This window comes from Mixophyes fleayi, chromosome 2, assembly GCF_038048845.1.
Source record: "Mixophyes fleayi isolate aMixFle1 chromosome 2, aMixFle1.hap1, whole genome shotgun sequence".
In the NCBI taxonomy this organism is placed as follows: Eukaryota; Metazoa; Chordata; class Amphibia; order Anura; family Limnodynastidae; genus Mixophyes; species Mixophyes fleayi.
The window spans coordinates 322,841,835-322,913,923 of NC_134403.1; the positions used below are offsets into that span (position 1 = coordinate 322,841,835).

At 39.5% G+C, this 72,089-nt stretch overlaps 1 protein-coding gene across 1 annotated transcript; it reads right to left on the reverse strand.

Annotated features, from left to right (window-relative positions):
• Positions 1 to 462: 462 nt before the first annotated feature.
• Positions 463 to 41,067, reverse strand: CCDC92B (coiled-coil domain containing 92B). Its single transcript, XM_075196765.1, has 4 exons — positions 40,736 to 41,067; positions 36,366 to 36,513; positions 10,423 to 10,470; positions 463 to 4,037 (listed from the first exon to the last, which is right to left on the reverse strand). Exons 2-4 carry the CDS (start codon positions 36,493 to 36,495, stop codon positions 3,295 to 3,297), a joined length of 921 nt encoding a protein of 306 aa, XP_075052866.1. The 5' UTR covers positions 36,496 to 36,513; positions 40,736 to 41,067; the 3' UTR covers positions 463 to 3,294.
• Positions 41,068 to 72,089: the final 31,022 nt, after the last annotated feature.

Sequence of the window (72,089 nt, forward strand, 5' to 3'; positions counted from 1 at the left end):
TCAAAAGCCTACGGTAGAAATTCTACAAGGTTCAAATTTGTAATCATGTTTTAAAGCTTAATAAACTTATTGCAATGCGATTTTAAAATAAAATCGGTTTTGCAGCCACTGGGTACATGTTCTATTCACTAAACCATAAATATGGAGAAAAGACAGTGATGTACTACTGCACTGTGTAAACTTCCAAAGACAACTGGCCAACCAATTCTAAAAGAAAATTTAAAACAGCAACCAATGGAAATGATGCTTTTATTCATCCAATTTCCAAAAGTGCAGAACTGATTGGCTGCAAAGTACTAACTGTTTTTCCTACAAGCATTACAGCTTGATAGCACAACGCAAACAATTTACCTTTGTGAAAGAAATTAAACATACTAAAAAACTTTCTACCTGTACAATCATTGCAATACTGTTAAAAAAATAAAACATTAGCCTCATACATATATATATATATATATATATATATATATATATATATATATATGCACAGTACTAACATGTAATTATTAGTAGCTACGAGGAGATGTGATCATTCTAAACCTTAGTAATACCAAAAACTGGTTCAGCCCACAGAGCAAAACTTTATACTGTGAAATACTAATTGTAGTGTCCCTATAACTAAACTATTAACCACAAAGGTAACACTATGACAACTGTTTTTATATTAAAGAGGAAGTATGTAGACTCTTGCTGTGTAGGTTCCCCCGACAGGATAGTTACAGTATATTAAATATCACAGGTGAGATATCATCTGTCTGTACAGGTAAAAAAAAACTAGTAAGACTGATTCACTTTGCTGCAGAAATCTACATGTAATAAGAACTGGACAATTCAGACCTCAGCATCTTAGGAATGGTGAAAGACAAGAGGTGCGATCTGGTCTGTTTCTCCCGTAAGACTAATTGAGAATCACACCTCAGACAGCACAAATGTAGGGGTGACATGGTTCTCACCATGCCTTCTGGCCTGTATACTGCTCTACTTCTTTTATCCATCAGGAACTGCGCTCAATCATTGCAGGAGCGAGCACAGTGTGACCCCAGTGACCGACCTCTCTCCTTCAGCCATTGCACTAGTGTAATAGCAGCATTGTGATTAGTAATGTGATTAATGGTGGCAGTACCTCTTCCTCCCTAGTACCCCTACTTACACTGCCAACCATTATGCTGCTAATGTAATGACTGTAAAAGTGAGTGCAGATGATTGGTGTCGCACTACAAACACCCTGCAATCAATGAGTGACATGAGGGCCAGGAGAACGTTTTGTAGTTTGTGTGTGCAGGGGAGAGGCTTTGGGGCAGCCCTGTAAATGCCGCTACAGGCGCCTTAAGTGGAGGGAGATCCCTGGGTGCGTTCTCACAACACTGGTACTTGTGGGCCAGAGTAACTCTCCACAAGACAGTCTCAAACAAATTGGCATGGGATACATCACTATATAAGAAAAAAGTCTCAATGAGCCACGTCAGTAATTATCCCCATAACGTCAAAGTTTCAACTGGGCATGGCCTAGCAACATGGCGGGGAGGGGGAGAAATCTGGTGATTTGGACTCTTATTAAGTTAATTGGGGGAGTGCCTAAAAAAAAGAATGTATGTATTATTATGCTCACCCAGAAAGAACATCTTGCTTTAGACATCTATGCACATAGCAGAGCTTTCACTAGGAATAACAGAATTAAACTCATATATTCACAAAGCAGTTCTGAATGTAACGGCTCAGCGTCTCTAGAATGTGAGCTCCCACAAACAGGGTCTTCTCTACCCTTTGTCTCTTGTCTGTTTGTCCCTTTTACATTGTGCACTATATGGCATGCTGTATTATGCTATTTGCTATGTTATTTCCGTGTATTGTTGTATTAGTTTTATGCTCATTTGTGCCTAGGTATTATCTAGTTTATGTTCTATTAATGTATTTATGTATTATGACTATATGTGTATAGATGTACCCTTCCTGTACGGCACTGCGGAATCTGTGGTGCTTTATAAATAAAAAATGATGATGATGTTTTCTCATTGCCTAGGGATAAATCAATGAATAAAAATGTTTTTTCAAATTTTGGTAACTGGGGCTCTTTGGCTTATCTATACACATCAGACATCTTATCTCATTTTAAGATTTGCATGAGCAAAATAAAACTGAGGATGGGACACCATTCAAATGATAACTAATTGCAAGGAGGGAGCAAGTAATGTCATCATTTTATAAAGATTAGCTAAAGCCATAACCACAGCACACTTAGAAATAAGCAAAGTGCCTTCCTGTTCAGCTGCTAAGGATATCATCATATAATTGCCAAAACAGTTTCTAAGCATAATACTGACTATACAGCGTAAAGCACTATAGGCAATATTACTTCAGCTTATTGTGACTTAAATATTACTTTGGTATGTACCAACACAAAATTAAAATAGATGAAAATCAAATATTGAGAAACCAGCTCATTCTTTGTTCAATTGTGCAAACCAGAGTGTCATTTTTAATAAACAACTGATGTAAAAATAAATAAAACATTTTTCCTTGTTGTAGAAAAACCCTACTAAAGTACACAGTTCATTCACCTGATTACTGAATTCCTTGAGCGCAAGATAACTTTTTTTTTTTTAAACAATATTTCCACTAATAAGTATAAATCTTCATTTGAGATCTGTTAACTGGAAAAAAAAACCCAAACATTCAGAACACATGAGTTCCACGTTAAGTGTATCCTGATTATTATGACCTTGGGGTCAATGAAACGCATTTTTCTAAAATGTTTCTGTTATGACAGTTACAAGGCTAAGCAGCAAAGAGATCTAAATTTATCCTAAGAATATAATATGCAAATACCATATTGGGCAATGCAGTATGAGCTGCCGAGAATAATACACACAGTCTTTACTCTGCTTGTAGGAGTTTAAAAAGGGAGATAAGCAGTGAGATTGATGATTATTCAGCTGTGAACGGATTTTGCTATTGGTGTTTTATGCAACACAATGCACCAACCTCTTCAGAATTGAGCTCTATGGAAAAAACTTATACTTATAACAGAAAGTAGGGTATTGCACAATAAGATCTGAGGGATGGACATCCGGAGAAGATATTTTGTCCATAAAACCGAAGCAGCTACAATACTTTTCCAATCCATCTATCAAAACATAGGAAGACACTAATAAAAGAGAGCAGTCTATTATATCCATTGTGTGATAGACATTTAAGCTACTAACATGCCACCTAATTTTTTTCTTCAACCGGTATGTGGTTTTCAGACTCTCACTATATTTCCTTCCAATAGAACTTCATAACGTATGTTTTGGTTTATTCTGAATCCCGTGAGTCTTGCCGGGCCACAGCTCGTCTTTTCCCTCTTTCACTTTTTGGGAGTTTTGCTTTCACAACAGGAATAGAAGGTGGTACGTCCTCATTATCCGATGAAAGATTCTCAGACCACTGAGCACCAAGTGCCACGGCACCACCGGCATGATCTGGCCCACCTTTATCAAGGCTGTGTGATTTTGCTTCTGGTCTCTGCTTGTGAAGGTGGACGTACCTCTTAGGATATAAAAATAGTGCCGGGTCTGGCATAGCTTCAAGTTCATCATAGCTGGTCATTTGCTCCCCCGGAAAATAGTCTCTGGACATATCTTTGACTATGGAACAGTCAGGCCTCCAAACACTGTGGTTCTTATGGACTTTCCTTCTAACCTTACCTTCATGGTGAGATTGCTTAACTATTGTGAAGTCAAGAGGCCGGGAGGTCACCTGAAAGCTGTTTTGAGGGCTTTGCTGCTTCTGTTTGATGGCGTGCAACTGGAAAGATAAATAAGCCGCAGCCTCAGTCTGTTTCTGCAGCTCTGTATTCATTATAGTCACTCGGTGACTTCTTCTTTTCAGTTCATCCAGGAACCTTCTCTCCTTGTCCCTCAGCTTAGACCTCAAGGCTGCAACTTTATTTTCTCGGTGATAGAGCTCCTTCTTTAACTCGAAATTCATCTGTTCTTTTTCACTGTACCTGGATTCCAGAATTCTGCACTTTTCCTCCATTTCCAACTCAAGTTGATCTAAATAAAACATAAACACATATTAGAAACATATAAGCAGGTTAACATATAGTTTTGTTTTTTTTACACCATTAAGGTTTAATTATGCAGATATTTGGGCTTATTAATTGGACACATTTAGAAGATATTGGGAAAGTGCAGTGCAAAAATGTGTGTCTTTTTATATATTCTTGCTCCTGTCTATTCTGTGAACATACATATGTGCACACCTACAAAGTACATACATATGCCTGTTTCTGGGGATGGGATTGAGTGATACTGCTGTGGCCTTGTGCTCAAGAAACAAAGATATGTCTATATACTGTGTACATTTCTAAGGCCCACTCTGTCGTTAAAGCAACGTTAAAGCAACGTTCACTAGTACTGTTTTGTGAGCCTAGTACAATGCAAGACTTCAAACATAAATTGGTGCATTTGGGAGACTGAAATTCAAATGATTAAAATAAGTGTTGGCTGTGCAATCCAGAACACGTACAGATTGGATTTACAGGTCTGCTTGGATGATGCGTGAACTCATATTTTAATGGGAAGCTGTGTATGCTGCTGAGCAGATCATCATCCCATCACTGAGTTATCCAATTCTGCATGTGTCATTATCTCTGGTCTGAGCCCCCCACCATTCCAGAGAAACTAACCCCATCCTCTTTCTTAGAGCTGAATGCAGGGTGTAGGGACAAGGCTTGGTGAGATGCGGGTTGTCCTGTCAGCTATGACCCAACACCCTGGCTCAGACCTACTCATTTATAACATTTTCTAGGTATTGTGATGTTCTGGGGTAAGCACCTCCAGGAAAAAGGGTTGCATGGGGCTCCCTTAATTGATGAAGGTCTCTAATATTTTTGGTTTCATTTACAAACATTTAATTTGAAAATAAACACAACTATGTAAAAAACTGAGCATCATGCCGCCTCTACACATCTGCCACCCTAGGTCTGAGCCTTTGAGGCAATTCCTCCAATCCTAGCCAGACAAATTAAACAATAAAGGCAAGTGTCTAATTGGTTGCTGTGGCTCAGTGAAAATTTTACATCCAAATGTATTATTAGTAAATTAGACTGTGTATGTAATATTCTTATACTGCTGAAATGCTTCTGAGGATCATTTTTTTCAAAATAAGACTTAAATTCCTGTGCCGTGTAATTATTTCTATGTGATAGATTTAATGTAATGCAATTATATGAATTGGTTATGAAAGCACTACTCACAGTTAATTGCTTATATGTGTTGAAATCATGCTACTTAAATTGTTTGTTTTCCTCCATTGCGATGTTGAGTGGCTTGGGCAGTCCGACAGATACCTCCACCCAGTACAACAGACTCTTAATAATGCTCTTTCATTTGAGTCATGACTACTCAGTTTATATTCTATAAGCAGACACCTTGTAAACCTGCTAAAACATGACTTAATTAGAGCTGCTTTTATTAATCATGTTGTACAGTTAGCCCACAGTCTTGCTAGAGGTATAAAACTCAGCTTCTAAGGAACTTGTTTTCTCATGTCACATGAAGTTCTGTAGATGGGTCTGGGAAAAACAAACATACATGAGCTAAAATACACTAACTGTAATGAAAGAGAGACAATTTATACCACTTTCACATTGCCGCCCTGGCAAAATCCCGGTATATAAACCCGAGATATTGCTGGGGAACAGAGCCTCCCACCCCAGCAAATTGCCGGGTCGACCGGGTTTACATGGAACCCGGGCAGATGCGGGTCTGCAAAAACAATGAATGAAAAATGAATGAACAATGTCCAATACCAGTTAAGCGGCAATAGGCAGATCCGCCGCCTGTATAATGTTAATCAAGGTGGCGGGTCCACCTATTGCCGCTTTAAAAGCATAATTTTCACCTGACCATTAGAAGTGATGTAATTTCTTTCCATACACATTTCTTAATGTCATATTTTACAGCTGCCAGACATCAGAGCGGAGAAAGTACTACATGTCTTCTGGTAAAGTGAACATTTTTCAATCAGTTTTTTTTCTTTTTAACTATTTCAGTAGGACCCGGGTTGAAAAATCCAAGTCTCACCGTTCAGACTGGAAGCTACCTGGGTCGGGCCCGGGAATAACCCTCCAAAAGACCCGGGTCTAATTCCTGGGTCATCCGACCCGTGAATTCGCCCTGGACTCGTTCATACTCAACCTCGAACCGGGTCGTCGGGGCTTACCCCAGCAATAACCCGGGTTTTTGAGGCCGTGTGAATGGGGTAATATTTGTATATGTTTATATGTCTAAATATCTATGTATAGCAACAGCAAGATGCAGTTGTTTTGCAGTGTAAGTTTGGCTTCTGATATACTCTGGTGCACATAGTTTACCCTACTGCACAAATATTTGGCTATATTTTAGCTGATATTTGGCAACAAATGTTGAATATTGTTTATTTTATGTGTTTTAATTGTGATTATATTATTGTACATATATAAAACATTATAAAAAAAGATAAGAAATAATAATAGACTTATATTCGTCTAGCATTGCGATTTATGTTTTTTCTTTTTGCAGTGGCAGCTGAACAATGCTCATCCACAGCAATAAGTGACCTATTACTATACACAGGGGACTGGTGCATGTGTGGAAACGGGAGCCTGGATTGAGATTCCAGTTGCGCTGCTATTACAAAAAGGAACACACAAATTAAATTAAAACTTTTATATATAAAAATAAATCATTAGATATACAGTATGATATAACAGGGGTAGCCAACCAGTTAGCGTCTAAGAGACAAAAAATATCTATAGATACCGCAAAAAGCCATGCTGTTCAGACCTCCCCACATGCCCCATACATGCTCCTCAGACCTCCCCACATGCCCCATACATGCCCATCAGACCTCCCCACATGCCCCATACATGCCCATCAGACCTCCCCACATGCCCCATACATGCCCATCAGACCTCCCCACATGCCCCATACATGCCCATCAGACCTCCCCACATGCCCCATACATGCCCATCAGACCTCCCCACATGCCCCATACATGCCCATCAGACCTCCCCACATGCCCCATACATGCTCATCAGACCTCCCCACATGTCCCATACATGCCCATCAGACCTCCCCACATGCCCTATACATGTTCCTCAGACCTCCCCACATGCCCCATACATGCCCACCAGACTTCCCCACATGCCCCATACATGCCCATCAGACCTCCCCACATGCCCCATACATGCCCATCAGACTTCCCCACATGCCCCATACATGCCCATCAGACCTCCCCACATGCCCCATACATGCTCCTCAGACCTCCCCACATGCCCCGCACATGCCTATCAGACCTCCCACATGTCCCATACATGCTCCTCAGACCTCCCCACATGCCCCATACATGCCTAACAGACCATAAATCAGAAAATGTCAGATTGGGAACAGCGGCTTGAGAATGGAAGCCGCGTGTAGAGGTTAAAAGAACCACATGCGGCTCGAGAGCCACAAGTTTGCCACCGTTGGTACATTATATCTACACTCAACCCCCTCACACATGAAAAATATTTTATTTTCTGGTAGTGGGGCAATTGGTCTATTAATTTTAAATAGACTAGCAATGGAAAAAAAAATATTTTTTTAATTAATGAATATTGTTTAAAAAAAATTCTGTTTCTAAAAAATTACCTTATTGGTACACGATAGAAAATATTTTTTCAACATGTGCAAATCTCAATATAATACAATTTTCCAGTATCTCTCTCTCTCTCTCTCTCTCTCTATATATATATATATATATATATATATATCTGTATATCTATCTATCTATGAATATATATATATATATGTATGTATGTAACCATTGTCACGGGGGACTAAAAGATGATTTAATATAGAAAGCACGCCACTATAAAGCAAGTTCCCCATTATTTTTTTAGTCCATATAACTTATTTTGCCATACTTTATTTACACTGAATATTTAACTTTAATTAACATAGCTGTGAGGGCATAAAATAAAGGCCATATATACATCACAATAGAACATTGCCGCTCAGAGGTTAAATTGTGATATAAATAGCATAATAGTTGCTTTGCATTCCCCTGAAATACCATGTCTCAAGCACTTAATTATCCTCCATCTATTCTGCAGGTGGATTCAAAATACAGTATATTATCAAACTACGTATCTCTTAGCATTATATACCTTCAAAGCAACAAGCAGACGGGCCATAGCCTGATGCGCCACCTAGAGGAGACAATAGTATTTTATTTTGTTTTTTAACTATGGATTTCCTAGGAAGATCTGGAGGGATCACATTTGCTTTGGCCTCATTGTTCTCAAAACTGAAGAGATGTGGTATCTGTGGTAACGTGAACTATACACTATCCAATAAGATGTTCACTGGTTTACACAGAATGTTGTGACTCCAGTGAAATCAACACGATGACCCTCATTTTATCACTTTATTCTGAAGAGACATTCTAGAATGGGAATCTGCCTTTAGCTAGATTCCCTCTTCTCCAAGCTCTCCCCTAAACAGACACCAAAGCTCAGTACCTATAGCATACTTCCCAACAAATAAATACTAAATGGGGACACAGCCACAACCCCTCTGACAGGAAGCATAACTATGTCACATTAGGGCCAAGGACACGGCACAATGGACGTAGCCACACCCCGGGTGGGTTGAGGGGGGAGGGGTCTAGCAGTTGGGCCGCCTCCAACTCGCAGCAAAACACCTTTAAACTGCCATGTGCAATAGAGATACCTGCATCGTGATCAGGGACATATCACCCAACATGTGCCGATCACAAGATGAAACCGGGACAATTGGGAGGTATGTCGTATCTTGCATAGAGACCTATACATACATTTGGAGAGTGCATTATGAAAGGCTGCACCTGATTAGATGGATTCTGAACTGGGTCCAAAGATTATATTTTTGTTTTTATAACATATCACTTTTAGGCTCACATGGGTTACTTCCTGTTGGATAAAATAGATATCCTTGCTTTCTATGGTGCATGCTATTTAAGTATATAAATGGTATTTTGCAGCTAGCAACTGAAGATGCTTCAAAATTACTTAGAATACTCTGATATAGACACAAGTGATGCTACTATACATAAACTCCTGTAAATAATATCTGTATGAACAATGGAGGTCATTATGAAATGGAGCCGATGTGCACTGTGCATAATGCCTTGGTTGGAACGGATGTGCCTGGATGGTCCTCCCAAAACATATCATGGTTCATATCTACCTACATATCTGTCTACAATCTATCAGTTGACAGCCGCTACTTTGTATTTCTGTGTGTGGATAGGTGGAAGAGGTGCACTGTGGCAAACTATATATGTCACATCAAAGTCCTACCACAACCATTTCAACAGTAGTTTCTCCTGCCCCCCAGCCGAGCCAGCCCCTGCTCCTCATATATTTCCTATGTTTATACATGAATAATAGGTACACATTTTAGCAAATACTCTCAACGATAATTACTGCAGATGTTGTGCATACTGTAAGGCCACAGTCGGCAGCATTATGGATGGTAAGTATGTTTCTTCTGCTTTCTTGCCTATACTTGGTCATAAATATAGAGAATACCTTAGGACAAGGTGAAAGTGTATTTGTTTTTCCCCATCAGGTTTTTCTCATAATATATGTTCAAGAATCAGCAATCTGGTAATTTCAGCAAAATTCCCGTGTCAAGCCCCGGCTGTGCCCTGTATGTCCAACTGGCTTGTGTCTTATTTTATTCTTCAGGTGAGAGTGATCAGTTTCACTTTTGATGAAACAGGGTGTAGTGTGTCTATTACAGAGATCCTAACAACCTGAAAAGTTGTAAACTCTGTAGTTGGCACTTTGGCTCCCGTACCTGGCATTTCCACCCTCTTATTGCCTGCGCATTGCACCTAGCACCCTAACACTGATATGCTCTATGAATGCTGCTGGTGTGCCCATATATATTATGATTCTGCAATTTGAGTGAGGCCAACATGATAACCGATCCAGAACAAGTTCTCACCGAGATTTATCAGATGTCGATCAGGTCTGGTGGAAAATGTATGTGTACGATTACCAACATCTGGCTGTGTGTGCGGGCATTGACTCACTGCACTAATTGTAAACCATACATCTGTCCTATTTCCCCAAATTAGACATAGATCGGTTCACTTGATCTGCCCAAGTACGGTCACCTTTTCAGTAGAACACACTGCTGCAATCTAATACTTGGTATTAGGGAAAACTTTATGTAATGAATGTGCCCGTTCCAAGATTTTTGTAATGCTGAGCTATATGTCGGTTTTATTTAACATTACATTAAAGAGCCAAAATTTTGCAGATTTTAGTCATTCCACCATACATAAGGTAATATTGATTTAAATATGAGACTCATCATAAAAGAGAAATCATTTTTCAATTTAATAGCCAAAGGATTACTTTACCTTGCTGAAAATTCTCTACTTGCTTTGATTCCAATTCCTGTGTTAGCTCTAAGAAAGGAAGATGCAGAAACCATATATTAGCACAATCAGCAAATGATGTGAAAATGGAAAGGACATCAGCATTATTGACCTTTCAATAATCTAACAGTTTTATTCCGAACATGCTCTACATTAAAATGCTAAATACAAATTGATCCAATATCAAAAGACATCTTGTAACATTCAAAAATATATGCAGGTATGGTATGTTTTATCTGGAAAGCTTTGGAGTTAGATTATAATTCAACACAAAAGCTGCATTCAGTGTTAGCTGGAATATCCCAGTAGAACCCCCCAAAAAGTCACTTGTTTGGGGTCTGTGTATATTGTGCCTGACAAGGTCTTCTTTCATTCAGGATATCCAGGGGGATCCCTTAATGACTCCTGTATATCCACTTGTTCATCGCTCACTTCCGCAAACTTTTGCGGGAGTGAGCGGAGAATAATACCCTAGTAACCTTTTTTTGGCCGACTTGATCCAAGATATTCCACTCAAAACTGTGTTTTTCTTTTAGTTTTGGCTAAGATTATCCTTTAAACTGGCCACAGAGCAACAAAATCAGGTTATATATAAATGTGAATAAATATTTCCTAATCTTTTCCTAACATATTTCAGAACATTATATATGTCATCTGTATTCCCTAAACAGTGCTAAACAGAAAGTAATATTATGCCTGTATTCAAACTCTCTGTCCATGTATGCTTCATGCTGGACTTTCACATAGTTCCCGGAATCTTCCAACCACCTTTAAGTACAAGTCATTGACAGCTAATTAGTAACATTGCCTATTGGTGCAAATGTTAACCAAACTATTTTCTTTAATTGATTTGGTCTAAACAGAAAAAGTTGATAATTAGTGACCGGGTAATAGATGGTTACTGCAGATTTCAAGAATAATAAAAATTGCAATATTCATTAATGGAGTTGTGTACCTGCTTTGTTTTAAGTATCCCCTCTGTTTTTTAATGCACTCGTACTCATTTAAGAAATGCACAATATAATGTATTTATCTGGCTAGACACAGAGGGCCTGCTTGCGTTTTTTTAAAATGCACGTAAGTTGGGCATAGGCATGTCCTTACTCAACAAGGAGTACATCTGAAGAAACATCACTTGGTGAATAGAGGTCTACATCCGCTCAGCTCTGACACACAACAAGACTCGGAAACGTCCAAAACACATGTGAAATATAAAAGTCACAAAAGAACACACAGAAAAAAAATTAATGTCATCTGTTAATAATAGTCATTAACAGGGCCAGACTGGGACTAAAAATCAGCCCTGGCATTTGAAGAATACATGCCCACCTCTGTTGGTGACGCTGCGCAGCGGTGACGGCGCAAAGGGCGTGGCCACATTATGTTGGAGGCGTGGTCGACATGGGGCATTGATATATACATTATAATAAAACATTACATTTATCAGGCCCTCCCCACCCACATCACGCCACCCCCACCCCAGAAACACATTACAACACCCTAGTCCACTGTACTTATCTACGCTTCTGACATCCATCAGGATGGGAACTTCCTGTAGAGTGAGCAGGGAAGCTCTTAGTCTCACAAGATTAATAAATCTCATGAGAGTTAGAGCTCCTCGGCTTGCTCTGCAGGCTGTGTCCTGTCCGGGGACTGGGAGCAACTATCAGATTCCTCCTGCTAACCAGAGCTGGATTAAGGCTCGGGGGGAAGGTGGGGGGGGTCCTAGGCACTTAAGACAGGGGGGGCTCCTATATGTAATATGGTTACTAGACACATTTTCAACAAATACACATGCAATACTGTGAGCATTACTGTTAGGTGCACAGTTCTGCCTTCACAAGCAGTACAATGTGAAGCAGGACATACCTCCCAACTGTCCTTGCAGTCAGGCCAAATCCTGACTAAGCGATACAGTCACCCACCAAATTCAGGACAGTTGGCAGACTGTCCTGCTCTCTCCTACCTGACTTGTTGCTGCTGGTGTCTTTAGATCAGTTGCTGCTTGTCTGGATCCTGGAATATTGGGGGCCCTATTTGGAAAAAAAATGGGTACATGAAATTTAGAAAACTCCAAGCAGCACCGCTGTTAAATCAATATAGCACCCACGTTTTAAAATTAGGCCTCACTACAGCCCCATCAAAATAATAGTATTCACATTTAATAAATAAACATATTTCCCTCCCTGCAAACAGCCCTTCATCACCACCATACTGTGCCCCCTTATGATCGCACTGCACCCTCCATGCTACTTTTACCCCCTTCATCACATTCTGCCATGCTGCTATTGCCCCTCTTCATCCTCCTGTGCCTTTTATCTCCCCCCTTTCTTCATCACCCAGTCCTTTCCCCCCCCCTTTCTTCATTGTGGCTTTTCTCCCTTAATTCCCCTGTGGCTTTTCTCCCTTTATTCCCCTGTGGCTTTTCTCCCTGTATTCCCCTGTGGCTTTTCTCCCTTTATTCCCCTGTGGCTTTTCTCCTTTTATTCCCCTGTGGCTTTTCTCCTTTTATTCCCCTGTGGCTTTTCTCCTTTTATTCCCCTGTGGCTTTTCTCCTTTTATTCCCCTGTGGCTTTTCTCCCTTTATTCCCCTGTGGCTTTTCTCCCTTTATTCCCCTGTGGCTTTTCTCCCTGTATTCCCCTGTGGCTTTTCTCCCTTTATTCCCCTGTGGCTTTTATCCCTTTATTTTCCTGTGGCTTTTCTCCCTGTATTCCTGTGTGCCTCTCTTCGCTTCTACTCTCTTTTACTTACCTCTGTATTTCTTCTCTTTTCTGTCTTCTCTCCTTTCTTCCGGGCGCCGCTCCTCAATGAATGACGGGCGTGACGTGATGACGTCACGCCCGACATTCAGTGCAAACAAAGGAGGGGGGGAGGGTGGACGCCGGCGCCGTGATCATGTTAGTATTTGTATACTCACATGATCGTGGCGCCGGAGCCGCCCTCGGCCCTCCTTTGCTAATAGAAAAAGAAAAGGCTTTAAAAAATAATAATAATTTGAGTGAGGGCGGGGGGCTGCGGCGCCGCCGCGATCATGTGAGTATACAAATACTCACATGATCGCTGCGCAGGGTAACGGACCGGCCCACATAGCCATCGGCCCTTCTGGCTAATGCCAGAAGTGCCAGATGGCCAGTCCGGCCCTGGTCATTAATAACAAAACATAAAAAAGGTTTATTTTCCCCCTCCCTCCAAAAAAACATACATTTAATAGGATGTTACTAATGTCTACAGTACATAATATGCATTTTTACAGTTGCTTCTGATCACAAACACATGTTCTAACTAGCTTACGCAACGATCATAACTATCACTCAGCGCTTACACCTGACCAGCAGCTGGCGCAAGTGAAACAACAGGAAATCATGTATCTTTAAGATGCCCAAAGCTTGAATTGGATGTTGCTGCGTGCGTTCGAGCTTGGCACACCCTTACTGTACATTGACTATGTGCCCATTCTTTTTCACGTTCCACCCATGAAATCTTTGTGCTTGAAGATTTCATGGGAGGAACGGGGCCTTGAAGATTAATTAGATGTTGCATTGTTCATTGGCGTATAGTTCAGTTCTAGGTATATGAAGAGCAATTTTACACAAAATGCGACGCCTATCAGCATTTACGTTCCTAAATGAACCAGGCCCAGGAAATACATATTCCTGGTTATATAATCTAACTCTGCCCCCAACTCTTTACAGTTCACTTGAAAAGTACAGAAAATATTCCTGAAGAATAATACAAATAAACAATATTAAAAATATTGACGATTGACTGGTGATGTACCCAAATAGCAGCATTATAAAATTTCTACCTTTCTCTATACCATAAACGCACAAACTTGTGCACACTGACAGGTAGACAAATGATATACAGAATGTTTGAGAAGCAATTTATTTTATAGGGAATCAGGTAATGGTCCAGCGGTTTTCTAGTGCATTAAACAAAGCTTGTTGTATCATTTTAACTGATCCTCCTAGCAATGCTGTTAATGTACGCAGGATCTTGCATGCAAATGAGTTGGCGGTTGAAATCACTTAAAAATATAGGCAATCAATAAGAGATGTAATAGCTATTTTCCATTCTCTATCAGAATGCCCTCCGAGAATAACATTTCAAGGAAGACAGATTTACAGTTGACAAAATTCCCTCAGTGCAGCCAGAATGCCGTCAATTTAACATATTGTAAGGCTGAGGCATTAGTCACGTCCAGCTGGTACGGTGAAGCCGGTTTCATTTGGGTAGCTTAGGCAATTGGTATCATGATAAAGAATAAACCTGTATTCTATGATTCAGCTGGGTACTTTTTAACTGACTGAGACTATGCTGCAGGCATGAACAGATCATAATGTGATTAACGCTTAATCATATGCTTTGCTTCCTAATTCATAGTGAAAGACTGTGAAGGCTTTTGAGAGTTAAAGTCACAGCAGGAGATCTGCACAGAACTCCTAATGTAGCATTTCAAGATAACATCTGATGACCTCGTTCTGCAAGTACTAAGCCTATTGAAACTTGGAAATCAAAACAGAAAATCCCATTGATTTAAGTTATGAGTTTTACAGTTCTTTTCTGATGTATCAGAATTGATTGTTCTCTTCAAGTGTTATGAATAACGTCTGTGATATTCTCAGTTGCGAAAATAGATCCTGGGTGCAGGAATAAAAGGGCATTTATAAGCAAATCTACATAAAATATTTAAAGAGATTAACTTAAATCAAAGGAGTTGAGAAATGTTAAATCTCTGCAACCTCTAAAGGAAAGCATAATTCTTTTCAAAGTGGGTCTGTTGACTCCAGGCAGTGAAAGCAACCATGTTATAGGCTGAACCAATATTCATGAATGTCCAGCATGCTTTTTCACTGTAAAAACGAACAATTTTCAGTTTAGGGCTGGTAGACTCTATGGGGGGTGGGCACTATTTTTTGAGTACGCCCCCTTCCTCCATAGAGGCACTATGAGCACACTGACCAGCCTGGGACTGGCGTTCATTATGTCAGGGGAACCTACATTAGTTATCTCCTTGCAAATTTGGAGAAGAGGGCACGTTGCCTTTTTTAATTGTAAACATTGCACTGCGCATAGGAATTTTTGACCCATTAAAAGTATAGGAAGAGACCTGGCTTCTGCCAGCTCTGAGCTAGCAGGACTGAAGTCATTTTACGGCCTGGGGTTGTTTTTATTACATGGGTCAGTCCCAATGTAATAAAGTCCTTTAAAAGCGCCAAACACCCTACTGAGGCAGAAGTGCTAACCACTAAGCCGCCCTACTCTTACAGTTTCTCTCAGTTGATAATGTCAATCTGTCCCCTGTTGCCCATGCATGCTGCCTAGTGGTCATTGTTGACTCTCAACTTCTCTCTCCACATCCACGCGCTTGCGCAATTCTGGTGCCTCCACCTTTGCAAAACAGTGCAGATTCGCTCTTTCATCCCATTCAATGTCACCAACACCCCCACTCATGCATTTATCATCACCCTGCAGTCAGTCCTGAATGTGGTGTCATGTCAATTCGTCATTTCCTGACGTTCCTCCACTACTGTGCCTGTGTGCAAACCCCTACACTGACCCCTCATTCCCTCCAGAACACAACCCAAACTGCCTACTCTCACCTAGACAGCCCTATAATACCTCCCATGCCTATATCTCTGACCTTGTCAAGAAATACTCCCACACTCACCAACTCTGTTCTGCTGACAACTTCACTTTTCCTCCCTCCTATGACCACCTCATATTCATACCTGCATGATTTTTCCAGCTCTGTTTCCCACCTTTGGAACTCCCTGCGCCGTCTCACCAGACCCTTGCACAACCTCCAATCTTTCAAACACTACCATAAAACTCACCTGTTCAAATTAGCCTAAATTCCACATCACGCTCCACCTGACCCATCCACTTGCTTTCCACTACCCCCATCGTCTGTTTGTTTCCTGACCTCTAGTAAGTTAGCTCTCACGAGCAGGACCCTCTCTTCCTCCCTTTATCCTCTCCTCCTTATCCTCATGGAAAGGTTTCATTACATTCTCCTCTGTGTCTTCTGATTGAGATAACTGCTATTTACTCATGTCTCATACTGATGCAATTGTTTGTTCTCTTGCTCTTCCTATATGCATCTGTATGAAGTAACTTGTATGCTTCTGTTTACTTAGATGCTGACTGTACAGCGCTGTGGAATCTGTGGCACCTCATAAATAAACACTGATGGTGAAGTATAGGGTGTGTCTACTCCCAACTCCAAATTTGTCTGCAGCTCAACATGGTTTTTACAGGACATAAAATTGCACCTTGTAAAAGCTGGAATTGTGCCTAACTGCATATGATGCCCATAGTCAGCAAATGCATTGACTGACAAAGAGATTTAGCAATAGAAAAATGGTGAGTAAGGAATATTAGTCTAACAGCTACTTCCAAATCGGATTGAAGTGGTGGCAGCTTTGTAATGGACAGTTAAAAAAAAGCTGCAATAATCAAGGTGGGAGATTGCGTGGGCAGGAAGTTGTGTTTTTTATAGGACATTTTTCACATGTATATGACAGGATTTTTAGATAGTTTGGATGTAAGAGGTAAAGGAGAGAAATAAATAAAGCAAAGTCAAAAGTAATTCCTAGACAACAGGCCTATAGCGTAGCATTGGTTATTGAATAATGAGATGTCAGGTAGGGAAATGTAGTTCAAATTTAGAGAAGCTTAATCTTAGATAGATGGAAGATATCACTGATGGACTTCTCAGAAAGAAAGACAGTGATGTTAGTGTGACTGAGGGTGACAACTCACAAGATGAAGTCTATAGTTTGTTGTCGCCAGTATAAAGATGATAAAACCTACAGTAACCTTCCTCTACCTCTCTCCAGCTAATATTCGATAATGTGAACATTTAAAACTCATCCAAAGTGTCTGGTGCAGATTTTCTTTCAGCGGTACTATCTGCATCTGAATACGACCACTGGCTGCTGCTACCTTGTCCAAAAATAAAGGTAAGCTTTCTGCATCACAGATTCCTCTACTGAAGCAGTAGGAGGGTCTTGGGTATGTATGAAGACACACTACACACTATAGAAAAAAAAGGATTAAAACAAAACAATACACGAAAACTAAACTACAAAGATTACATTATAATTATATCTTTCAATCCATCCTAACCCCCATAAACTGGGATGACCGGGCTGTCTTAATTTAGTAAGAGGTTTAAAATACTGTTTTTCTCCCAACACTCCATCTATTTCTATATTCTCTAGTGTACATGGAGTCACCTTATTACCTAGATAACGTATCCTCATGATACCTCTAGTTCTTCGAAGATCTTGTAGCTGGCTGCTTTTCTTCCATTATGTCACTTGCCTGATATTTTTAGGTTTGTAATCTAGTTGCAACCTCTCCTCCACAAACTGAAAATGTATATAATTTCCACTACTCTAATACCATTTTGCTTTGTGAGATTCTGCAGGATCATATTATTTAAATGTGATTCAAGTGGTCTAGAAGATTTGGGGGGAGGACCTTCCATATTTACCAGGGAGCCAAAGAGCCTATTTTTTCCATGCAAAAGAAATGTTTTATTATATATCATTGAAGAAGCTGGAAACTGCACCCTGGCTTATATTTTCATTAGTATACCTTCTGGTTTCACTTTATACAGGACAGGCTAAACTGAAAAATATTTAAAAAAAATAAAAACTTGAAAAGCAAAACACTGAAATTAATCAAGTGGGTGGTTCCAAAGTAGAAGTGATCTAGACTTTAAAGTGACGTTTTTAATTATTCCACCACTATTATTCGAAGTCAAGCCTATAAAAGATCATGCAGACTAATTTTATGGGGGTAGTTTCGAAGAGTGGAAGCTTGCTTGTTATGTACAAGTGGACAACTAGCACTAAATGCTTGCTACATGTCTGGCTGAGTGCACAGTACAAATCCTCTTGTCCTAGATGAATGTACATACAGTATGTAACTGTTCTTATTCTGTATGAGATGAAGAGGATATATATCATCAGGGCTTTGCACTTGCAGGGTCCTGTGCAATATCCATGGAGGGCCCCTCCTACCAAACTGGAGGAAGTGTGGTTATTGCCATCATGGGCGAGGCTAGACATATGGTGAAGAAGGTGTGTGTAGTGCCTAATGGATCTGAAAGCCCTCCATCACCCTCTTCTCATTAATGTAGCACATATCACTGACTAATGATGTAGGGTAAGTGAGAAGGGGACGATACCTCCTACTACTCAAGCCGTCACTAGCTCCCGGTTAGGAGGAATACAGTGAGTGTAGAGAAACACCAACACATCGCTTCCATCATCTCACCAGATGGCTGCCTTTGCTTGCGTGAGAATGTTACCCGAATGTAAGCATATTCCTGTTTGCTTGAGAGGTTAAGTACCCTAAAAATATTCCCCTGCTAGCATTGCTACACTGAAGGTTTTTTTTCACTACTATCCACTTTGGATATGATATGATATTGACTTTACAGAGATTACTCTATTAGTTTGAAATGGAACCTGTTATAGTAATAATTAATATCTAACTGTAATATCTGGAGATCCATCATTATGTTCTTAGTGTAGTACATGGAAATATCATACTCACATATGTCATTTGCACAGTAATTAACGTCAATGGGTTTTATTGTATGAATGTCTCATTGAATTACGCATAACCCTTATGTGGGTCAATTAGTGTCTTTGGTCAGCACTTTCCTGCTTTTTGTTTCATTGAAATATAGAAGTTGACAACAGAAAATTAGGGCAACCAACCTAGCTACAGTCACATGTCAGCAGCTATTTGTTGTCTATTTGAATATAGCACAAAATCATAATTTCCAGCCCCCCTCTCCCCTAGGATGGTATTATCTGCCACTATTTCCATGACAAATCCCCAAACTGGTTCTCTTTCCCCCTTACTACAACGATTCTCCCCCACCAGTGGTCCTCTCTTCTTCCCTCTCCTCAGTTCTTTCAAAAACATCAGTTTTTGTTTACCTAAGGCCACGACCATAGCTGATGATGATGATGATGACCAGGCAGTGGCTCCTCTCCATTGGAAGCGTTGTTAGCTCAGTCCACAATGATTAAATGAGGAACAAAAAAAGGCCACTGCATTGTTTTACCTATGTATAGGTCTACTTAATGTGTTATTACCATAATAGTGTTTATAGGTGGATGGTTCTACCTAGGTTATAAAGCGTGCGTGGGCCCCTATGTTTTGGCAACCCTCAAAAGCCTGCCTTGTATATTAGGATTTTTATGATTTAAATGTTGACAACTATTATATCTAACTATTCAATTTTTTATAATATAATTATTATTTTTGGAAGATTGCTGGTGGGTTCAAGCCACCTCACTAGGTTATTATGAAGCTGCAATACCACACTTCTCACTCTAGTTTAGTGAGGGATCACAAAAGTTACATCAAATAGTCACAGATTTTCAGTGATTATAGCTTAATAACAATTCAAGATAATTTTTCACTACAAGGTTTCTCTGCTCGGGTGAAGGTATATTTATTTCATTCCTTTCCTCTGCCTTGCAGGTGCTTGTGAAGCAAGGCAGCTGTGACACAGGAAGGAGGCTGCCTTCCTAGGTCACAGGAAGGGAAGACTCTCAAGCAGAGTTACTGCAAATGTGCTGTTTTCTCTACTCCCTATCCCCAGTAGAGGGAGCGTAGGAAAACTCAGTTATTCACACTTGCATAGTGCACAAGGCATATAAAGGATGTAACCATCATAGAGAGCTGCTGAACACAGACCACTAATTTGTTCAGCACTGCTGGTTCTTTTTGTATCTAGGTTCTCAACATGAGCAGGAAACTAAGGATACAATACATTTACCAATAAAATGGCAAAATACTGCAAAATAATATGACCTGCGAAGTCATCATACAGGAGTCAGTGGAACATGGGATAAATCAGTCAGTGTGAGGGCAGTAATGAGCAAAGTAAGAGGATACTTGAGATAAAGATTCAAGGTGGTCGCTATAGAAACCTGTGTTCTGGGACGTCTGTTACATGAACGATGGCAGCTGCCTAGTGTTTCTCACCACTGAACAATTTCCTGTGAATAGTACTCTACTGCTCCAATTTTATGTTCATTTATCAGGATCATAGACCATAGCAATTCTGTAAAGTGCTAAACATAATTGCTTTGACCACTGTGTTGTAAAATACCACATAGTGCAGATGAGTGATTTAGTACACCAGTGGTCCCGGTGGCCTTTACTGAGGTTTGGAAAATGACAAGTGATCTCTAAAACCATTAATTTTAGCTCTCGCTCCAATACGGTGACCTTACTATAAGCTTGGTGAGATATAATTAGAGTACAGTGAGCAGTGATGAATGTTTAGTATAGTTTTGTAGTTTGGTTGGAAGCAATAAGATTTCAAATACAGTACTGGTTTCTTACGCTATAGTGGACCTGCCCTTAAATATGAAATCAGGATTTAACTGCATTAACTACTCAATGACAACTTTTGTAGTTTTTATTCACTGTTCCACCCCAAGTAAAAAATTTGTGTCCAAGCAGTAGACCCTTTGTACTTTATTTTAGGTCACTTAATTCTACCCTAATTCTACCCCAAACCAAATGTAATTTACGTTTTAGGTGGAGTAAATCTTAAACTACTAAAATCCCCCTATATCCATACTTGCCGAGTGTACCTAATTTCCAGGCGCCCCATGTTTCAAAGACTTGTATCTGAAAGTGTTTGTTCCTGAAAATGTCTCTATTTTCAATACTGACCTACTGTATATTACAAATCATCTTATAGCGCATATACAATACAATGACCAATATGAATTTTTATATATTCATCACTTACTATTTACTTTAAACAAATACGAAGGGAAAAATAAAATTATAGGGTTACATGGCCTATAACATTTATTAAGGATGTGCATTTAAAATACAAAAAAAAAATATTTTTATAACCATTAGTTACAGAACAGCAAGGTCCGCCTCATGAATGACATGCAAACATGTACCTGTTTAGTTGCAAAGTGTACAAAGAAATTATATTCAAATGTTGTCAGCAATGGTAATATCTTTACTATCCCACCCAATCCACGCCACCAATCCAGTTAGGTCCTCCCAATCAAGCCCACGTTTAAACAGGCCACACCCAAATTTCAGTAGACAGAATTGAATATTGCCACAAAACAATGTAGCAGCCTCGAATAATATCCTAAATATAGATTAGTATGAATTGGAGTATTGGAAGGTTGTGACACTGATACTGCTGACACTTAATCACTTGTATAAAAGCTATTAAAGGCTACTTCAAGAAAATCAATGGTCCACACAAAGTGCACAATATACAGAAATATGATCCTCATTTCTGCTGTTTAATTGTTTGATTTTATTCCAGCAATTGTGAAAAGCACAACGCAAGAATACACAGCTAAAACTCCCATTTGTAGGCCTGCACAAACCATAAATAGATTATGCTTACTCTGTAAACCTTCTTGTATGTAGATCACACATTTTCTATATATAAAAAAAACTGCTTTACTGTCCTGCACTCCCAGGAGAGTAGGCTTCCCTCCTGCATCCCGCTTCTCTTTCTTGTAAAGTGGGTGACGCCGGCCTCCGCTGCACGAGTAAGCGCTTTGCATGACTGCACATCGCTTCATGTTGACCCTACCCCTAACTGAGCCATGACGTGAAACAAAAAACCTGTACTCTTCTTCTTGCAAAATATACTACTTTCTGCACTGTGTACTAATAACTTTAAAAAAATGTTATCTTGTGTTATCTGTTTATACTTCCCAATTACATTGTATATAGCAATGCTTATGTACTATAAATCCAAAAAGATACATTTGGTGGATTACAACAAAAGCATGGAACCTGTGGGGGGGGGGGGGCTTTTACACCGCACCCCTCCCTCCCCAAAAAAAAACACCTAAAACTGCCGCTCTTTACCCTGTGAACAATCTTTTGTAAAATGTTTAGGGGAAAAAAAGCCGTATCAAGAAAGAAGACTGTGGCTGGATCAGTTATAGATAACTTATTTAAATCTAAAATCTAAGATTAATTTGTATCCCTTACAAAGAAAAGGTTATTCTCATTTTTATGGCACAAATACCAAACTAGGTACAGAATACAGAACATGACGTCATGAAGCCCACGTGCACCCCAGTAAATAACTAGTGGCATGGGCACGTTGACGATATTATGTCAAATACCCCACCACTGTGTGTACTGATATGCTGGTGGCCTAACCCACTTTTCACCAAGAGTAGCGTCATCAATCCCTGTTTTCCTACCTCTCTACGGATCTCCCGGAAACAAGGTAGAAAAAGTTGGCAATTATGCTAAAAAATCCTTTATGTCAAGAAAGAATGTGAAGAGAATCACGTTAAAATATTATTATTTTAAATAATGCTGCAGAAAAGATCATGTATATTCCTGTCTTGGTGCTATGCTCACAGATTGCACCTTGTCTTACATTTGACATGACCCTGGATTTACAGTCACTGAATTAGAACAGTTCTCTTGGTCAGGGGGAAGATTTTGGCTTATCTTTCCAAATTAAAAAGACTTTCCATTTCCTTTAACAATTTGGCGGTGTCTTTCTGGGAAATCACTGGATCAGTAATGTCTTACTAATCACTTTTGCATTGACAAAATCATAACATCAACACACTGGAGACCATGCCAAACATTAAGCACTGCAGCTATATAAACATTTTTACAGTCCAGAGATATCTGGAAGTTCATATACAAAGCAACCCCAAAATGTCATAAGCAATCTGACACATTCCAAATTGAAAATTCAGAATCCAAAACTATTAGTGGGCAGAATATTGACATGGTAATGTTAGGGATCAAATACATCCCATTAAAACTAGTTTGAAATATGAATATCTGAACTGAAGAGACAGCATAATTATTTATAATTCAGAACTATATTCAGTGTCATCAATTGCTTCAAATAAGCATTATGGTTTTAAAGTTATTGTGCAAATCGTGAAATAAAAAAAATGCAGAAAAATACATTTTAGAGCATTGTAACATTGGCAAGGCATGGAGGGAGGAAAGATACTTGCTAATATTTGAAAACAAAATCTAGGGGTGGTTTTCTCAGATTCTGCCTACCCTTCTTATAAACATGACCAGGTCTCAATGATGTGATTTGCATTCTCATGACCCCCAAACTTGCCCCTTGGTCCTACTCCGGCAGTGCAAAAAAGTAGGAAAGTATGTCAAGACTATAAAACAATTCTAATAAATTTGAAATACTCTGATCTAATAAACTACAAATATTAACAAGTGCATTTGGCAGACAAGACAAGGGAAATAGTATTAATTAAAAAAACAGAAACAAAACATACATTTGGGTCTATTTATCAATGGTTTGAAAACTTCTAAATCCGGCGAAAATGGGAGTTTTCAATGGGTTTAGGGTTTATCCCTGTTTACCAAAACCCAGAGGCAGTGAAGGCTGTTGTCAGCCTTCAGTGGGGTCCTCGTATCGCTATAGTCAGTGGTCAGTCCTGAAAAAAAAAGCTTTATTTTAAAATACAATTTCGGTTTTTTTCCTCCTGGATCTGGAACTGGAACTGGACACCCGAGTCCAGGCTTGCAGTTCCAGTGCACTCTACGGGGACGAAGATAATCGTCAGAAAATGGGGTTAGCGCTGATGAAATCAGTCATTTTGCCAGCGTTAACCCTTTCATAAATTAGTTGAAATTAAAAATAAGCCTTTTTAACTGGAGTTAAGGCTAATCACTGGATGGTATTTACTAAACTGCGGGTTTCAAAAAGTGGAGATGTTGCCCATAGCAACCAATCGGAATCTAGCTTTCATTTATTTAGTGCATTCTACAAAATGACAGCTAGAATCTGATTGGTTGCTATAGGCAACATCTCCACTTTTTGAAACCCGCAGTTTAGTAAATATACCCCTTAGTGGCTAAAGACGCGCCCATCTTGACCACCAACCTGAACAAAGCGCAATATTGCTATTAATAAGTACACTAATAGTGTAGGTTGCGCTGGCTGGGCTCCACTCATTACCCACAGACTGCGATATAAACTAGTAAGAATTGTTCCAGTACCTTTATAACACTGTAAATACAGTCAGTGATACTTGGAACATGCAAATATGGCTTTGAAAGGTAAGAAGCAATAGCAAAGCACCAAAACCCTCTTGACAGATACAGTAAGCATCAAGGTAGAGAAAGTTTTACTCAAAAAAATATTTGGACAATTTCTAGGCCTGACCTCCTTAACCAGCCCTGGTATTGTTCAAAGAATTTGCCAGGTTCCTACTCACTCTCTCCAAACTGTCTCCCAGTCTTGACCTATGATGTTAAAAATGCTCAATTTCAGGGTACGGACCGGAAAGGTGTTATTGGAAGGTGTTATATTTCACCAATAAAGAATAACATTTAAAAACATCAAAAGGACACTCTAAAGAGAGCTTAAACAGCCTAGCTGTGACATCAGGAATCATTACGAGAGAGGGAAATGTGAATTGTATCTAGGAAGATTAATCAGAGATCTCAGGTGATGGTAGTGGAATGGGGAGCCAGAGGGAATACCAAGTAAATATGACATCTTGAAATATAAAGGGTCTAAATAATAAAGACAAATGATCAAGTCTTGAAGCAATATTCCCTGGATATATTATGTTCAAGGGCAACACATATGACAGACCTACTAGTTAAATCTATAAAGACCACTGAGGATAGTACAGCTTGCACTCCTTTTACTCAAACTACTCAAGAGGAGTCTCTATATTGCATTGAGGTTCCAGGTGCACAGATTAAAAAAGATCCACATGGCAGATCCATGGCCATGCTATGAAGCAAGCCCTTATAGTTTTCTTTCCCAAGCCAAGTCAAAACGACGGAATGTAGCTCAAATCACCCTATATCAATGATTAACACTGATGGTAAGATATTAGCTAAAGAATTAGATAACAGACTTAATTATATAACCCACTACATAACACACAGGACAAATGACTGGCAAGTTTTTGCCTGTGGGCAAGCACCCAGCACTGGTCAATGAGCAGTGGCACATCGATAAGTGGCTGATATATCAAAGGGCTAAAATCCCTTTTGCTGGGGAAAATGGATGTTTTCACCAGCAAAAGGGCTTGTTTTCATAACCCCTGTGTATTAATGGGGTCACCACTGGTGATAATCCACGTTGTAGGAGACTATTTAACTATTGTGGCAATACATTCTATTCCGATAGCACCATCCTCAGATGGCATTACCAGAAGAGAAGTGTTTTTTTTTTTTAAAATGCCTTATTCTTGGAAAAAAGCATTTTATTTTTATTATAATTTTTATCATTTACTTATAAGGCGCCACAAGGGTTCTGCAGCACCATACATAGGGGGTTAGAACATACAATAAAATGACAAAATAACATAAGTGACAAAATTATATAAATACAAACAACAAACTTACATAATTACAAGCCAGAAAATGACATAATTACGTAAGAAAAACACTAGGAGAGATTTCTTTAATGCAGTACTTTATAAAAGAGAAAGGCACTTGATAATGATACGGATGCCATTGTAACTTACCAGTGCTGCGCTACTTCTTCCACTTGATCCATTTAGTTACATATTAAATAATCTACAACTAAAAGGCTCTCTTTTAAGAGTAAAATATAACACTATATCAATATGTTTTAATAATAATTGTAATATATAAAAATACATTTAACTAGATAGAATCAATCCTTCCTTTCTTCTTTTAAAACACTATAGCCCAGCCTATGACAAAATGGCAGGCATCCAGGCCTGTTTTTACCTGTTACCCGATCCTGATTACTTTATCCATCTATCGCCCTCACCAGTAGTCTCTCCCTTATTTGCAGCCCAATAAACGTGTCTTTTTAGCTTCTCCCCTGATTATGTTTGCATCTCTCTCATCAGCCGAACCCTAGTGGTGAAGTTCAAATCCGTTACCTAATGTAAGCCTTATCAAGACCCATATTTTTATAGTTATAAAAAAATAGGCACCGGATGGACCTTTTAATATTATTAATATAACTATTCTCCTTATAAAAATATGTGCTGCAAATTAATTTAAAATGCTTGGTATAGCTTACAACAATTGTATTTGGTCTGATTTTTTATCTTGTCTTTATCTACACTAAACAAAAATTACAAGCTTCCAAAACTGAAAAGATCAATGCAAAAACCTAATATTTTGACAGCTATGCACCTGAACATGAGAATGGGGAGTGTATAAATCTTGCACAGGTATCTCCCCTAAATTTGCGGGCCATAGTGCTATCTATACATTGCACAAAGATCCGCTCCCCGCCATTTCCTGGTCATAAGTTGAAAAGAGATCCGTCTGGCAGCTCTAAATACATGTGTGTTTATCTGCTAAGTATATGTCAGCACAGTCAAACTGCACCTTATAAGAAGGATAACTGAGGCACCTAAAATCAAAACACATCATCATGTTGAAAAATAAATAGTCCTACATTCATTTTCTTAAGAATGAACCTTAAAGGACTTTACCCAATGTGAGAATTATCCCCTTACTTTAAAGCAACATATTTGTTATTATTATAATGTTAGGCTATCTATATGTTAATGTTTTCCTCTGTGTCATTTCCATGAACATACCAGCTTTATTTCTATCTATTTCCAGTACATCTCAGGATTGAAGAATTTAATTATTTAAAGCTTGCCCTAGTCAGTTGAATTCTTACATTAGTCAAGTGAAATGTTTCACTATCTGCAGTGAACCTTAAACCCTCTAGGTACTGTATTTCTATTAGGAGTCTGCAGTGCAGTAATTGTAGCATGAACACACATTTGTTTTGTTGAACCATTGCAAGTCCTCTATTACCTTCATAAACAAAAACAATTTCCAATGTAATTTAATTAAGGCTCATGAGTCAGTTATGGTGTTTATGTATCATATAGAGGAAAGGAAAAAGTTCAGACTCATATCCTGCATTTTCATGTAACCTGGGGTGAAAATTGCTGTTTTCTTACAGATGGTGCATACATGTTGCACCAGGAAGAACCTCACACATTGGGAGGGAAATCAGATGAAAAAACAATCTGCGCAAGGTACCTCCAGAAAACACCTCACACAGATTTCTTTTTACAGAAGTAACGCTCATTTTTCTTTGCGAGCAAAATTGAGCATTACTTTTGATCGTACTAACAGTAAAAATCCGCGGCCGCAAAGTTCTGAGGACGATTGCGCCCAATTGAATCAGCCTCATTGTGTGATTTTGGTTGGTCAGTTTAAATTGTTTTTTAGCCCACGCAAAATTCAATCCAATTGGATTGTAGTGGTTTAGATATTGTGGTAAAATAATTAATGAACCTCACCACAAAAGCATGGATTCATCATTTATCCCAGAAATCCAGGATCTCATTCCCGCAATGCAATATGAACAATGAAATAAGTGCAATTTATCCATCCAAGTAGGCCAAATTGCTCACTCATCTGGTAATTATATGTTGTCGAAGTCGTATAATTGGATGAACGAAAGTATATTGGTTAATATTGTTTTGCCGTGCGATTGCGATCCGTACGCCACGTAACACGTGGCATGTGCGATCGCACGGTAAAATACGCACGCACACACTCACATTACAACATTTAGTTATTTATATAATTCATATTCATATTGGTTGCGTTACACTGTAATTTATGAGCAGATAGTATTTGGTTTATTATCAGTATATATATATATATATATATATATATATATATATATATATATATATATATATAATGATTATATGTACACTTCAGTGATATTCAAGGTTCAGGTTATAGGAAAGGTATCATGCCTAGTATCATATTGAAACCCTAATCATCAGCAGCTGTCCGGTGCAGTCGGCGAAGAGATCGCACATTGCATACTTTAGTTATTGATATTAGGGAATAAACCTTTGTATGATGTTGGCTATGAAATGTTAATTGTAACTGGAGCATTGGCGGGAAGAAAGGAGCTCATTCCCTGGAGAGACGACCCCCACCTTTGGATTCCTTAGATTGAATCAGCCTATGACCTGTTTAGCCTTGACCCATCTGATGTCTGGACTTATAGAAGCAAGCCACGTAATTTGCATTGTTCTCTGTAACACTGACTGTGTATATATTATCATAGCTGTGCACCCAGATCTCAGACTTCACTGATCACAGTATTCAAAGGTGAATCACTGTCCAGGGGTGCCCGTGGTTAGTGCAGCAAGCGCATGCGATAGCAGTGGTATGTATGTATCTTTTGGTATTGGTTGTACTGTACTGTATCATAATATAATAATGTATTGAATTGTTGACTATTTACATCTGCTAAAATAAATTACTTTGTGCGTTAGAAACACAATACAATCACCTATGCAATGCTTATTTGAAAACGATAGAATTACTTTAATAATGTGTACTTATATCATATTTTACAGACCTAAAAGTTCAGTCAACGCAGATATATGTAGAGTAATTTCTTGATCCATCTAACTCTTGTCCACCTAGTTCATGTCAAAGTAACTGGAAACAAGCAATAAAGAAATGTATACCTCTTGTTTATCAAGTTTGTTTTACGAAGTGAATAGAGCTTCTGTATTTGTTCAATTTGATACCTATGCATTTTTATTGCTGTGTACACTGCATCTAAAATGAGTAAAAAGTCTTTTCCACCCACTATTCAAACAAAATGTTGCTCCTTTTTTGTTGAAATGTATAGGCATCACATCCAACTATGGACAACCCCATCTTCTGTCAATTATGTTGAAACAAATTTGGATTTTAAGACCACTCGGTCTTGCATCTGCCATCCTCAAACCATCCACTGTTATATTGCCCTTTCCTGAAAACTAAACTGCTATCATTGCAAGAAGATTCTTCTACACCCCAGGCAATTAGTTCTTCTAACTCGTTTTGCAGAGTTATGCCCATGGTGCTACCTACCAACTGCTATTCTTTTGTCCTTACTTATCCTTACTTCTGGAATCTGTAGTAATGTGGAAAACGATTTCAGTGCTTGATAAAGCACCTTCAAATGTATTATATTGGACGTCACCTTCGCCATATTGTACTCCCAGAAATCCAATGCTTCCTGAACCAAACGATGGGCTCCTCATGCTACAGCATTGACATTTGAAGTTAATAAATTCCAGTCCACTTCTGGTAGAAATCTGTTATTGCTCAAACTTTCTTATATCCACCAAGAAGACAATATTTTTTTCATAATCTCAATGCCCACGGAACAATCTATTGGCCATTTTGTCTATCTGAACATAACGACTTTAACTGGCAAGGTGCCCAGAAAGCATATGAACTCTCTTTGGCAGGCAAGACTTTTAAAATTCTGAGTGTTGGGTTGTATTTTTGCAATCTGGAGCAGAAACCAACTCTTATATGATACTGAGCCATGCTCACAAGAATGCCATGTTCTGGGAAGGTACTTTTTGGTTCTTCTGTTTGTTGATCAACCATCCAAACTTTTGGAGGGAATTCAGAACTATTTTGTTTGGGAGATAGAGGTGTTTCTCTGTCTGCAGCTAATAGAGGGCTGTTGCTCAGATATATACGAAATAACATAATCACTCACAATTGGGTAAAGCTACGAATATCAGGTGTGAACCAATACTTTTGTATCTGCTCACCAAAGGGGCTTCTCTAAATTTCAGCCAAAGAAAAGGATATTTTTATTCAAGTAGGTATAATGAACTTTTGTTTTTCACTCTGCTTATCTTTTCTCTAACACCAGAGCTTCCTTTACAATTCTTATATATGAGGGTATAATCCAATAACATTTCTGTTTTGTATACAAAAAAAAGACTCTATATAACATTCTCTAAAATAGAAGTAGATGAGATATGTCAACTCCTCTAGATCTATATTCTTATTTGTAGTCAAATGCCTGTTGAAGCACTTAAAAATTATGTGAGTGACTGCTGTATCCAGGAAACAACATCTTGGCTCTCCATACCTCGCTCCTTTATTGCATCTTTAAGAAATGCAGCATATTTCTAATATATATATATATATATATATATATATATATATATATATAGATGAATATAGATGAATGAATAATATATATATGTAAATGCATGCTTATGTACACGGCAATTCCTGATAATAGCATATTAGTTGGACATATTTCATTATCATCATCATCATTTATTTATATAGCGCCACTGATTCTGCAGCGCTGTACAGAGAACTCATTCATATCAGTCCCTGCCCCATTGGAGCTTACAGTCTAAATTCCCTAACATACATACACCCAGATAGAGAGAGAGACTAGGGTAAATTTTTATAGCAGTCAATTAACCTACTATGTTTTTGGAGTGTGGGAGGAAACCGGAGCACCCGGGGGACACCCACGGAAACACGGGGAGAAAATACAAACTCCACACAGATAAGGGTTATATCTCTCTCTCCCGGTCCTCTGAGGGGTAATATCTCTCTCCCGGTCCTCTGAGGGGTAATATCTCTCTTCCATCCTCTGAGGGGTAATATCTCTCTCTGGTCCTCTGAGGGGTAATATCTCTCTCCCATCCTCTGAGGGGTAATATCTCTCTCCCGTGCTCTGCGGGGGTGATATCTCTCTCCCGTCCTCTGCTGGGCTGATATCTCTCTCCTGTCCTTTGCGGGGGTAATATCTCTCTCCGGTCCTCTCAGGGGTAATATCTCTCAGTTGGATGCTGACAGACACTCCTTGTGTGCTGCTCCTTTCTATCATTCTGTCACTTTCTGAGGTAATTTATCCCTGACATCTGCCCTATTACTAGTATTAGTGTTGTTGTACTATGGCCCCTGTGGTGGTAGGCGATGGACCAGCTCCCCAGATTACAAGGGGGGTACCAGGACCTCCTCCCCTCTGCCCTGGGTCCCTGGTTGACTCTCCACACAGGATCTGATCCCCTTATACCAGCCTGATGTTGCTAAACAACATTCCCAGTGTGTCTCCTATGGGTCCTAGTGCTAGGCCACACACTGGGAGGTGTGAACAATAACACCAGACGGGGTGTTACATATATATATACTTATACTACAGGGTCACCCAACGTTGCGTGGGTCCGATTTCTAATGTGTTGCAGTGTTTATAAATTAGCAAATTATTTGGTAAATAGACCAAAAATGCTAGTTAGAAAATAAGATGTGTTGCTTTGTCACGTTGTCGTTATGCTGTTTTGGGGGCAAGGTTTCCTTCCAGCAGTCACACAACTGTTTACAAGCAAAATTATGTTTTCAACATTTGTCGCTCTGTCACTATGTGGTCTAATAGTTTACTTTTTCAATACTAAATAACTATGTAAGGTGCTGCAGCTTTACCTTGAGACCTGTGGAAGATATTCGCCAACAAACAGACTTCTCTTTTTTATTCTATATATATATCACATTCACACTGGGTAAGGTGCGGCTTGCCAAACAAATAATCGTTTGATGATTATAGCACATGGACTGAGTTTGTACTGGAGTTCAGCTGTCTAGCTTATTTAATTTCCATACATGACATCTTTATATATGGGAGCCCACTGTCTACAACTTATATTGCAGTTTCATTACTGTTATCGACCCCTATGTTTTGAGATATAGGGGTCTATTTTTCAAGGCAGTCTCACAATTTATCAAGAGAATGTCACCAGGGCAGCTGAGTGATGCTCAGCATCCTGGCGACACTGATCGCCAGGCCTGTGTAGGGTCCCTTTGCTCATGCATGGGCCGGTACTGGTACAGCCGCTGTCCTTGATAATTAGGGTTTGCATGTGGAGGCTTTTCTAAAGGCCCACAGCTGGGGCTACCTCCGACGAGAGCCTTCACTGACTGAGGCTTTGCTAAATAGTTGGAAGCCCTCCCATTTTCACTGAATTTACGGCTTTTCACTTGTTTATACCCCATAAGCTTTAATATCACTGCAGACATCTTTCTATGTTCTTGTGACCTGCATTTGAAGCATACGACTCTGTGGAATAAGGACTTTTTAACACATGCATTTAATTACTATTTCAGAGTTTTGTTGTATTACTACTGTATATAGCTCTCCATATGTAATCTGCATTTAGAGTAAGGTGTTTATATAGGCAGATCCTTACCTATATTTTAGGCCCCTGTTCAGTACTTTTTACTGTGTGCACACATACTTACTTTTTATATGTTATTGATTTACATTAATAAATATTGTGAATGCTTTATATTTGATTTGTTTGGTGTACTTAGGACTTGATCCCTTTTATTTTTGAGTCTGATATAGGACCTGATCACTTTTTTTTGTGTGTGATGTGTGTTTTTTGTCCCTGCCCCCTCTGGTTTATATTTGGTAATATTGATACCACGTTTTACGCTCTGCTTTTCTGCTTATAGTAAAGATATGTATTCACCTATGCATAGATATTTATTAATTAGAAGACAGTACAGAGGCAGACGCCAGCACTGCATGAAGACATTCTGTTTGAAATACGACTTCCTGCGCATATAATAACAGTGTGCGCTCCATACACCCCTCTTACTGTTAATCCACAAAATGTCAAATTTACTCAGCATGTTAACGGCCAGTTACCGTAGGGGAGTCACTTAAGCAGATATTTAAAACTACATTCAGACACAGGATAGGGGAGGCTAAACACATTTTGTTAAGGCATAAAGTCAGGTAACATGGAAAAGAAACAAAAATTAAATAAAGAGTTTGTCCAGAAACAGAACAGAAAAATATAAGAATGAGGGCAGTAGTTGATCGCTAGGAGATCTGTCCTATTGGAGCACTGCAAAGAGTACAATTTTTCATCCTGTATCCGTTATTGGATCGTCAGGGTGGATTTAATCTCTTTTTGCTATTTTGCACTGTTATAACACCCCCTCCCCATATGCTGCTAGAAAGACATTGACAGTACATGAAGGTTGGCGTTGAGCACCCTGGGGAATTTGGCACAAGGCAATTGTTCAGCACTAGCTATACAGCAGTGTGCTCAGATGGCAGAATAAGATAGCAGTTTAGCTGGTACAACTTCTAATTTACAGAAAGTGGATCTTACAAATCTATTCAACTGTATCAAAACCAATCTCAACTGCTAATAAGCTCCTATAAACATTAATTATCGCCTAAGCTGATCAATAAGCTTTTGACAATAGCAGCTGGCAATATACTCCAACGCATTGTGGCCCCGGATAGGAGGGATCCTAGCAACAGTAGTGAAGAAGTGTGGAACCATGCTCACCTGGAGCTCAACACAACCAGAGACATTACTTCTCATGCCATGGTCTTGAACAGATAGTAATGAGGTGTAAATGTTTAGTAACCCATCGTAACCAATCAGAAATCAGCGATGATCAATCTAGTGCAAGTCAGACAATATAAAAAGTGTCTGCTTGGTTACTGCACATTTGCACTTTGTTTATATATAAAGTTTAATAGTGAGATCCAAAGCACAATATAATAGGTTTGGTAGATGACAACATACTGAAGCTGTTTCTGGTTCCATCACAAATTATCCCACTTTGCTGCCTGCTTTTGACTTACCTACTGTCATACTAGCGCACTTCAATAGTACCATTTACTATTCCACTGCCTCTGATGCCACAAAACTTCTTTCACTTACTTCCTCCTTTGGTCTATTTTAGTCATCTCCCAACCACGGTGATGGACACTGCCTTGACTTTATCTTCTCCCTCTTTTGCTCTCTAGTTTCTCCAACTTGGCCTATCCACTCTCAGACAAGAACCTCCTTTCCTTCAGCCTCACCTAACGTGATGCTATCCCCTGCAGCCAAATCCACACGCACACACATACAATACTCTTGACCGGCTCCACTTCTCATTTTCACTAAAACAACTGCCCCTCCTACAACTACCTACCCTGTCCTACCCAATCAGGCTGCCTCCTTCTACAACAAGACACTCGTTCCAGCCTAAGACAATACAGCTCCACAACCATATATAGGGCCAGATGCTGAGTTGGATGCATGTTGGGCATAATTTACACTCAAATAGTGTCCTGTAAAAATAGCGTGTTTACACCCATATGCTGAGTCAGAGGCTTGTTAAGGTGTGTCCAGCTCTGCACCTGTAGTATATGTACCAGGGTTACACCAGGCAAACCTACGCCCACATGCGCAAACACGCAACCAGGCAATAAGAAAAGTGTGTCAACATTTGTTTTAATAGTGAAAAACACATTCACCATAGGCTTGATTTAAATAAAAAACGCTCTACAATACAACAGATATAATATTCTTGCGTTTGAATGAAAGTAACAAAATATTATTTTTACAATACACGCAGAAAATCCTATAATATATACACGATCACAGAGGAAAGCACCTATTGGCTTCAGAGGTGAATTTGCAATCAGCTAATCAAGTGCATGCTAGAGCTGGCTACCGCCATCATTATTAGCGTGCATTCGCAGCTGCCCTCTAGCAGGCGTATATGGGTTTCCGTGCTGGTCAGCCTCAGCCGCATTTACTAGACCATCCCTTCCTTCCCCTGTTTCATCTCTTCAGTCACAAGGAGGCACAAGTGTGAGATGCGTGCATATGCGTGTGCTGTTTGTGGGCGTGCTTAGTGCAAATTTTCACAATTTACGCTATGCAAATGGGTGTAAATCCAATTCAGCATTAGGCCCAAAGTCTCTGATCATCCAAACCTCAATCATTGCACACCAAAAAAGACCCGGTACCTGAGTGCCACAGACTTCCTCCACTATAAATTCATCCCTTCATCTTACAACCCTGCCCTTTTACTTGCCAATGTATTAAGGAGAGGATTGGCTGAGGGTTTTTTAAGCACGGGTGAGTAATATGAATTGGATTCTGGAGGACACAGGGAACAGTTAATATGAGAGAGTGGATAAGAGATTTGATAGCATCTTGGGTAAGTACAGAGCGTATCCTCGCAATATTTCTAATGTGGTGGCGACAGGACTGGGAGAGAGATTGGATGTGAGGAATAAAGCAAAGGACATGTTGAGCTTTAGGTAGCATTGGGACATTCATGTGGAGACAGTAGAGGGACAGTTGGTTATACAAGAAGAGAGGTAGGTTTGGATTTCATCACCGTAGAGGTGGTATTGGAGGCTGAATATGTGAATTAACTCCACAAGAGAAGACACTAGAGGAGCAGTTCCATCGGTGGGAAGAGACCCAGGTAAGAACGGTGTCACTAAGGCCAGTGGAGTGAAGGGTGTGCTGGAGAAGAGTGTAATCAAGAGTGCCGAAGGCAGCAGAGAGGTCCAGTCAGATGAGAATGGAGAAGTGACCCTTAAACTTTGCTGTAAGTAGACCATTAAACACTTTTGTGAGTGCAGTCTCAGTGGAGTGTTGAGGGCGGAAGCATGATGGCAGAGAGTTGAGAATGGAGTGAGAGGAGAGGAAGTGTGATAGGCTGCTGTACACAAGTCGCTCAACTAGATGGAAGCAAAGGGGAAGAGAGAAATAGGACGGTAGTTGGAGAGAGAGACTGGGTTGAGGGATGTTTTTTTTAGGATTGGTGAGATGAGTGCATGTTTAAAGGAGAATGGAAATGTGCCAGTGGAGAGAGACAGGTATGACAGGTGAGCATGCAGTGGAGTAGAGGTATTTGAGAAGGTCATAGGGAAGTTTGCAGGGGGCAGATTGTAGAGTGAGAGTATGAGATGAGTGTAGAAACTTTGTCTTCCGTTTACTGGAGAGAACGAACTGAGGGTGGAATGGTGAGTGTAGGAGAAGGTGGGTGGAGTGTGCAGGATTTTGCATTAGGAAATATCTTGTCGAATGGGGATAATTTTGTCTTTGAAGCAGGTGAAAAAATCATTGGCTATGGGGGAGAAAGGGGGAGGTGCAGGTGGACAAAGAATTAAGTTGCAGGTGGCAAGACGACAAGAGGGGTTAGAAGACTGGGTGTAAATTAGAGAAGTATAACCATGCAACAGAACACTCACAATGTATAAAATAAAAAATAATGGAAAAGTAAAAACAGGCTATAGAAAAGTATTTAAAACCAAATATAAGCTCACCTGTACAACGTTTCTGCAGCCGTAGAATCTCCAGGTGAAGATCGTGCAGCAAGTCCAGCTGTTCCTTTTTTAGGAACGTGATGTTCCGCTCCACACTTTGGATTTGCTGCTCCAAAGACTGTGTCTCCATTACAACGAGGACCAACTTCTGTGAAGAATTATAAATGTCGATGATTACTGCTAATAGGACACATTGCTCTGAGAAAGATTTAGTCCATTAACATATACATATTATGAATTTATGTGAAACACTGCTCTGGGCAAACTTTGTACTTTAACTCACATTCTCCAATTTAATTAAATCTCAAATAAACAGAATATTACACCGACAGATATCCTTATTTGAAACATCTATGTTCATTAAAACAGCGCTATCCCCATCCCTTAGGTATAGTTTATTCAAATTTTGCTGCATGTTAAAGAGGTTGTCAACATTTGGACATAACCTTCACAATGAAATATGCCCTCCATACAACAAATGTGCCTCCCCTACTGGGAACCCCCGGTAAACTGAAGACGTGTGCTTGACCGTGCTGAACGTTGCTCATTTACCCTGCCACGGCCTACAGGCAATGCAAGCGCATGGCATGCTGTTCATAGCACTTCCTGCCCCATACTGATCTGGTCTAGATATGACAAAACAGAGGTGACACCTGAGTTACCTGACTGACCTACTAGCTATATTCAAGGGGTCAGTTTTGACTATTTAAAGTTAAGTTTTCCTAAGTAGCTAATCATAAAGTCACATTCTACTTTTTATATCAGAAATTCACCCCTGGTTACAGTATGAAGAATAGTAATAGAATAATTTCAGTAAAGTAACAGAAAGTAATTCCTGAGCTGTACCAGCATAAGATTAAAGCTATTACATGTAAAATCATACATAGTACAGCCAACCCATACATCACTACCCATGTTTGTATATGAAGCTGAGGCTCACTGTATATAAAGTATTCTTTAAATTAGTAATTGTGCACCCCACATGCTCTTGTCTCTCTACCCTCCACCACTGCATCCATTAATTTTACTGTAAAAAAAAATGAAAAGAAAATTAATTAACCTAAACCATAGGATTCTATACAGTCTCCTGTACAGTGTTGCCCCAAACATACTCCCAAATAACTTACATAGAAGGTACTAATCGCTATTGAAGACAGTATGGAATAGAAGTATAGGTCGCTCAGCTTGGCGGCAGTCCCGGACGGGAAAGGGACGATATGGCAAAAAATATACTGTATTAACTGCGATATAAAAAAAGGTATCATATGCTGCTGACCAATAAATAGTGGAAATACCTGAAATAATCTCATCACAAAATTAGAGAACTCTGCATAAAAAATGGAAATTATAGAACAGAGCTCTGTAGATGGAGAACTTTCCGCAAAATATTCCCTAAAACAGATTTTACCTAAACCGCTGATCCATGAATAAGCTGCAAGAAAAAGACTAGCATGCGAGCTCTTGTGATGTCATGCTGTCTAAACTTTTAAATGGGATTTCCAATCAAAAAGCATGTTAAAGAAACCCATTCCCAATAATAGTACATTGAAGAGGTTCCTGTATATTAGCAAGGTCCTGGCACTAACATATAGCAGGACATCTTCTGTTCACTTTTTTGGTGCTGCCCTGGAATTTGACAAAGTGTTTCTAAGACTTTCAACTTATGTTTTTTTTTAATTTTCCCATTTCCCATAAATTCTTGTGACATATCCTGCCTGCTATAATAACACAATTGTGTCACACTGGTTGGTAAACACTGTCATTAGGTGCTTACAAGACTATATTCAACCAAAGCAAATGTTTGCATTTATCTTTAGTAAAATATCCATAAGTGATATCACTGGTTCCGTTCATTTAAAGACCACAAGCTTGTGAACATTGGTTCAACTCACAAATGGCTACTTTCACTATGGAGACAATAGGGGCACTTTGAATATCATCATGGCAGCACAGTGGATCAGTGGTTAGCACTTCTGCCTCACAGCACATGAGTTTGATTCTCGACCATAGCCCCCGTGTTTGCGTGGGTTCCCTCCAGGTGCTCTGGATTTCTCCCCCCCCCCCCACCCCAAAAACATACTTGTAGGTTAATTGGCTGCTATTAAATTGACCTTAGTCTCAGTGTTTGTGTACGTGTGTGTGTTTGGGAATTTAGAATGTAAGCTCCAATGGGGCAGGGACTGATGTGAGTTCTCTGTACAGTGCTGTAGAATTAGTTGCGCTATATAAATTGCTGATCATGATTATCAGTTGCCTCTACATAGGGAAGGTGGATATTTCTGGGGCTACATTAATATTACCGAGAATGCATCCAACCAGTGCACCAGGAATTAGTTACACCAAGACACTTTGGGACTAATATTCATGAGCCAATGGTTTCTAGTGAAACCATTATTAGTTGAGCCCACAAAATGTCTGCCTCTATTGTATGTATACAACAGGGCTCTATGCATTGTAACCAGATCACAAAAAAATATGAGCAAAGGTTACAAAGGCTGCAACAGTCGCTATGTACACAGGGGCATTAGTTAATCCCATCCCATGCAATTCTGTCTTTAACAGGTGAAAGGAGACAGAAGCTCACATAGAAATGATAGATTTCTATGGCGAGATACCGTTGTTGCACACACGGCTGCTGAGCCAATATCAATGAGGAAACGGACAGAATAAAGTAAAAGTTTGTTCTACTTTTTCCCATCTGTGATCCAACATCCAACTTGCTTATATGGTCTATGTGAACATTAGGTGCTAAACAACTACACCCAAGAAAAAGTGCACTAGCCCATAATGACACCAATATTTCCCTCTGGGTGGAGAGATCACAATGATCTACAGATCCTCAAGTAACCATAATGATATATTTGTGTGAATAACAGAATTGTGAATGAATAATAGGGAACAGGGATCTATTTCTGAATATGCAGCAGAAATTTCTTCTTTCAGGAAGTGACTTAATAACACTACTCTAGCTCACATTAGCATTGGTTCCAGCTCAAGAGAACAAGATAAAATCAATATAGTGCTGCCTATTCAAGCAGAAAAAGGACAATGTTGGCTGCTTAGACAACATTAAATGTACACACTCTACAATCTACTATTAAAGTCATGAAATTTACATTGTGTATATATATATATATATATATATATATATATAAAATCTCTGAGCTGGGTGCTCAAACAAATGTTGGCTCCATTTAAACATGGTTCTCTGACAGGGACCCTACACCCCACCAAACGTCTTCCCAGGGTGAGGATTCTCGATTCTTAATAGGGAAATCTCCACTTTGCCGTTGGGCTTCAGCCTAAATTACTTTTCTGCTACCTAAGATATTTTTTCTTTCAAATGCAAAGACTTTAGTATGTTACTACTTTTTCACTGAAAAATATCTTGTGTCTTTTTTTTGGCTCCTTTCACTGTACTACGCAGAGCCTGATTACAAAGTGCGTCACAGAGTTAGCAGTCCTGAAAATATGTGTGAAAAGAGATCACAGCTTCTGCAGATAGAATAGTTTCTCAGCCACAAGCAAGGCGAGAACAGCACAATTTCTTCTTGCCATGTACAGTTTGCAGCCTCAAACTACTATGAAATGTAACAAATGGAATTATTGGTACGCACAAGTACAAGAGAAAGGAATTCACATCAGAATGTATTTCTGAAAAGTGTAATGCTTCACTTTCATGTTTAATTCATTAACCCATTATTTAACCATAGTCATTTACTGCAGAAGATACTGGCAGGGATTTTTAGAGTTACTGATGAGGGTTGTAAGATGAGCTTGTAGACATTGTAAATGAGACTCAAAGAAATTAATAAAATGTAATTAAAGTGCTTTGTGGTTCTTGGACTACTGGGAACTTCTGTACAAATGACCTCAAAACCAAGGTTAGTATTACTGACTATTCAAAAAATACTGTACTAACATTAATATGTATAAAACATTGGTTTGCACAGTGCCGCTCACAGCAAACGATTGTTCAGTTAAGCATTTTACATGAATAGATTCGGACCTTTGTTCATTTGTTAAAGAACATTGAAAACCAACATGCTATTGCCAATAGCCCATAGGTACAGTGCCAATCGCAGTGTCCCTAGTTATCAGCACCATGGACACATCACATGATCTGTAACGGGGAACTTTAAAAAGTGACTGTACTTTAAAAAATAGCAACGCAGCTTCATTACATCCTCCACACATTCTTCAAGCCCTGTCTGGCTGTGCTGAGGGTCATCAGAACAGATACCGTGCCCACCCCTCTAATTATACAGATGGGCTCTAGCTTCACTCTGAGCACGTCTGCTCATCACTTTCCCTGTGAGTCACGCAGCCCAGAATGAATTGTTTACATGCAGAGAGCACAGCCATCTTACCTGCAAAGCAGAACGTTAGGAGGGGTCTGCTGCAGATTCACCTCATTAGGGCTGGGGATGCTGTATAGGTTTGGAGAGGGGGGATGCAGTGGAAGTTCAGAACGCTGTAGAATCAGGGTAAACAATCCACATGAGGGCAGATCCCTCCCATCCCGAGCTCCCCACTCAGTCTTTAGTCTCCGTGCTGAGGGACTGGGTATCCTGCGCGATATGCTGCAGGCCTCCCTCCCTGTAACAAGGCATCAGGCCAGGAGGCTGGGCAGAGGATGAGGCGTAAACACAACAACGTGACAGGAACTGGTGAGATCAGACTGGGGGCTCTCACTTCAGTAACTAGAGAGATACCGCAGATAGAGGGGGAGGGAGAGGCAGACTCACCAGCATGATGAAATCATCTCTGGCACCTCCTTGGGGATTTGCTGTTAGTGCACATGATGCTAGAACTATGAATTATGCCCTTTCTTTGCAGAAAAGGAACAGGACTACTCACTTTCATTAGGGTTTTAATTTCCAATCGCATATCTGTCATTGGGTACAGGAAGGCTGATATCCCACCTGAGGGGGTCAGGTCAGACCTGTGATTTTCTCGCTTGGCACTGAATAAATAAACACAGCCTAGAAATTATAAATTATTTGCAGTTAGGTTGTACTTGTATAACTCCAGTCGCTGCACTTATAATCATATATGACAGTAGTCATTTCAGATTAGTATTTTTATTTATTGCTCTTAAAAGGACAGATTTAAACATTTAGTACAGTAGTGCTTGGATCTTTAGAGTACAATTTTCCTCTTATAATAAAATTTACCAGCACTTTAGCTTAGCTACTTACAGTATATATTAATATAACATTTATCAGGACAGTCTCTGATACACAATGCAATAGTGCTTGCAGACTATAAGGGGAAGATTCAATTCAGCGCAATGTGTTTCCAGAACAGTCTGTGGTGACATATCGAGGCGATGTTCAGGCTGAAATGTCTACTCATTCATCTTCGCGCCCCATAGAGGCGTGCAGACAAAATGACCCCACCTTAAATTTATTGGCATCACTATGACCCCACTATTAAATTAAATAACCCCCGCCATCAAATAAATTGCCCCCACCAATTAATTAATATTTCCCAACCACTGTTAAATTATTAGCACCCACCCTCTCTATTAAATTAATCGACCAGCTCCCCACCCCATTATATTAAGAACTTTCCCACCGCCCACATTTCCCTTCTTCCTTCTAGCACTGTATGTTTCAGAGGCAGATGTGTGACAGTATGCTACTTACATGTGCCCCCAATACATAGTATGCCACTTATATGTGCCCCCAATACATAGTATGCCACTTACATGTGCCCCCAGTAGATAGTATGCAACTTACATGTGCCCAAAATACATAGTATGACACTTACATGTGCCCCAAGTAGATAGTATGCAACTTACATGTGCTCCCAATAGATAGTATGCCACTTATATGTGCCCCCAATACATAGTATGCCACTTACATGTGCCCCCAGTAGATAGTATGCAACTTACATGTGCCCCAAATACATAGTATGACACTTACATGTGCCCCAAGTAGATAGTATGCAACTTACATGTGCTCCCAAATGATAGTATGCCACTTACATGGGCCCCCAATACATAGTATGCCACTTACATGTGCCCCCAGTAGATAGTATGCAACTTACATGTGCCCCAAATACATAGTATGACACTTACATGTGCCCCAAGTAGATAGTATGCAACTTACATGTGCTCCCAATAGATAGTATGCCACTTACATGGGCCCCTAATAGATAGTATGCAACTTACATGGGCCCCCAATAGATAGTATGCCACTTACATGGGCCCCCAATAGATAGTATGCCACTTACATGGGCCCCCAATAGATAGTATACCTCACACTTACCTTTGAAATCTTCCGTTCCACAGCTAGGAGCTGCTGCACTAAAGCAGCCGATGATGGCTGAAACTGAGCTGCTGCGCCGGCACAACAGCTCCGTTTCGGCCATCCTCAGCTGCTGTAGTGAAGCAGCTGTGGAGCGCTGGCGTGCCAGACAAAAGTGGTCTGCGTGCCACGTCTGGCACACGTGCCGGGGTTGCCGACTCCTGTGTTAGAGAGTTTTGCACAGCATATTATGGGAAACCTCAGCAAAGTATGTTTCTATTTTTATTTTCTACAAGAAGATGATGAATTCCTAGAAGATATTGTTTTGCACTGCAAGGAGTAAAGAAAATAATCATCAATCATCATATTTTTGAATATATGTAAAGGCTAAGGCAAATCACTAAGAAAATAATAATAAAAATAATAATAATAATAATACTATGTAGTACATGCTCAGTGTTAAAGTCTGTAATATGCTGGCTGTTATAGAAATACACTAGCATTGCTCTGAATTGTTTTTAAAATACGATCTCTACATGTTAGTAATGTGACCCAGTGATTAAATACATACAATATGTGTTTGCATATGATTGATATAATGCACATGTTCAGTAAGGGGTGCATTAAAAAACTAAAAAAATGACAAAAGTAACTACACAGCTATTGTGACAAGACCGGGCACCACAGTGGGAATATTGGGCCAACCCGGTCTGTCAGTCAGTGGGCCAGTTGAGCTATATTGGCCCACCCAGTTTATTAAATGTCGTTCGGTGGCCAGACACAGCAGTTTTTTGTGACCATAGAGGGAGGAAGTATAGAACAGCTGGGGACCCTGACACGTCACAGAGTTGTGAAAAGGGCTAACAATGGGAGGGTCTGGACTCCATCTAAGATCAGGAGGTGGGATATGATTATTGACTGACCATTGCCCCAGCACATTCCAAAACCAGACTTGATGGCAGGGAAACATCAGGTGGGCTACTGCTGAGGTTATATTCTACCTCCACCCCTGTTACCACCCAAAATCCAGCCACCACCACTGAAATGTAATTATGGCCCGGAGGGTTGACACAGTGAGGTGGCAAGGACTGGGGGATTTGGAAGGGAGAAAAAAAGGGAACCCTGGAAGAACATGATGGATGTTGCTGTTGGATTTCCTTGGAGAAGGACATGGACTGGTGTTGAGTAGTTAACAACAAAGACAGAGATGAGACCACCGCACTTCCCTATATGTATAGATATATAAATGCAGCCTAATTGGGAATGAAAAATAGAGGCTGGTCCTCCTCCTCCAATATATATATAACACAAAATATTTTTCCCAGGCGCAAAAGCATAAAATGTCAATACAAAATGAACAGAGTAAAATACACAATAATTTATTGCCACATAGGCTAATAAAACCACATAACATATAACATGGTCCTGTAAACATATATAAGCAACTTTAATACCACATAACAGCCACTGGCACCTTACCATCAGTTAAGGCTAAAAAAAAATCACATGAATAAAATGAGCAATCTTGTATAACTCACAAGCAAGCAATCTCAGGCCAAACCCATAATGTATCTGCAGGGAATGATGGTGACTTAGATGGATATACACTTCTTTTGAACCAAGGATCTTTAATTCCAAAGGCTATGCCTAATAATGAAAAAATATGTCCACGAGCCAGTCATAGAAACAAGCTACCAGATAGAGTCTCTGATTAGTATCCCACACAGAATGCCAGAAAGACGGCTGTCTTGTACTGTTGACACACTCACAGTTAGTGGATGCACTAAGGCATCGCTGTGGGGTCCTCCAACAATTTCAACAGGTGTATCCAAGTAGTCCTTATTCCCCCTAGAGCCGGAGACTGTACAAATGAGAAGCAGTGTATTGTCAGTTCCTCCATGTCCCGTCCGATGTCCGCGCATGCACAGTGAAAGTACAAGCACTCTGCCAGATGTTACGGCTGTTCTGTTTGCCCGAAAAATGGGCACACTCGTAGAGCATATATATAGATGTAAACAATAGTTCCTGCTCCAAAAAGGAGCTTGAAACCTACGCGTTTCACCCGACAGGGATCCTTCAGGGATAATCAAATGGTGTAGTGGAAGTCATCGTGAAGTTCATTATAAAGGAGATGTGTTCCAATGATTGGTTCCATAAAAAAAAGTTGAGTAGTTGTACTCTATCCGTGCCAGCGAAGACCGTTTGAACCAGGAACCTGCTTAGTCAGGTCGGGTGCTGTATCTTTGGGACTGATTTGTCATCACTCCGTTTGGAGATATTCCTAGATTCTGGGGAATTGGTGAGCGTACATTCATAGGGAGACTGATACCCAGAGTTCCACCAAGCTGGTGGAGAGCTGACCAAATGGCCAGAATCAGCAAGTACACAGACCAACCACTGGCCTACATTAATTGTTCAACTGGGGAATTTGTTGTTGAGAGTTTGTGACTGTTGGGATTCTGAGCTCTGAGGTAACCTGCTGGGATTTTGTTGGGGTTTTTGCTGACACTGGTGAAGTTAATGACACATTGTTATATTTGGAGGGAATACGTTACTCCTTAAAGAGCACTGTTGCATTTACTTTGTGTGTATACATTTGATAAATAAAGATGTTATTATCTCTTTCTTGCCTCCTTACCTGTGTGATCTTTGAACCCAGAGGGCCGGGTACCTAGAGAACTATGGTTCCAACCCCAGAGTCCTCACAGCTATGATCAGTATACTACAGAAAAGACATGTTATCTATTATGTTATATGAGACTGGTACCTGTTGAACCCTGCAAACCGAGCGTCACTCATTTTTAAAGGTATTTTCATGTTTCAAAGTACCAATGGTGCTGAGTGGCCTTCAGTAACCATTAGTGCTTATATAATTGGCAAGCCTGGTGTTTAAAGCCATTGTATAGTGTTCACAGCTGTGTAGATATCTCAGGGCTGATGTAGAGCTAGGTGTAAATTTTGTCCGGTCGTAGACTGTGCAACGCAGGGGGGCAAATTTAAACATTTTTTTTTTTCATGCAGGACAAATACTGCATGCTGCTGTCACATGTGGACCAGCTGTATTCTTTTGGGTTGGGGTGGGGTGGGCTGTCCCATGTTAATGTATTACTTTAATGTTTTTGGGCAAAGACAAAAATAAATGCATACTTGCAATGTGCACAACAGTTTGCCTGGTTCCCCACTGATTTTCCAATTTGAATGTGTTTTTGACTTCAACTATTTAATTCAAGTTGTTAAATCTGTCAAAATATTGTGCCATAAGTGAAATTGGATGTTATGCAGTAATAATCCACTAACGAGATCCTGTCATTTCTGATATAAAGTCCTCCATAGGGCCTTGTTCGGCTTAAAAAGAATTAAGTCCCTCACTGCTGCCTGGGACAGAGCATGAAATGTCTCCCTGAGCTGTATGTCTGCTGCATAGTCACATTCATGCTGCTCCGAGGCAGCTTCCCTGCGAGTACAGAGAACCTATCAGAGGTCAAACATAATACACGAGGCTCTATGTAAAAATTACTTCTCTCAGAAATGACAGGTCCTATTTAAAATTTATATGACACCAAAGGTCATGATTAGGCAACCTGTGGTTCTGTGGCTCTTAGCTCCACAACGTCTGGAGAGAAATAGGTCACCTACCTCTATAATAGAATGTGTGGAGCTTCTCAGGCAAGCTTGCAGACAGAAAAAAGTCTGCTGGATTGTTAATTATTAATAGACTGCTAAAAAGTCTTCTCGCATGTATACCTGTATTTCACAAGGTTTGTGCTCTAAACTTTTATATCTACAACATATTTCCTCACATTGGTCTTCTGCCAGATACAGGGGCCCTTGCACTTTCCTGTAGAGATACTTATTAAATGTATCAACTTTAAATTAATTTTGTTATTTTTATTTCCAAAAGTGCTTTACTTGCTCATCTGTTTTATAGTTGATAACAATTTAATCATTTATTTGGCAGAATAAAATATCTACCTTATCTAGAGTGATAATAAGTGTTCCTGGACAACAATTGCAGACAGCAGATATGTACCTTACCACCCACTAAATATGTTAAAAACCATGTCCACAAAAGGTGGACATATGTTTTATTAGGACTAGTTCACCTGCATTTGGTACAAACATTCAGTATAGGGTGGCTTTTGTGAGCTAAGAAAACTTCATGTCACTTGGCATCTCACTCTATTGTAAAATTAAATATTAAGCCCTGAAGGTATTTCTCTGCCAAGTAATGGTGTCACAGACAGGCTCAAGACACCACATGGTATCACAGATCAACCGATGTCACAGACCAACTCATAATGCCACAATGTATAAAGGGGAAGCATATGTGAAGCAATAAGTGTAGAGTATACAGCAGCAGTTGCACTCCTCAGCATTGATAGTGAGACCCATCAACACAGATGTCACTATGTACAACAGATATCAATCACGTATTACCATTATTCAGTAGAAATGTAGGAAAGCAAAATAATGTATTAATGTAATAATGCATTACACATACATGTAAAAAGAGGTATTTATGGGGTTTAACCCCTTGAGTGCTAAGGATGAGTGAGACTCGTCCTTTATATGACTCCTTAAAGTGCTACGGAGGACACCCTTGTCCTCTGCATTTAACGTGTTAAGACAACCCACAGATCACTTCCTACTGTGATCTGTCGTTTTTCTGATACTGACAGAGGAAAGGAATTTTTTCTCTATTAGAAAAATACTCGTATGTGGGCAGCATGGTGGATTAGTGGTTAGTCATGAGTTTGATTCCCGACCATGGCCTTATCCGTGTGGAGTTTGTATGTTGCGTGTTTGCATGGGTTTCCTCCAGGTGCTCCGATTTCCTCCCACATTCCAAAAACTTAGAATTAGTGGCGCTCTATAGAGCTGATGATGATGTGTTTGCTTGCATCATAGTGTGCGTGTGCACACACACGGCCTATTAAAGTCAACTGGAAATGCCAGGGGTAGAGGGAGGCTCTATCTCCCTATCCACAGCACTTAGTAAAGCCAGCGGTGCCTTTATTTAAAAGAGGGCCGCCTCTTTTTTCAAATGATGACACCCCTGCTTATTTATAACCTGCTGTAATTTTAATTAGTAGGCATTAAATAATTATGTGAGGAGACCAAAAATGCTCAGTACAGGGATGAGAGACACTTCAGTGGTGAAGGGGTTAAATGGATTGAGAGTATTTTAACTTCATTGCTTAAAAAGCTCAATTTAAACACACTGCAAGGGGAGAACAAACATTAAGACATCTAACTAATCTATTCTGAATAGAATGCATTTACACTATGTTCTGCTTACCATTGTGGAGTTTAACATTGTGAGGAGACAAGTAAATGCACTTTGCAAACTATCAAGAGGAACTCAGCCAGCTTCTAATTAAAACTTTGCTTCTCTATTTTGTTCCAAGCTGACACTGTGTGAAACTTGTTCTCTCAAGGTTTCATTGCTTGTCTAGTACAAATTTAAAGCAGCACAGCTGTATGTATTATCATGTTGGAGATATGTACCTACTTGTGTAAGAATGTCTTTTAATAATTAGTATTTTCATTTTTTTCAGTTCCTAGTTGCATCAGAATACCAGCACTGTGTAATGTGAAACAATCTTTGCTGTTAGTAGTCTGCTCTTATCAAGAGCTGTCCGTGGTGCTGAAGCTATCTATGTATTCTGTATATGTTGTTCAATTATCAGCACTGAAGAAGCTTGCACTTAATACATTTGATTTGAATTCTTCCATGGTTGGTAGTGAAACAGGGACACATTCTAGCACAGTCAACCAACCAGAATAAAGAAGATAGTCACTCACACAAGTATATGAGCACAGCATATTATGGGATATAAACCTCAACAAAGTATATTTCTTTTAAAAAGAATTGCTAGAAGAAATTGCATTGCACTGCAATGAGTAAATAAAATGTCCTTCAATCTTTATTATATTTTGAATGTATTTAAAGGCTAATCACTAACAAATTAATAATAATAGTAATACAAATAATATTAATAATAATAATAATAATAAGTACTGGAACTGGAATATGCTGTTATATAAATACACTGGTATCACTTTACATTGTTTTTAAAATATGATCTCTGGCTGTTAGTAATGTGGCCCAGTGTTTGAATGCATAAATAATATGTTTGTATGTGATTTATATGACACACATGTTCAGACTATGTGGATGTTTGTTGTTCAACATGAAGTTTAGGCAATGAACAAAGGAAACAATTTTATTGTAGCATGTGATCTTAGTATCCAGGGGCCTGATTCATCAAGGTACGCAAACGCATACGCATCTGCTAAACGGGACTTGAGCTACGTAAAACACCACATACGCAGCGCAAACAGAGCAGATACGGCACTCAAAGTCAACTCAATCTCAAGCTCCAACGCAAATATAACGGTTTGCGTCACTCAGTATGAAACACAGATGCGTATGCGTTTGCGTACCTTGATGAATCAGGCCCCAGGTGTGTTCTAATGACTGATATGCATTCCATCATGGAACACTTTCAAAATGAGTTGTGTGACACAAGTGGACAGGGTTTTGTGTGAGTACAAAAGATACATCCATGTTTTATTTAAAAGCACATCTATAAAAGAAGCATACGTGCTTATCCACTAGTAAAAAAAGAAGTTTTACATTGCTAGTGAAGGGTATAGGGACTGATAGATCTTGTGGTAAATGGCGTAGAGATAATGAAGATTTTATAGTGGAAGGGGCTAATTCATAAGTGGCATATATTAGTTTTAAAGCAAAGCAGCTACGTCATTTACAAAAACAACAATGCAATCTTTGAGCAAAAAAACGATTATGTAGAGAGACAATAGGCCTGATTCATTAAGGAAATTAAGACAAAAATGAGTGAGTTTTCTCCTGGACAAAACCATGTTACAATGCAAAGGCTGCAAATTAGTTTATTATTTTGCACATAAGTTAAATAATGGCTGTTTTTTCATATAGCACACAAATACTTGATAGCTTATTTGTACACTGAAATGTAAAGTTGATCTAGGACATGCCTTCCCCCAACTATAAATCTGTCATCACATTTTAAATTTACCTCCCCCTCCAATGCAACATGGTTTTGCCAAGGTGCAAAGTTACTTTTTTTGCTTTACTTTCCTTAATGAATCAGGCACAATAAGTACAAAGTGCAATGTGCCAAGTAGGAGCAATGGAGAGAAAAACATATTTAATAAGGATGGCAGAGAACATAGTCTATGTCTTCCAATTAATTTAATCAATGTTCCATATTTTTTCTAAGGACAAAACCTGGGTACATTACAAATAGTTTTACAATTCATTTAGGTCTTTTTCCCAATTAAGTGCTGGAATTCTGAACAAAGCATCTCCTACTTTAGTCATGAAGGATCCCTTGTTGTAAAATATATTTAACCTAAGTGAGACCTGATCCTGGAGCTGGTACTAGGCGTTTGACCACATAAGACAAAGTTGCCAAACTGCGTTCATGACATGGGAATAATTATGTCGCTGCATACTATTATCTTTCTGAAAAAAACAATTAAGGCTTTTCCATTTGCCAGGATTTTATCCTGACACTGAGAACTATGCTCCACTGCATCTTATTATGCTCAAGGCAGATGGTTCAACCCATAATTCTGGTCCTTGCTGAGACATGTAACAAAATATCACATCAGGGCAGTACAGTTGCACAATAGTTAGCATTGCTACCTCACAGGGCCTGGGATCATGAGTTTGATTTCATTCTGGACCCTTTATGTGTGGAATGCGAATGTTCTCGCTGTGTTTGCATGGGTTTCCTCTGGGTGCCCCATTTTACTCCCACAGTCCAAAAAACATGTTGGTATATCAAGTGGCTTCTGATAAAATGGACTCTAGTCTGTGTGTGTTTATGTGAGTGTGGAAGGGAATTTAGATTGTAATGCTCCAAGGGGGCAGGGACTGAATTCATATTCATACATGTTCTCTGTACAGTGCTGCATAATATTGATGCTACAGAAATAAAAGATAAACAAAAGTAAATTGTTGTCTGGCTCTCACAAGCAATATATAAATCACTATGTGCCAGCATATACATAAAGGAGAATTTTGTGCACAATATAACTATATTGGGATTAAGCTCACCTGCCCTGTCAAGGCATCTCCTGTAGGTGAGTCCCTCCCTAACCAGTGAAACAAATATATATTTAGGGTTTCACATTTAAAACCTTCCCTGATTTTTTTTAAAGCATGCAGGACCTGGAGGGAGTGGTCAACTCCAAGAAAAACAAACTAGAAATTAGTGAAAGAGAAAAGGCGCGTTTCTTTAAATTAATGAAATGTGTACAAGTAAATAAAATAATTTTAGACAGCAGTCGAGGACAATTGAGACCAATGTGTATGTGCAAACCAAAGAAAATTGTTGTCCGGCACTCACAAACAATATTTAAATCACTATGCCAGCATATACATATAGGATAATTTTATTTTTAATTTAAATAAAGGATAATAAATAATAATTAAGAAATCTCACAGAACTGCTGAGTGTTATATAGATACATACCAAGCGCTTGATACAGAGCTGAATGCATGTCCATATGTGTAATGTAAATTGCACGTTTTACTTTGCGCATGACCACAAAACACACATATGCAAAGTTGCACATATCCACCCTTGTGCCTGAAAAGGCGTGAGAGGGGAAGAAAGGGTCGTTTTACTATAAGGGTCGTGTTAAACAAAGCAATGCATGGATATGAGATGCTTGTTTTATTCAGAAAGAAGAGTAATGTCCCTAGTATGTGCTTTCTCGTTACAGAAGCACCTTAGATTGTGTTAAAATTGTAGGATTAAAAATACATAAATATTATTGTGGACATTTAAAATGGGCAGAAACATGCTCATTTTTTCATATAAAAATAAATGTACAGGGACATTATTAATGCTATTTTAATATTGACGTGTAAGAAAGAAACTTATCACATAAAAGGCATCAGTAGACTTGTGACAACAGCAAAAACGTTGACCCACTGTCACACATGATGGACACGATGAAACTGTAACTACATATGGTTTAGTCTCAATTCTACTGGGACATAGAGAACATCTGATCTGACTACTTACTAAATCACCAGGGAACTTATATATAGTGACAGTAGGAAAGAAGCAAACGTTACCCATAGCAGCTTATAGATGGTATGTAAAAGGTCACATCCTTGTAATGATTCCCTTTGTTTTGCATTGATGTTCCTTTATAAATAATCTATGTGTTTGTGTGTGAATATATATATATATATATATATATATATATATATATATATACATACACTTATATATAGTAAATGTAGTGGTTTAAGTGTACAAATCACCTGTGGAAATGTTTGTTGCTTTGAAATTATCAGTGTTTACAATTTACACTTCAGTAAGAATATATCCTGGCCTACTTGGATATATAGTATTTATGGACAGGGTAAAATATACATACTAAGGGCCTGAGTCATTAAGGCACGCACACTAATCACAGCATGCATTTGTTTTAAACTGCATGTAATTCTGCTCTGCATATTCCAAAGTCATTAAGGAATGAATCTCAGTATACATGTGGTGATGACTCCGGGTGTAGATTTACTCTGCTCTACTAGACCACACACTGCAGGATATGTACAATGCATATGTGGAATGTAAGATCTCTAAAAAATGCATAGAAAAATATATATATATTCAATAAATGTTACATGCCAATGTTATAGTCATTTATGATTACACATGGACTTTTTTAAATAAATGTATTTTTCTTTTTTTTCTTGAAAAACATTTTTTCGGGTGTTTTTAATGTCTACTCTACATAGCAGGCATTTTTACATGGCTCCTGAGGGCAAACACATGTTGTAGCATGAATATGATACTGACATAAATAGGACTCTGGACTTAGACTAGACCTCTAGCTGGAGCAAGAGAAAATGAGTGTAATTCTGTGTGCGCCCGAGTTTGACCTGGACGTGGCTGCATGGGAATGCCCTTACTGTATATTGTTGACGTGCATCTGCCCATTCCCTCCCCAAAATTGTAGGCTGTAGTAAGTGTCATTTGCACTTGAAGATGACTTGGACGTGGCTGCGATCTGTAGTGTATCGTTTGGTTCTGAGCATGTGCAGAGTGATTTTGCGAACGACAAAAATCGAATGATATGTTTCTTAATGACTCAGGCCCTAAATGAGAAAATTAAATGTAAATGTATATGTAGACCGCTTTTTGTGCCATGGAACACTAATTCGTACATGAAAATTGCAAGAAAATTTAGAATTCCAGAAAGATTGCTGTAAATCCTGTGTTTGACCCATTGATTAAAAATAATTTGTTGTAATTGTGGAATTAGAAGCTGCTATTTGAAAATCGTATGTTATGCTGATCATTTATGCAAATAGTGACCAAACAGAGGGCACAAATCCAATGTAATGCAAAAAAAATAAATAAAATGATATTAAGGTCAAGAAATGTATGAAGTCCTTAATTACAGCGAGAAATGTCATGAAACTTAAAAACATTAAAAACTTGACTGGCAGACAATATCAGACAAAAACGTAGTGTATAATACCTATATCCCTTCTGAGAATACAGTGGGTGTTGGTATGTTTATGAAACAGAGTGTTTCATACATTCATTCGGACTTTGTCAAGGAAAAGATCTCCTATGCAGGGGAAGGATATAAAACTCAGCCTCCATTCCTAATATGTCAAATAGACTTTATTAATAAAAATTTAAATTAAAAACAATTACAAAATGCTTTGTGGTCTGCCTTAAAAATAAACATAAAAATGTCTACTGACTCCAGTATTTTTGAGATACAAGGTAACGAGTTGAAATCGAAATTTCTGGAGAGGAATTACGATGAGGAATTAGTCAACACAGCACTAGAGAATGTTAAACAGACTGAAAGGAAACAACTTATAGAATATAGTAAAAGAGAACAAAAATCCATTTCAGATATCAATTTTGTAACCCAATTCAACAGGAACACTAGGATCTTGGAAAACAATTGCCAAACATTGGCATATTTTGGAGTTGGATGAGGAGGTAAAGAAATTTCCCCTGAAGAAACCAAGGATTATATATAAGAAAGCAAGCAAATTAAGAAATATGTTGCCAAAAAGCTATGTTCCATTATTTAAGACCAAGACAGATGGTAGTGGAGCACCTGGATTCCATTACTGTCTGAACTGCAAGGCTTGTAAAAGTTTCGGTCTGAACACTACAAAACCTTTGATGAGTTTTTTATCCAACTTTAATGGAAAATAATTTAAGATTCATCAGCTCATTACCTGCAACACAGAAGGTGTAATTTATATGCTAGAATGTGATTGCGGTTTGCAATATACTGGACGGACCAAACGCATTTTAAAAATTAGAATAGCTGAGCACATTACCAATATTAAGAAAGATTTAAAAACACATTTCCTTAATTCACACAGTTGTGACCCAAGAAAGTTAAACTTTTTTTGGGGATCCAGCATGTGGAAAAGTTTTGGAGAGGTGGTAATTATCTGGAGAACATTTCACGGATTGAACCCAAATGGATCTATACAATGAAAACCTTAATGCAATATGGTCTAAATACAGATTTCAATTTAGGATCATTCCTGAATGTATAATCTTATTATATTGTATATTATTCTTTTTATGGAGCATATTGGATTTTATTCCATGCTTTTTATCATTCCGTTTTATTTTTATTCACTTTTGTATATTTTTATACATTTTAAAAGACATTTTTATTTTTAAATATAAAGAGTAGAGAAAGAAAGGAAAGACAGTGTAATTTGAGGCGTCTTGAAAAAGCCACAGAGCGAAACGCGCGTCGGCGTTTTGTCTCACAAATCCTTAATTCTATTATCTCTTCCAGGAATCGCTCCCCAGTTTTATTTAGGTAGGGAATTTTCACATAATCCCGCGATTCCTGGATACAGCATCTGTAACCTCTGATGCCTCCGCTAAAGCTTACCAGAGCCTGATGCGGTTTTAAAGTACCTAGTGGGATTTTTATATAGCTCTCATCGGGAGCCTCTTCGTGATACATTTTGGCTTATTAGCCCGTGGGAGGCTTTATTTTATTAATCCCGCTATGTTACTCTATATATTATTGTGAGGGGCACTGCAGATTCGGGTTATCTGGCGATGTCTTATATATCAAGATCGCTATTTAAACCCGGGAATACAATATTCTAAATATCACTATCAGCATACAGTGCCTCTTTAATTACAAGCAACAGAATTTTCTTACATCTTATATGCAATAGATACAATTATCAGTGCTAATAAAGCTTACTATTGTATATTTATTAGGATATAGGTGAGACTTTGCAAATAAACCTCCCCCCCATTTTTTGCAATTTTAAACCACAGTTCACTATATTTTTATTATTTCGCTCATCTACTTTCCATTTTAATCATACTCAATAAAAGTTAAATTTTAAATAAGCACCCATGGAGTGCCTCAAATTACACTGTCTTTCCTTTCTTTCTCTACTCTTTATATTTAATTGTTACAGTGTTGGGTGCACCCCCCGATTAGAGTTTCTCTTCGGGTTAACAAGTAATTATCATACTCAGTGCTTATATTATTCTCCCTAGTGCGGTTTTCTACCCAAGTCTTTGTATTTTTATTTTTAAGGCAGGCAACAAAGCCTGTAATTGTTTTTATTTAAAAGTTGTATTAATAAAGTCTATTTGATCTATTAGGTATGGAGGCTGAGTTTTTATAGCCTCACCTGCATAGGAGATCTTTTTCTTGACAAAGTGCGAATGAATGGATGAAACGCGTTGGTATTTTGACACACCACAGTCACTATACATTTGCGTTCCACTGACCACCTCAGCATTCCATACTCGGTAGGACTTGAACCACAATAGCGTGGACTGGGATCTGGAGCTCACTATCCCCAAAGGAGACCCGGGACCACCAAGTAAGGATATGTAGGGTAAGAACTATATTTAATCTGAGCCTCACTCTGTGGCTTACTTTTCAACATACCAACACCCACTGTATCCTCAGAAGGTCTATAATCATTATACACTATGTTTTTGTCTGATGTTGTCTGCCTGTCAAGATTTCAAAGTTTTTAATGTTTTTAATTGTCATTACATTTCTCGCTGTAATTAAGGACTTCATACATTTCTTGACCTTAACATCATTTTATTTGTTTTTTTGCATTACATTGGATTTGCGCCCTCTGTTTGGTCACTATTTGCATATATTTTATGAGGTGCAGCATTATTTTATTCATTGAGAGCACCTTTTCCCCCTAATATTTGATTATTTATGCAGACTTGCACTGTTTACTGAAAAAGTCAATACCCCGGCGTGGGGAGGGGAAGGGAGACGGAGGAAAAACTAACAGCAAAGGGACAGAGAGCCAAACCAACAACAAAACCCAAAAAACACAAAGAACAAAAAATGATTTTAGACAAGTAGGCCAATCTGCGTACTTGTTTTTAATGCTGATAAAATAGTGGAGTAACACTCACTCCATCATATAAAAGCAGTGCAGGTGTAAGAAAAAGGAGTTATTGTAGAAGAGGTACAGTCTAATAGCCAAAACGTCTTATGTTGGCAGTGAATAACTCCTAGTGTTCAAGCCAGCCGGCTAAATAAATGGATGACGAAATGCCTTGGTTGAAGCAAGATGTACAGTATGGAAATTCTGATAAGAGGTAATGTGGAAATTGTGAAAAATTCCCAGAGAGGATAGGTAGGTCTAGGTGACAAATAGTCATATAAATCCAAAACAAAAATCAGAAAGTCTGTATGGTACTTATTTTCGAGTCCGTGAACCGGACTGTCAAACTAGATGTATAAATCCGTATAAAAAGTTATTCGGAAGCAACTGGGAATATGTAATATAAGTCAAGGGCAGTGCACTTACCCTATCTGGGAAAAACCATCCTCCGGGTGTCCAGTTTCTTAATCTTTCCTCCCAGTCCGTTGCTTATACAGGGCGAGCCCGCCAAACGTATGAGGAATTAAAGGGCCGGTTTTCCGCGCATGCGCGCTGGAGGTGATGGCACTGGACCGCCGCAGAGTCAGAATAAATAGTATAAAAAATTAGCGATATCGCAAAAAGATGTGCTGTGTAAGTTCCTACGTGTTTCACCCAAATTAGGGCTCCTTCAGGGAAGGCTAGCGACACAGTAACTTGCACTGTTTACTGGTGGATTTACACTCACGCGCAGGGCCAGTGATGTCACAGCTACTCAAATCTCTGTATGCTTAGCTCTTTCTTCTGCCTTAGATCCCATACTGTCCTAAATGTGTTGCGGGAATAGCAGCGAGTTGTAATGGAGTGAGAAGGTAATGATTTACTTTTCAACAGAACTGCAGTGAAATGTCAGGTTGTCACTGAACAAAATACAGTATATTACCTTCCTGGTACATATCTGAAAAATAAAATTTGGGGGTTAAGTGCACAAATCACCTGTGGAAATGTTTGTTATTTTAAATGGTCAATGTTTACAATATACACTTCAGTAAATTTGGGTATATAAATTGCTTAAATATCAGCACTGTTCACCCTTGAAAATAATCTTTACTGACAGTTTTATGAACATTTTGATATTGACACATTAATATAATGTATCAAAGAGTAAAAATAGTAGCATCCAGCGGAAATTAGAGTCCAGGTACTGAAAATAAGGATCCAAAACAATTTAAGTGGTGATTGCATTGTGAAATTTAGGACTGTAAAGGGAATCATATTTTTAATTGATGTCTATTTGTTCGCACTGACATGCATACATGTATTTTTTTTACTGCCTGTAAATTCTCAGGCAGGTAGCAACCATATACATGTTAATAACATATAGTAAAAGCAACCAGACTGTGCTATTAAAATAGCACTCCCTTGTAGTTTATATTAGGGATGTGCACCGGCGACTTTTGAGGTCTCGTGTTTTGTGTTTTGGATCCGGATTTTCTCGATGTTTTGGGTTCGGATTTGTTTAGCAAAACACCTGCCGAAAGGTTTTGGTTTGGATTTAAGGTTTTGGATTCGGATTTTTTTTGAAAAAAGCATAAAAAGTTAAAAAATCAAGTTTTTGGGCTTATTTTCACTCCTACGCTATTATTGACCTCAATAACATTCAATAACAAGCATTTCCACTAATTTACCGTGTATTCTGAACACCTCACAATATAGTTATTAGTCCAAAACGTTGCAACAAGGTATCTTTCTGGACTGCGTAGTGGAGTGGTCCCCACAATATAATAAGAAAACCATCAACTGGTCTTAATCGCACCAAAACATGTACCTGGACTGTGTAGAGGAGTGGGTCACCACAATATAAATTAAAAACCCTGAACTTGTATGATTCGCACCAATAATGTACCTGGACTGCGTAGAGGAGTGGGTCACCACAATATATATAATAAGAAAACCATCAACTGGTATGAATCGCACCGAATAATGTACCTGAACTGCGTAGAGGAGTGGGTCACCACAATATATATAATAAGAAAACCATCAACTGGTATGAATTGCACCGAATAATGTACCTGGACTGCGTAGAGGAGTGGGTCACCACAATATAAATTAAAAACCCTGAACTTGTATGATTCGCACCAATAATGTACCTGGACTGCGTAGAGGAGTGGGTCACCACAATATATATAATAAGAAAACCATCAATTGGTATGAATCGCACCGAATAATGTACCTGGACTGCGTAGAGGACTGGGTCACCACAATATAAATTAAAAACCCTGAACTTGTATGATTCGCACCAATAATGTACCTGGACTGCGTAGAGGAGTGGGTCACCACAATATATATAATAAGAAAACCATCAACTGGTATGAATCGCACCGAATAATGTACCTGTACTGCGTAGAGGAGTGGGTCACCACAATATATATAATAAGAAAACCATCAACTGGTATGAATCGCACCGAATAATGTACCTGGACTGCGTAGAGGAGTGGGTCACCACAATATAAATTAAAAACCCTGAACTTGTATGATTCGCACCAATAATGTACCTGGACTGCGTAGAGGAGTGGGTCTTAAAGTATTAAATAGATGCGGCAGTTCCTCTTTATGGGAATTAGTAATAGAATTAAAGTATTAAATTGAATTAAAGTATTAAATAGAGTGGTATAGAGTGGTAGTGTGGTATAGAGTGGTCCCCACAATATAATAATAAAACCCTCAACTGGTCTGAATTCCACCAAACAAGTATCTGGACTGTGTAGTGGGGTGGCCCCGGTACCCAATTTGATACCGGGGCCACAATACCTCCTCCAAGTTCCAAGTGTAGTGTTTATAACATCTTAACACTACACTAATTCTAGCACGTCAAAACCTCTTGTTTTAAATAATGACAGGGCATTTAACTTTTGATTTAATTTATTGAATTTGTTGGCATTTTCTTTTTCTTTTTGAACATGGCAAACGACTGTTGAATGGTCACATAATGCCAAAAAAATAGTTGCAAGATGGAATTGTCCTTGGGCCCTCCCACCCACCCTTATGTTGTTGAAATAGGACATGCACACTTTAACAAACCAATCATTTCAGCGACAGGGCCTACCAAACAACTGTGGCTGAAATGATTGGTTTGTTTGGGCCCCCACACCAATAAAACAATTCATCTCTCCCTGTACAAACTAAACAGGCTCTACTGAGGAAAGATGTCGTCCTCATCCTCAACCTCTGATTCCTCTCCCCCTACAGTGTGTACTTCCTCCTCCTCGCACATTATCAATTCGTCCCCGCTGGACTCCACAACCACAGGTCCCTCTGTACTGTTTGGAGGGCAGTGCTGTACTTCATTGAGGAATTGATTATTCATTTTTATAAACATCATTTTTTCAACGTTGTGAGGAAGCAACCTCCTTCGCCGCTCACTGACCAGGTTCCCCGCTGCACTAAAAACTCTTTCCGAGTACACACTGACGGGGGGACAACTCAGTTAAAAAATAGAGCCAGTTTGTACAGGGGCTTCCAAACTGCCTTTTGGAGTTCTACCACGTCACTACCTCTAGTTAATTTAGATTGCAAGGCTTGTAAATATAAATACTTTGAAGATAAAAAAAGCAGGCTGCACAGACTGTGGAGCTAGAAAGTGAAATTAAATGGACCACGTTACTTTGGTGGCTATCTATGCCCCCCCCCCCCCGCCCTACACTTGTAGTTGAATATAAATAAAGCAGCCTGCATAGACTGTAGAACTAGAAATTCAAATATACAAAGAAATGGACAAAGGCAGTTTGGTATCTGTCTGCATCAGATCCCCTCTCCACTAGGAGTAAAACAGAAAACTTTTCAGCCGTTATATAATCTAGAATATAAATGGAAATTGAGAAAGGCAATTTGGTATCTGTCTGCATCATAATCATCAACATCCTCCTCAGCGCCAGCTACATCAATATCCTCCTCCCGGTGTACAACATTCACACCTTCATTAGCCAAATCTGTAACTGGACTGTGGGTGATCCTTCCAGCATATGCAGAGGGTGTGCTGCAAATGCTGGATGGAGTCACCTCTTCCCGTACAGTGATGGGAAGGTCAGGGTTCACAACCAACAACACCCTTGGACTCGCCTTGGGGATTTGTGATGTCATCTGTTTAGAAGGCAGAGTTCTTTGCTGTTTTGTTGTTGTTGCTGACAGCATAACTCTTTTAAAATTTTTGTAGGGGGGGGAGGAGGGCTTAGATCCTTGGGTGAAGCTGGACCACTAGTCATGAACACGGGCCAGGGCCTAAGCCGTTCCTTGCCACTACGTGTCGTAAATGGCATATTGCCAACTTTACGTTTCTCCTCAGATGATTTTAAGTTTCTCTTTTTGCTATTTTTTGAGAACTTGGGCTTTTTGGATTTTACATGCCCTGTACTAGGAGATTGGGCATCAGGCTTGCCAGACGACGTTGATGGCATTTCATCGTCTATGTCATGACTAGTGGCAGCAGCTTCAGCATTAGGAGGAAGTGGGTCTTGATCTTTCCCTACTTTATCCTCCAAATTTTGGTTTTCCATTATATGTAGCACAAGAGAGCGTACCCCTAAGCCACACACACTCGGCAAAGCCTTTAAAAATTATATGCGGCACAGGAGAGTAGCACTGGACTTATACTGCTGAATCAGTGAACTTTGTAATAGCAGTACCACTGGACTTATACTGCTGAATCAGTGAACTTTGTAATAGCAGTACCACTGGACTTATACACTGCTGAATCAGTGAACTTTGTAATAGCAGTACCACTGGACTTATACTGCTGAATCAGTGAACTTTGTAATAGCAGTACCACTGGACTTATACACTGCTGAATCAGTGAACTTTGTAATAGCAGTACCACTGGACTTATACACTGCTGAATCAGTGAACTTTGTAATAGCAGTACCACTGGACTTATACACTGCTGAATCAGTGAACTTTGTAATAGCAGTACCACTGGACTTATACACTGCTGAATCAGTGAACTTTGTAATAGCAGTACCACTGGACTTTTACTGCTGAATGTGTGAACTTGGTAATATTGCAGTACCAATGGGCTTATATACTGCTGGATTGGTTTTGCAAATTTGGTTATAATTATTTATTTTTTTAATTTTTAATTTTTATTTTTTTCATAACTTTTTTTTTATTTTTTAAAAACTTGGGAATAATGGGGAAATAACTATGCCCTTAGAAGCACAGAGCACAGGACACAGCACCACTGGACTGAACAGGACACAGCACAGGACCCAGCAGCACTACTGAACTCAGCAGGACAGAGCACAGGACACAGCACCACTGGACTGATACACTGCTGAATGTGTGAACTTTGTAATATTGCAGAACCACTGGACTTTTACTGCTGAATGTGTGAACTTGGTAATATTGCAGTACCAATGGGCTTATACTGCAGGATTGGTTGTGCAAATTTTGTTGTAATTAAAAAAAATGTAATTAGTTTTTTGTATTTTTTTTAAATAACTTTTTTTTATTTTTTTAAACACTTGGGAATATTGGGGAAATAAATATGCCCTTAGAAGCACAGAGCACAGGACACAGCACCACTGGACTGAACAGGACACAGCACAGGACCCAGCAGCACCACTGACCTCAGAAGGACAGAGCACAGCACAGCACAGCACAGCACAGCACAGAACTTAACTGAACAGCACAGAACTTAACTGAACAGCACGAGATATAGCAGGACAGAGGACCACCTAACACACCCTCCCTCTACCCTGATCAATGCCCGAGTGAAGATGGCGACGACTAGCGGGGAATTTATAGGATCCGAGTATCGCGAGATCCGACAACGGGATTATGAGTCAGAGCCTCAGTTTCAGATTTGAATTTGGCGCCAATACCCGGATCTGTCTCGGATCCGACTTGGATCGGCAACGTTCGGGTGGGCTCGGATTTCATAAATCCGAGAGCGCTCATATCTAGTTTATATCTAAAATACACTTAACATATCCAGAATTTCTGGCTTTGTACCATGTACCTTCTTTTTCTGGATGTTAATTATTTGCAGCACACTTGTACTGCAGCTCAAAATAAAGGATGTTTTTAAATAGATCAATGCTATTTTTTTTAGCTTACTATTGCAAGAATCCACACAGGTGAACTATTTGCAGAATGACTGCATGAAGATATAACTGACATATACTGCCATCTGCTGATTTCATTTACCAGCATTGATGTAAAAGGGATAGAAATGTAGAAATGCCTGTTCTCAGAAATATTAGTAAATATTACCAAGATTATAAAATCTGCCACCACATACGGGCAGTAGACTGAAATGACCCGAGGTTGCTATAGCAATCGTCTTTTTTACAGATTTCTTGCCAATAGTTTACAAGGCAAGATTATTACAGGAAAATAATGAGCACAATTTATTTTACCCGTATAATGGAAAAACATAAGTAGAACATATTTTGTGTAGAAAATATTGCTTAAATGTATAATTGCATGTATACAAAACTGAAGATTAAAGAAACCTAAAGATAGACAAATTTAGTTTTTACGTCTGTTTTGTAGTTTAATATTCACCATTGCTGAATGGTAGCCTGCTGAAAAAAAAGAATGTACCAGGGGCTCAATCCTCTTTTTCTGGGCAGAGATTCATATCCTTCTTTAGATACAAAGGGTTTGATTCATTAAGGAACTTAGTCAAAATAGAAAACTAATTTTCACCCCTTTATTTTAGCATGATTTTGTCCAGGAGACTTAAGTAAGAAATTTCTTGCCTAAGTTTCTTAATGAATTAGGCCCCTAAAGAGCATTTTCCATAAGGTATCTGTCCTCCAATAACCAACTCTGCTGCTCCTTCCACCCAGCTTCGGGAGAAGAAGTCCACTCCCTCATTCTTTCCTCTCCCCATCTACCTGCAACCTGGATCCCTTCCACTCTCACCTCCTTCGCTCCCTCTTCCCCACTGCCTGCTTCTTCCTAACAGACCTTTTCAATCTGTAACTCTCCACTGGCAATGTCCCCTCCTCTTTTAAACATGCCCTAATCTCTCCTATTCTCCAAAAACCCAATCTCTCAGCTCACTCACTAACTACCGCCCCATTTCTCTTCTCCCCTATGCCTCTAAATTACTTGAGCATGTTGTCTGCATCCGTATCTACAGACACCTCCCGGATAATTCCCTTCTCAACCCTCTCCAATCCAGTTTTTGCCCCCTCTACTCCACTGAAACCACTTTGGCCAAAGTAACTAATGATCTCCTCTCAGCCATTCTCCTTGACCTCTCCGTGGTCTTTGACACCGTGGACCAGCTCCTGCTGCTGCAAACCCTTCTCTCACTTGGCCACTCTGACTCCGTCCTCACTTGGTTCACCTCTGACCTTGCTAACCGCCCCTTGTCTGTTTCCACGTCTGCATCATCCTTCCTCCCCTCTCCACCCTCCCTGTAGGATTCCCTCAGGGCTCTGTTCTTGGCCCACTACTCTTTTTGCTTTATACTTCCGCCTTGGGTACTCTCATCTCTTCCTTCGGCCTTCAGTATCACCCTTATGCTGATAACATTCAACTCTATATCTCCTCTCCTGACCCCCCCCCCCCCCCGCTCCCTCGTGTTTCTGATTGCCTCTCTGCCATCTCCTTGTGGATGTCCTCACGCTTCTTTAAAATCAACATTGCTAAGACAGAACTCATTGTCCTCCCTCCTTCTAGATCCTCATCCCACCTTGATCTCTATATCACTGTCAATGACAACACTATCTCTTCTGTCACCTTTGACCCGCCCCTCTCTTTTGCCCCCCATATTCAAACCCTTGTCCAATCCTGTTGCTTCCAACTACGTAACATTGCCCGCATCCTGCCCTTCCTATCTCAAGATGCTACAAAACCCATCATCCATGCACTCATCATTTCCTGACTTGCTTATTGTAACCTTCTCCTCACTGGCCTCCCCCACTCTCACCTTGCCCCCCTTTATTCCATAATTAACGTGGCCACAAGACTCATCTCTCTTTCATGCTGCTCCTCTTCTGCCTCCCCTCTTTGCCTGGCCTTACACTAGCTCCTTTTCCCCTACAGAATTCTTTTCAAGCTCCTCACCATCACTTACAAGGCCCTCTCCCACTCAACTGCCTCCAGCCACGAGACTCATCTTTCTTTCACGCCGCTCTTCTTCTGCCACCCCTCTCTGCCTGGCCTTACACTGGCTCCTCTTCGCCTACAGAATTATTTTCAAGCTCCTCACCATCACTTACAAGGCCCTCTCCCACTCAACTGCCCCTTATCTCTCCAACCTCCTTTCCATCCACACTCCCTCTAGTGCCCTGGCTCGGCCAATGTCCTCTGCCTCTCCTCCAATGTAATCACCTCATTCCACTGCCAAATCCAAGATTTTTCCAGAGCTGCCCCTCTCCACTGGAATGACCACCCACGCTCCATCCGACTGTCCCCTAACGACTGTCCTCCTTCAAATGGGCACTTAAAACTCATCTCTTCCTCAAAGCCTACCAGCCATCTGCCTAATACTCTCTCTATGCTCATTCTCTTCACCTCTCTCTTCCTGGCCCTTACTCGTTACTTCTGTGCTTGATTCCCTCTTTGACTCCCATTGTGTCTGCTGTCTGTTTTCCCTTTCTTTAGGATGTAAGCTCTTATGAGCAGGGCTCTACTCCCTCCTATCTCTATACCAGTTCTTCTGCTCCAACGTCTCTGTAATTACTATGCCTGGAGCTTCTGGAGTCTTGGTTTACTCGGTTTTTGTTCTGTACTGTTTTCTCCCTGTATGGTCAACTGTGTATGGTGCTGCGGAATTTTGTGGCTCCTTATAAATAAATGATAATAATAATAAGGTTGACCCAAATTGGTATTTCTTTATCCATGCTAGCCTTCCCCAGGTAAGTCAGGTGGGGGTCCCATGAAGTGTTGTATGAGATGGCATATACTGAACCCTGCAGACACTGAAAGTGTTTTAATTAAATTATATTAATTAAATTATTGTCTGATGGACTATCCACAGATGGTCCTTTACTACCTCTTTACAACATACCTGGCAATATCAGTTTTGTTTGTTCTGAAATAATTGTCCAGGTGGTTGGCAAGATTAAGTAAGACCACAATACTGTCAGACCTGGATTTAATTTTTTCCCCTCTCTAAGCTGCTTTTGAGTTGACCCTGACTAACTCTTTGCTGAAGAGCTCCATAGCTGCTGCCGCCGTCACCATAACCCAGTTGTATGGTATAAAATAAGTAGTCTACAATTAACTACACCCAGAACCAGGAACTAGCACAGTGCCTGTAATCACCAAATGCCCAGAGAACTAGTTCTTTACTTGCAATTACCAACTACTTGAAGCCAGTGACTAACGCAGTGTTTGTGGTTACCAACTGGCCAGAGCCAGTAGCTGGCACTGTGCTTGTGATCACCAACTGCCTGCAGATAGGAACTAGCGCTGTGCCTGTAATTACCAACTGCTGACAACTGGCTCTCTGCCTGTGGTCATCCACTGCCAGAAACTAGCATAGTACCTGTATTGACCAACTACTCTGAGCCAAGTATTAGCTCAGTGGTTGTATCCATGAACATGTATCCCCACTAACTGCTACAATTGTTATTCTGCTACCTAACATATCAAGTGTTTTCCCACTACCTGTAAGCACTTTGGGCAGGGTCATCTTTACCTTCTATTTCAAGTCATTGTATTTTATTTATTTGTATCACAATGTACAGCACTGAGTAACATGATGGCATTTTATAAATAAATGATAATACTAATAATTATTTATTTTTCACTGGAAGGCTTGTGTGCTTCAGCACACCCACTCCCCCAGTTCGAACAGACGTACAGATACATATTATAAAAGAAAGAAAATGTGCAAATGTTTTCTTCAGAGGTAGCCTACCACCCTATGGGCTAGATTTACTAAGCTGCGGGTTTGAAAAAGTGGGGATGTTGCCTATAGCAACCAATCAGATTTTAGCTGTCATTTTGTAGAAGGTACTAAATAAATGAAAGCTAGAATCTGATTGGTTGCTATAGGCAACATCCCCACTTTTTCAAACCCGCAGCTTAGTAAATCTAGCCCAATGTCTTGGTATGTGTAGTGTTTCCACAAACCTGGGCCCACCTACAATACCACATGCTTGTAGATACACAGCTGGCATGCACATAAGCTAAATCAACAAAACTGACCAAAAAACATTGACATAATTAATCTTAGTAAGATTGACTAGAGGACCTTAAACTATATTTAAAAATATGTAAAAACGCAGAAAACAACTTTTTTTTTTTATAACAATAAAGCCCATTTATAAACTGCAACTGGGCAAAACAACAGCACAGATCCATTTTGTATTGTCCCACACTTGCTTTTGTGCAATTGCACCACCAGCTTTTACAGTAGAGCGCATGGATTTGTGGATCAAGAGGTGGTATCTACAGGGGAGCACAAGTTTGCTCTGGCTGATGGAAGCAGTTGAGTGGATTGGGGAGTTCCTTATAGTGTATAGCCAAGTGCATTGGAGTTGAAAAACACGAGTTATGTAAAAAGTAGCTTATTTTATTTCTTATGAAGGAGTATTTTTTTATGTGTATAAAATTTTGAAATGTGCCAAAACATTTTTAAGCATCTATGAGGACACAGAGCAGTTCATACTTGCTTTGTGTTCTCACAGCAATTTAATTCTACAGTTCTATATTCTATTTCTCAGATTTCCTATGCATTGTCTTTCGTGCTAATTATATGGCAGCTATGACATATATTCACTGAGCTAACAACCTCATCCCACTTCTACTGATGCATCATATCACAGGTTCGGCTTGGAAATAATAATTATAATGAGCCATAGAAACAGAACACTGATGAAAAAAAGTGGTTGAGATTGGAGTCAAGACAAGACTGACCTACTGTAGAAAATACAATGATGAGGTTGGTGAGAACTCTGTTCAGCATTATTTAGGTCATGGTCCAGGGCACATCGTTTTCCTTCTGTTACATTAGATTTGTCCTTGCTGCTCTTAAGATGAGAAATGTTTTCTGTCTCATGTCTTACATACATCCTGAAGCCTACCCATAAGGATTACTTCACACTCAGAAACATGTGTAACTATATTTGTCAGCTGTGAACTTTAGAGTCTTAGGTGACCCTTATATTTTCTATTTACTGTCCTCCACGAATGCTTGCAAAAATTGCATAAGAACTATATCAGCATGGAGTGAGGAAAAAAGCCATTATGTCATCTCTCATTCCATTTGCTAAAGTTCTTTAAAGTCGTCATAACAGTGGTCTCTGTGTGTAGCTGCAAGATGATTGGAGACAAAAGCTCTGTTGGACAAAAGTATAGTAACTCAGCTGTATTCAAAGCTACACCATAAACACCAATAGCGTAATTTGATGATCTCATCAAGAGCACAGCAAGCAATATGATATGGTACCAGAAAGTAGGGCACACTTCTCAACATTTGAAAAATAAAAATTAGAGCAAATTAATCCCAGCCCCAATATGACTAAATGTTGCCTATAATTGGCCCTCTGGCCAAGCACACTCATTTTTGCTGAAACCATAACCTACCTACCAGTAGACCAAAATGGCCAAAGGCTTTTGAGGTTCGAAAATAAAATAATAATAATAAAAACATCTTCTTTCTTGGTCATTGATCATAGTTTAATGACATAAACAAAACATAACATTGGGATGGTGCAAACTTAAGAAGTTTGCAAATAAGTTTGTATTATAGAGGCTATCCTCTGAGCCCTAATTAGCTGAAAGCTTCAAACGAGACAGGCTAAACCAACCAAAAACTAAGTTTCTTAGCATAAGTGTCATTCATACAAACAAGGTAATGTTAGGGCTCCCAGCATGAATACATCGGAAAGTATTTTTAGTTACTGCAAACGGAGTGTCTTTATTTTGAACACAGGTCATACAGCTAATAAAAAAATCAAGTTAATGTTAATATAGGTTTCACAAGTCCATAGGCACAACAGGTAATGCTGTTGAGATGTATTGCAGAACTCAGTCACAGGCAGGGGTTAAAGCAGAATTGTCTGGCACTAGTCTGATGGAGAGGGCAGCTTACGGTAGCAGGTAGTGAGCAACCAGAATGTATTTGGCAGAATTAAGTCACAATACAAAGGCACACTGGATCAAACAGGAACTAAAGACTTGGTAATGCTGGTATCCAGTTATAACAGCGGGAGTATAAGCACAAGGAGACTGGATTACTAGTTTAGCCACTGGAGCAGGAGATATTGGATATTAGGCACAAATGGTGAACTGTAGATGCAGTTTATCAGGTTTATCAGAGATTGGTGTCCAGGTATACAGAGGAGGTACAGGCACAAGGAGACTGAATACCATTTTAGCCAGGAGGCACAAGGCACAAATGGGGAAGTGCAGATGCAGGTTACCAGGTTTAGCCAGGTGACCAGAGGCACCAAATGATCCACAGGAAAATCAGGCAAAGGAGGGTCAGGCAAGCCAGGGATCAGAAGTGAAAAGATCCTTAATGATACCAGAGAGTAAGCAGGAGCAAGGTCAAATGAAGCCAGGGTCTTGGGTTACAGACAAAGGTGCAGAAGTTAGATAATCAGGAGAACAACAGGCACAATAAGTGAGGAGTACTGACAGGGAACAGAAGCAGCAAACAATTGATGAACTGCAAGGAGCAATGTTCGGGGAGGGTATATAAGGCAGTGGAAAAGGTGCAGGTGATGTTCAGGGAAGGAAGTTAACTCCTGCAGGTGAGATGGAAATGTCCAATGGCAAAACAGCAACACCTCTGAATAGCATAGAGGTACTGCAAGCCAGATTCAAATTAGAATAAGAGTCCTAACCTAAAATAGCAGCACCTCTGTTAGCATAGATGTACTGCAGAACAGATACAAATTAGGATCATACTTTTGTTCCCTCTGAAGCAACTTCAAACTCAGATACAGGACAGGATTTTCTACTTCATTCTTCTCCTGTGGTAAGACTGCACCTAAGCCGACACCAGAGGCATCGGTTTGGAGGAATACCCTACAGGTAAAGTCAGCTGCTTGTAATCGAAGATCTGGCAAAGCAGCCTCTGCAGCATTAGACTAGGCTAACCTGTCTCGGCTGCATTTCTTTAACATGTCCGCAAGTGGAGTGGCTTTAATGGCGAAATGGCTTACGAATTGCCTGTAGTAACCTACTAAGCCTAGGAATTTTCGTAACTGTGATTTCATTTCCGGTCTTGCCCAGTTTTTGACTGTTTCCACCTTGTCTAGTTAGGATTTTATTTGCTGTTGCCCGACAATGTAATCCAAATATTTAGCTTCTCTCATAGCTATTGCACACTTTTCTGGATTAGCTGTTAATCCCACAGACCTCATTGAAGCAAAGACCGCCTCAACATTGGCCAGTTGTGATTTCCAGTCTGGAGTATAAATCACTATGTCATCTAACTTAGCAGCTGCATAAGCTGTATGGAGTCGTAGTAATTAATTCATGACCCTTTGGAAGGTGGCAGGTGCCCCATGCAACCCAATATATATTGGAGCAGACCATCAGGGGTGGAAAATGCAGTCTTTGTCTTGACTGAGGAAGGGGAATTTGCCAATACCCCTTGGTTAAGTCAAGAGTAGTCACAAAGTTTATACAGCTAGATTTTCTACCAGTTTGTCCACATGTGGCATTGGGTAGACATCAAACTGTCGCCTAAAGTCATTGCACAATCTAATGCTCCCATTGGGTATTGGGACAAGCAGAAAGGGCTGTTCCACTCATTAGTGGATTCCTTGTTCATGTCTAGCTGGACCATCTTCTCAATTTCCTCTCTCACATCAGCCCATTTGGCTTTGGGAATGGAGTACGGCTTCTGCTTTACAACAAATCCTGGTGGAGTGACAATGTCATGTTTAATTAAAGTAGTAGGAATACGAGAGAGGACATTCCTGTGTTGAAGCACTCTTGTGAGACAGCAAGTGTAAAAAAAAAACATTCATTCTTTATTTTTCTTGAATGTGCTTGCACAAGATCTTGGTTAAATATAGAACAAGAGTGAAAACCATTTGTACATATTCAAGAATATATACCGTAAGATCCAACCCTCTTACATACGTCACTAATCATACTCTATTGCTTTGAAGTAATAAGTAACAGAGGACATGAAATCAAACATAAATACTTTTGACATATATTACAAGTACGAAATCCTATATGTACAGATCAAAAAGCATGTGTCACCTCTACATGCTTAAGACTAATGTCCGGCTAGAACATCTAGCATCAAACCAAACTTCCTGAGACACTGAGATATATTTTAACTCTATTATACTTTTCTGATCTATTAATAATTTATCTAACATAATATGTACCAAAACTTGAACTATATCAATCCTCTCTTTGTGAATAATATTCACACATATTATCTTGTTAACTATAAAATAAAAATCCTTTCTTTACAAAAAACATTCTTAAGAGACAAGGACTTAAATGTGTTGTGACATTTCCTTGTGATTCTGATACATTTATCTGCAAAGCTTTTGTTCTAACTTTACATATGTTTCCTAATATACCTGGTACACATCTTAACAGTAAATAAATTAATGTACACTACATATTATTGGAAATATAATATCATATTTCCCTAAAGTCCAAAATAAACCTTTCCACCATCCTGACACACATGAAAATATACCTGTAAACCAAATAGAAACATTCTATCAGTATTGGTATGAGAGGTGCCATGTACGTGGGTTTGGGACAGGTTCTCTGAAAAATGGGGCAAAATCGACAATATCTCTTCACTGCCATGTGTATCCCTGGCAACTAAAACCTCAGCAGAACTCGTTCCCCTGTTTTATCTTCCTCAGGTGTTCCCCACAGACATGTGTATTTGCTGCGTTTAACACTAGGGGTACATGAACCCGAGGAACCATTAACTTTTCTACCTTTTCCCCCTGTACAATACCAACTCTATGCAGAAAATTATTTTTAACAACAAAATATTTTATACCTTCTGCAGACTGGGCGGCTTTCGCTACACAGTTCACCTCAGTCACACTTTTCAATGCATGATTTAATGTTGCATCGTTAAGCTGGTCACGAGTAAAGTCCTGCAAAGGAAACAAAATTGGTATTGCGGCCCAGTCCATATCCTCATTGTCATCTGTGACTTCACCAGCCAAAGCTGCTTTGGACTGTTCACGCTTCCCTGCATGAGGATACTTTTGAGGAAGTCTTGCTGTGACCTCCAGGATAGCATTCCGGTTTGTCCGTTCCCGAAGATCAAGGTCCAGATGTTGTAGTTTCTTAGGTAGATCCTTTAAGACCCGGTTTCTGACTATTGTATTAGTTGCAGGCATGTCCGGCCAGATTTGCTCGCCGAGGACTTCTTTAAACAGTGGGAAGTCTCGACCCAGAATAAGTGGATATGGAAGTTTAGGCATTATGGCCCTATAACTGTTTGGTTTTTAACTGTATTCTCTCATATTCCTAAGTTGTCCCATGTATGCACAGGACCTTCCCTTTGGACAATCGAGTAGTTATGGTTTCGGGCAAGGCAGAGCTGGAAACCAATGTAAGCTCACTCTCAGAGTTAATCGAAGCTAGGACAATATTTTGGTTGATAAGCCCAGTTACTCAGAACAAACAGGGACTTCCTGAATTAGGACAACAGTATAACAGCTTGGATATGCAGGCCCAACATGCGCAAGAGAACAGTCCATGAGTTCTGGTAATTTAGGACACTCGTCCCAGAAGTGGCCAGGCTCTCCACATTCGAAGCACTTCAGATTAGACAACTTTGTAACCAGCCCTCTGTCAGCAGCAGTGTTACCATTGGGCCCTGTAGCAAGGATTGTCAAACCTGGCTTTTAACTTGGAATCGGTTTTGACATGAACGCAGGTGCTTTGGTCATTTCTGTAAAAACTGCTCTACCACTGTGGGAAGCTCTTCATAAGATTGTGGGTCAAATTGCAGCACCCATCTTTCCAGACTGCGACCCAGCCTTCGGATGCAGTGATCTATTGTCAAAACTTCAATAATACGATTACGCAATTTCTCCTCTGGCTCTAGCCATTTTTACAATTATT

What these genes read in the sequence shown, in the direction of transcription:
- CCDC92B (XM_075196765.1), bottom strand. Translation starts at nt 36,495, where the DNA reads ATGGAGACACAGTCTTTGGAGCAGCAAATCCAAAGTGTGGAGCGGAAC. An exon ending in GCTGCAGAAACGTTGTACAG is followed by an intron (nt 10,471 to 36,365) that starts GTGAGCTTATAT and finishes TTCCTTTCTTAG; the next exon opens with AGCTAACACAGGAATTGGAA. An exon ending in AGTAGAGAATTTTCAGCAAG is followed by an intron (nt 4,038 to 10,422) that starts GTAAAGTAATCC and finishes TGTTTTATTTAG; the next exon opens with ATCAACTTGAGTTGGAAATG.